The sequence below is a fragment of the Pan paniscus genome, chromosome 21, assembly GCF_029289425.2.
Source record: "Pan paniscus chromosome 21, NHGRI_mPanPan1-v2.0_pri, whole genome shotgun sequence".
Taxonomy (NCBI): domain Eukaryota; kingdom Metazoa; phylum Chordata; class Mammalia; order Primates; family Hominidae; genus Pan; species Pan paniscus.
This window is the reverse complement of record NC_073270.2, coordinates 62,090,651-62,151,598: the sequence shown is the minus strand read 5'-3', so window position 1 is coordinate 62,151,598 and position 60,948 is coordinate 62,090,651. Positions and strand designations below refer to the sequence as shown.

The window sequence follows — 60,948 nt, the reverse complement described above, 5'->3', positions numbered from 1 at the left end:
ACACCTGAGAGCAATAGCAGGCTGACCTAATTTAATTAGATCGGATATATTTTCAATTGTTTCTCATGAAATCATAATCTTACCAGAAATACAGTTATTAAAGACAAGTATTGCAGATATTGAAGGATAATGTAGGGAGTATGTTGAAAGATACTGTTCCTATAAACTGTCAGGAAAAACTGGCCATTAATTTTACAGAAGTGAAAAATATGTAACAATAAAGTTGCAGAGCTGAGCTTTATTATCAGAATAACATCATTTCAGGATAGAATTGAGGGATTCTCGAAAATGCTTTTGATAATGGCATAAAACTCTGGAGTCTCAGAGCTGCATGCCTACTTATCTGTTCAAATATACCTGGAAAGGAAATACACAGAGGGTTCAGCAGAATAAGCAAGAAAGTTGACAAAAGAACCAAATGAAAATTCCTCATGTCAAAAGCACTTTAATGCCCTATCCTCCTTCAATCAAGAGATCAAAAGAAACGGCAAGTCCTGTACTTACAAAACCGATGAAAATCGCACTGTAATAATCAGTGAATGTAGAACTGCACAGATCTGTGTTTCCAACTTTTTCCACCATGATTGTACATCAAGGTAAAAAAAGATTCTTTTATACAAATCCAAGAAGAATGTGGACAGAGGTGGCAGCAAAACTGTCAAGGATGGTGCACGGACTTACGACTGCAGCTGAGACAGGACGTGGGGGAGGAGGGTAGAGTCTCGAGAAAGAGCCCTACGGAGAAGGTGGCTCAGTCGGTGGTCGATCTCCGGTACCAAAACCGCGCTCTGAAGTCATCGCTGCACGTCATGAAGCCGGGGTTGGTGGGGGAGTGCACTATGCAGCGTACAATATTGTTGTGCCCCAAAGACAGCAGGTTTCTCCGCTCGGCTGTCCTCGAGTCCCAGCAGCAAAGACTGATCGTCCTCTCGTCGGGCAGCAACACATAGTCCTCGGTGTGGTTAAACACAGCCTGTGTCCGGTGCACCTGGCGTCCACTTAAACCCGCGCCTGCCACAGAGACCAAGAGGGATAGCTTTCTAAGTCCACATCTTAGACCCTCAGAACGTTCTAGCATTCAATGTAAAAGCATTTTAAACCTGTTGCAGTGATACACCTTGTACACTTTCAGAAACTCTAAAAAAGTACAAAAAAGAAAATCAAACCAGGCACAGTGGCTCACGTCTGTAATCCCAGTACTTTGGGAGGCTGAGGAAGGAGGGCTGCTTGAGCCCAGGAGTTCAAGACCAGTCTGGGCAACAGGCAACAGAGCAAGAGCAAGACTGCATCAGGAAAAAAAAAAAAGGAGATCACCAGATCACCTGAAGCAATACTGTTACTGTCCTAATGTACTTCGAGGCATAAAAAAACACATTTTAAAAATACATATAAAATTGGTGCCACTATATTTTTCTATTATAGTTTTAACCAACTTTATGTTGAGTACATTTTTCCATGTTTTTTACTAGATGCAAAGTGCCTCATGTTTAGAAGCCCCATTACTTAACAATTCTTTTGTGTGTGATCTTTTTTTTTTTTTTAGACAGAGTCTCACTCTGTCGCCAGGCTGGAGTGCAGTGGCGTGATCTGGCTCACTGCAACCTCTGCCTCCTGGGTTCAAGCGATTCTCCCGCCTCAGCCTCCCAAGTAGCTGGGACTACAGGCGCACGCCACCACACCCAGCCAATTTTTGTATTTTTAGTAGAGACAGGGTTTCACCAGGTTGGCCAGGATGGTCTTTATCTCCTGACCTTGTGATCCACCTGCTTCGGCCTCCCAAAGTGCTGGGATTACAGGTGTGAGCCACCATGCCCCACCTACTTAACAATTCTTTTACTTCCTGACATTTAGTTTATATCAATTATAAGTAATGTTGTAATGAACATCCTTTGTACAGAAAGCTTTATTTCCTTAGGAGTAAATTCCTAGAAACAGAATTACTGAGACAAAGTATATGAATATCTACTTTCCAAAAGGAAGCCTTTTTATGACTATAAATTACACATTTTAATGTTTAAAAGTACCAAATAGAGTATAAAAAGGAAAATAAAAACTGCCTGATAATTGCACCCATCAGAGGTAACAGTCAATACTTTGGTGAATACTCTTTCGAAATATCTAAGTGTTATGTGCTCACTTGTAAATTCTCTCTCTTTTTTTTTTTTGAGATAGAGTCTTACTCTGTTGCCCAGGCTGGAGTGCAATGGTGTGATCTCGGCTCACTGCAACCTCCGCCTCCTGGGTTCAAGAGATTCTCCTGCCTCAGCCTCCTGAGTAGCTGGGATTACAGGCACACGCCACCACACTCAACTAATTTTTTTATTTTTAGTAGAGACGGGGTTTCACCATGTTGGCCAGGCTGGTCTCAAACTCCTGACCACAGATGATCTGCCCACCTTGGCCTCCCAAAGTGCTGGGATTACAGGTGTGGGCCACAGCCCCTGGCTTCATTTGTAACTTCTTTAAGTCAGAGCATTTGTCATATACTATTAATATTCAAGCATATGTAGTGCAGATCTGTAAAGACAGAATACAGCTTAGTGGATAAAAACACAAAGTCTGTGTGGTCAGATGTGGGTTCAACACTAATGTGACCCTGGGCAAATTACTTAACATCCCTCAGCCTTAATTTTCTCATCTGTTCCATGGAGTAGTTACAGAACCTACCCCATAAGGCTGTGAGGATTAAGAATAAGAGAATGCACAGGAGGCTCTGGAGTGCGAGTGCTCAGCCCATGTTAGCACGCATACTTATTTTTAAAGGTGTATGTTGTCCATGGATGCGTAACAGATTTCCTCAGTGCTTCTTATTGGACATCTATGCTGTTTCTAACTTTCAGCCACGCCAAATGATGATGGGACACACATCCTTTTATGGGCATGTGCATGTCTGCCCAATTACCTCTTTAGGTTGAATTTCTAAGAGTAGATATAGTGGGTCAAAAAGCGTGTATTTAACATTTTGATATGACACCAAACTGTGCTGAGATATTTTACCAGCTGACTCTGACCAACAAAATATGATTTCCCCAAATCTCTATCAATAGTAGATAATATAAATCTTTAAGACTCCTGAAATCTGATTAACAAAACCAGGTCCCCATATTCATTTCTTGGGTCTGCAGCAAGGCTGGCCACCTTTTCTTACATTTCCTGACCGTTTTTCTCTTCTGCAGCCCCCTGTCCTTTGGCTCCTTTTTTCTCGAGTTTGGACTCATCTTTTTCTGATTTGAGTTCTCTTTATAGATTAAGGATGTTAACTCAATGTCTAACATCTGTATATATGCTATAACTATTTTCCCCCAGTCCTGTATGTTATTTGTATTGTTTTTAATTTTTTGCATCCCAATTTCTAAAGTTTTGATAGTTTTTCCCTTTTCATCATTTCAAAAACCCTCTGAATTCTAACTAATTATTATTATTATCATTTTTTGAGACAGAGTCTTACTCTGTCGCCCAGGCTGGAGTACAGCAGCGCAATCTCGGCTCACTGCAACCTCCGCCTCCCAAGTTCAAGCTATTCTCCTGCCTCAGCCTCCTGAGTAGCTGGGACTACAGGTGCCGGCCACCAAGCCCAGCTAATTTTTGTATTTTTCGTAGAGACGGGGTTTCACCATATTGGCCAGGCTGGTCTCGAACTCCTGACCTTGTGATCTGCCCACCTCAGCCTCCCAAAGTGCTGGGATTACAGGTGTGAGCCACCGTGCCCGGCCCAAATTCTAATTATTAAAACTGGGAACAGAAATCTTAACATGCTGACATGACAGGGGCTTGACCTGTGAAATGAGAAAAAAGGAAAAGGGGAATCTGTGCATAAATTCAGCATAATTACATTTTTGAAAAACCACACTGCTATTCCCCACTAAAACAAGCCAATCAACCTCATACTATTATAAAACACCCAAAACATTCCTAGAGCAAATATATAAGCTCTTGTCAGTAGGCTGGTGTGTATCTGTCCAGATACAGCACACTCCTTAAAATAGTTATAACTTCTATAGGGGGAGTACTTTCACATTTACCCTGATCACTTTTGTATCTTCTTTTTGCAACAAACACAACTATTATAAAGTAGTTCTTTATAATAAATACTTTTCAGAACAACTTTATACAAGTGTTTCAATGAAGTCACCAAGAATTATGATAAAAATGGCTCTTCCTAAGATTTGCTAGTGGTATCAGAAGCCAGAAAGATGGCTGGGGAAGGGAACTTTGGTTACAATGAGACAAATCTAAGGCAAGTTATGCTGCCCCCTAGTGGGTCAGATGTCACTGACTCTTCAATGCAAACTTAAACACAGTCCAGTCCCTTCCAATACTGTTTTCTTGTGATTTTTTTTGAGTTATGCTCATGCCAATTTTAGTGTATGATACAAACTTATCTCACAATGGAAGAAACAATCAGAAATTTTCTGGAGGTTTTCTACCAAACAACAGTCTTTGCTGCTACAAGGAACAGAAGACAGTGTTTTAACATTCATTATCAAATAACCAGACTTGGGCCCTACGAGTGATAGGATAAATTTAAATAGATTTTATTATAAAAAGACTCCACAGGCACTACTGTTACCAATGAGACCAACATACATAAATGAGAATTCAATGGATGCAGTTTTTTTCTGTCTGCTGAGCCTACTTTATATCTGCATTCAGAATTAATGTGGTTTCCTTTGCGGGCTAGCTCTGCTCTCTTAGGAATGGGATAAGATCTTCCCTCTCAGCCATTCTTTCGTGAATGCATATATTAATAATACTGAGATCTACTATTGGAAACTTTTCTCTGGATTGCTTTCACATTTCTGTGGGAAGAGGGCAGGCCAGTCTACAGATGGATCACCAGGTTCTCAAATGTTACTTGCATGGAATCCAGCCCTAGTCCACAGTGTGAGGTGCTCAGAAGAGCAAAGAAAGCACAGTTCTATTTCCAAGTCGTGTAGCCTTGGCTAAATGACTTAACCTGTAAGTCTTGGTTTCCTCTTATCTAAGAAAGGGTAACATCTGCCTTGCTCAATGCATAGATATTGTATTGCTCTATTGTGAGGTCCTAAAAGAGAGTTCTGGAAAGTGTAAACACTACAGAAATGTTAAGTAACATCAACTTCTCACATACCCGTGTATCTGACCAGTGTTCGTCCTGTTGATATTTCCCAAAGTTTAGCTACAGAGTCTTTTCCACTTGAGAGAATGTATTTAGAATTTTTGGAAAAAATGGCAGAACAAACTTCAGCACCGTCATGTGCTTTCTCAAAAGTCGTGATGCATCGATTTGAAACACCATCCCATAATTTGATGCAGCCATCCTTGCTTCCAGTTACGTACATATTGGCACTAGAATTGTAATTAACGGAACATATAGCATCGGTGTGTTGATCTTGAGGATTGCAAGAGACAAAACATTGAAAGGTGTTGATATCATAAAGGCGAAGAGTAGGATGCTGAGTTCCGACAAGTATAAAGTCTCCAGAAGGATGAAAAGAGATGGAACGTAACATTTCAGCTTCCTGTTGGGACAGAGACATTAACACAAGTGACCAACTGGTGAACAATTAAATCCAGAGGAAATGTGGAAAATATCTGGCTGATGAAAAGAATCTATAAAACAATTATTAGATATTACACAGGTATCATAAGAAAAAAAGTGCTTTCTGGAACATATGAAAGTATTTTTTGAATAGATTTCCAAAACTAAATATTTACTGGTTATATTATTCCAAAAACTACAGAAGTGAGCTTCATTATTTACAAATGAACACCGAGTAAACTAAGGATGGAGTATTATCAGACAATGACACATTCATGCATGGTTAACTGAAGTACAACTTGTACCTAAGAGCTTCTTTAATTTGCTCTAGGGCTGCAAATATTGAGTGAAAAATTAAGTTTATTATTATTTTTTTCAGACAGGGTCTTGCTCTGTCGCCCAGGCTGGAGTGCAGCGGCATGGTCACAGCTCACTGCAGGCTCAACCTCCTGGGCTCAAATGATCATCCTTGCCTCCGCCTCCTGAGTAGCTGGGACTATCGGCGTGTGCCACCATGCCCAGCTGATTAAAAGAATTTTTTGTAGAGATGAGGTCTCACTACATTGCTCAGGCTGACCATAAACTTCTGGGCTCAAGTGATCCTCCTACTTTGGCTTCTCAAAGTGCTGGGATTACAGACATGAGCCACTGCAACCAGCCTAGTTTAATTATCAAACAGACAGAAGCCACAACTAAAACATTAGTATTTCTGCAACGCATATTCAAAATAGGGTACCGAATGTCACCTTGCCAGGAAATACTTAATACTTTCAAATGAAATTTTTTTTTTATTCCTCTAAGTTATATATTAGTGAAGCTGGTCATGTTTTGTTTATAACAGGGATCTACAACCTTTAGAGAGTGATATGGATTCCAAACCCTCCAAAGGGTCAGATTATAAACTCTGACCAGCCAGAGGGAGCAGGTACATGATAGCATGTGATCTATGTGCCAATAAAATCTGATCCATGTGCCATCGGGCATGCATCCTGGTCTGTATGCATCTTACAGGATGATCACCGAGACTACTTTTAAAAAGAGAATAGTTGTATAATAGCTCATTGTATTTAAGAAAAAATATAAAGCTCCTTTCTAAAGATTCCTACCTGAATGTATTTGAAGGCTCTTTTTGCTGATGGTTTGGAATAATCAAATAATTTAAGAGTATAATCCCTTGAACCAGAAGCCAGGATCTGTTCTGTTGGGTGGAAAGCGAGGCACGTGACTTCATCCACATGGTCATAAAGAGTTCGAATCACTGGGTGGTTTTCCATATTTTGTTGTGCGGTCTCATTCATCATGACCTAGACCAACAAGAAGAGACGCTCAAGGCACAGAATGTGTCTGAATCCAAGTGCACAATCCACAACTGTAGCAAACTAAAGCTGGTTTCAACCATACTCTCATTTTTCCAAAAATGAAAAACAGAAGGCAATCAATAAGTATGTGACTGGAATTTTTACCTCTATTGGCATGGCACTTTTGGCCAACATCCTCTCTGTGTCAAGTATCTTTATCGAAGCATCAGCAGACCCAGTAGCTATTAACTGTCCATCTCTACTATAGGTAGCTACACGGCATGGTCCTTTATGTGATGTGACATAGCATGTTTCGTACTCAGAAGCCTCTGGGGACATAGTCTGAACATCTGCATCAAATTCCAGGTCAATCCCTGTGCCAGGGGCAACAGTATCTGAACGACCAATTGCATACTGAACTGCGGTATCATCATTTTCCATTCCTGAAAGAAATCAAAATTAAGGGCGTAACAAAACAAGTGTTTTTTTTAAAAAGGCCAAGATAAAATTCTAGATCCAAACTGGAAAGATGCTCACCAGTGTCAACTTCCTATTTCTTGGAGTCGCGTGACACCTAATACTTTACAAAACTGTGTATTTTGCCCATGCTATTCAAAGTTCACCACGCTGTGAGGCCACATGGGTTGCTGGAAGGTTAGGCTCCAATAGACAAAGTCATTTCCCCAGGTTCTTGCCTCCAGAGTTTACTACTTTATCTATAACTACAGAAACTCAAAAAATAGCAGTTCTGTAGTTAAATTATCCATTTTTTTCCATTCCAAATTTTAATATTTTTAGGGTTGAGATATATTAGCAGCTCTGATGCTCGTTAAGTTAGCTCCACTGTTAACATGAATGCTAGTGAAATGTTTTTGAAATAAAGTTGTTATTTTAAAAAAACTGGTTTATCAAGAATATGCATTTAAAATTTATAAATAACTTGACAAATCAAATAATATGTTGATTAGTAGAGGAAAAATTAACACTATGGATAAACAAGAAAATAAAAATGACCTTGAATTTTACCACCCAGAGATAATAACTGCTAACGTATTGGTATAAATTCTTAGGGATCCTTCCCCATGCACGGCTGTTTTATTTTTCAAAACAGTAATAGAGCAATGCTGTGTAACATGTTGTGACTCACTTGTTCACTTAATCAAGCAGAACAAAAGTGTATCTTGGCTAATAAATATTCATCTATACAATTATGTTATAGTATTCACTTTTATGGATATTTAAAAATTTACAGCTAATTCCATGTTGTTGGCATTGCAGTTTGTCCATTTTATTTCCCCAGGAGAAATGCTCACAATTGGCACTGCCAAGTCAAAGGGTATTAACATGTTTGGTAATTCAATATTTTATTGAGTGCTTTCTATTATTAGCCAGGTAGGCTCCATGCTGAATAATACAAGGTCATGATCCTTACTCAACTTGTAGTCTTTTTTGACAAGGGGGCAGCAGTAGGTGGGAAGTGTGGAGGTAAGGATCCTATGGGAAACAGCCCAAATGATAAAGGAAATTTCAAAACAACCATTATAAAACAAATGGGATCGCTATGGCAGGGTAACTGGGAAAATGCACGAAAGGGTTGGATTATTTTAGGGCTTAAGAGAACTCAGATGACATTTGATGTAAAATCTGAAGGAAGTCAGTAATATGTCTGACAGAGTGTTCCAGATAATGTGTACAAAGACCCTCAGGCCAGAACCAGCTTAAGGTCTTCATAATCTGAACTTTGCTTACCCCTTACTTACTGAGCTACTTCCTGAACTCACACTGAACTACTTACTTACTGAAGTACCCGGCTCATACTAGGTACTGAAACAAAACAAGAATAATCTTGAAAAATTCTGCCATATGAAAACATCTAAAACCTTGCCATGGGACGTATGGATTTGTGTTCACAATCTACCTAGTTTGATGAGATGCAGGAGCTGCTCCGAGGGTGCACACACAGACTGAGGCTTGATTTCATTGATGAGGCCATTGGCGATGCTGATGTAGCCGTCATATAGCAGCTGGCTAATGATCAGCTTGTAGAGCTGCTGGCGGTCCTTCAAGCCCACTTTGGTTCTGTACATCTTGGAGAAAAGGAAGACAGTTTCCCTGCCAGCTGCAAAAATGGAAAATGGACGGTGAAGGGTACAGGCTCTAGTAAATCACAGAAGCAACATAGGACTCTTTGGTCAGACTTAATCTTGCAGGACTCAAATCCCATCTCTACTAGCTGCATTATCTTTGGTCAGTGACCTCATTTCTCTAAGCCTGAGGTTCTTCAGCTGTTAAGTTACTGGAAGTTAAACACAGTGGTGCATATAAAGCCCTGAGCACAGTGCCTGGCATACAGAAATTGTTCAAGTCATGTTAGCCAATGTTTACGGTACAATCTCTCACCAACTTTTCTTCTCCACCAAACTAGCTACCTATGATTTTTGTTCTTTATTGCTATCCCAGAATCTTCCATTTCTTCTGTTAATTAAACATTGACTGGTACCTGCAATATGCAAGACAGCTGCTATTTTGTCAAGACCTAGACTGCTGGTTCCACTAGCTGAGCTGTATGTTTACTAATCTTTTATGTTCATTCTCAAAACCTGTTTTAAGGCAACTGAGCTTGTTACTGTAATTATATAATCTAATTAGACAGTAAATCAAAATATGAAGCAAAAAAAGCAACTGTACTACAAAAACTCAACCGAGTTAAATGCGTTAGAAAGGCTCAAAGGTGAGCTGCCCAATAAAATATTGCCAATCAAGGTCAAAACAATAAAAATGAAAAAAAAAAAAAAACCAGTAAAAATCTGGAAGGATTGTGCATGCACTGACTTACAAGTGTCTAAGTTTTCCTTCAGTCTTAAGAGACAAAAAACTGTAAATGGTTTCTGGCTTATTCAAAAAAGAACTCCAACTGTTGAACATGGTAATTTGCTTACCAAAAATCAATGCCTTTATGTATGTGTATGTTTGGACCAAGATTAAAAGGCTACAGGTGTCTGGGGACAGCAATAAAGAATAAAAGTGACCTCAGAGCCTGATTTCTTTTTTCTTTTTGAGACGGAGTCTCGCTCTGTCACCCAGGCTGGAGGGCAGTGGTGCGATCTCGGCTCACTGCAACCTCCGCCTCCTGGGTTCAAGCTATTCTCCTGTCTCAGCCTCCCGAGTAGCTAAGACTACAGGCGCCCGCCACCACACCAGGCTAATTTTTGTATTTTTAGTAGAGACGGGGTTTCACCATATTGGCCAGGCTGGTCTCGAAACTCCTGACCTTAGGTGATCTGCCTGCCTCCGCCTCCCAAAGTGCTGGGATTACGGGCGCGAGCCACTGCGCCTGGCCCAGAGCCTGATTTCTTACACACTGTATGACACTGATGGTGTTAATAATAACCAATAACATTAAGCACTTCCTGCATGCCAGATACCGTCATGCTAAGGACTTTGTAAGCATCAGTTCACTGAATAAAATCATTCAATGTATTCAAGTATATGAAGTAGTACATGAACATAGTAGGTCTATGCTTGAGTAGAAAATCCTGGGACAGAAATAAAGATGATGAAATGGGTTCAAGGAGGTCAGGACACCTACTCAAGGTAAAAAGTGGCTGAGTTACTTGTCCAAGGTTAAAGCACACCAGAATTGCCAACTCCAGATCCCTGAGCTTAACCACTGAAGGAGTTCAGGAAATGCCAGCCCAAAACGAGATGCTTTGGCGGGCTGATTACCTTGAACTGTGGGCACCTGGAGAACAGCAGGCGGGAAGAGGCTTTCCCTGTGCTTTCCTTACCTGCCTAAAGTCTGACCCTCCAAAAATACAATTGTCACGAATCCTTATAAACCAGGGAAGATTAACTCGGATCACATGAGAGATTAGAGGCTGACACCACCCAGAAGATCACCTATTCTGTCTGCATAACAAACTTGATTCACCATACATTTCCTCCGTTCACCGTCCCATAACTTGTGTTAGAGCTGCTCCCCGCCCCCCGCCCCCAATCCTCTATTCATTCCTTTCAGTAGCTCAGGATGCCATGTAGGCTTTAATCATCTGACTTCAACTTCTTAGTCTCGTATTTTGTGGGACTCCTGTGACGTAATTAAATATCGTTTTTCTCCCATGGACAATGTTCAGTTACCCGAAAAAAATGGGAGATTCTTAAGTACCAATAAAGAATGAAAATCACAAGTGGGTAGTCTGGCAAAGAAAAGTTGATGAGAGATTCTACTGCTAATGTTGGGTTAATATGACTCGAATAATTTCCGTATGCCAGCTCAATGCTTTACATGCACATCCTGTTTACCCTGCAGTAATCTGTTAATTCGTCTTATGTGAATTTAACTCTTAGTCCTAATAAGGTACCTGGAAGGATGGAGGGAAGCCATTTTTGGCTCCCCTACACCACTGTTCTATCCGGTCTCTTCACTTCTGCTGAGCACATCCCGGGTGTACATACACACACACACACACACACACACACATGTGTGTATATATATGTGTATGTGTGTGTGTGTGTATGTCTGTGTGTATATATATATATATATATATATATATATATATATATATATATATATATTTTAAGTGGCCCAGCCCTAACTTCTCAACTCCCACAGAACGTTCACTCGCCAGGTAAACAGAAGCCTAATTATCCCCAATTTGCAGGTGAGCACACGAGGACAAGAACCCGATCCAGGACCGGATACATCGCAGTTGGAAAGGCTAGAACACAGACGCCCCCTCACTATATGCGCCGCGACCATCTGGATGCAGAGGCGAACTAAGGACTGGGTGGGAATGGAAGCGAGGCCCTTCGAGAAGAGGAGGGGGTGCAGGCCAAGCCGGGCAACTTAGGAAACACAAAGTAGAGGCGCATGCCACCTTGCTAACTCTCGACTTTTCCAGTCTCGCCCCAGTCGTTTCTGTGGTTTTCTCTAAACGCCCCAGCCGACCGCACCAGCTACTCTCCCCGTGCCCCAGTACCAGCTGGTCCGGTTCTCTCGGTATCCCGCTCTCTCCTGGAAAAATGGAGGCGCGAATCCTGCCCAATCTACCGCTCCGAGCGCACGTTCACTGCGCACGCTGAAAGGGCGCCAAGCCGACCGCTGCGCTATCGATCGGTCCCACGCTCTCTTGCTTTTCTCGCCATCTTACTTACTGGCACGTTCAAAGGTTAGTTCACCTCCTCGGACTTTATCTCCAATGCGTCAAGCTTGACGTCAAGGGGCTGTTGCCTCACCGATAAATGGCCGACCGCGGAGAGCCCCCTGGGGCTGGGACTGCCACGGGTCTGGCTGGCCGTTGGCTCCACCACTTCCGGGGTCTTAGGGAGCAAGTGCGCCTGCGCGCGATGTGCGCCCTTAAACGCGACTCAAGGCGACGGGTTTGTTGTCAACCAATCACAAGGCAGCCTCGCTCGAGCGCAGGCCAATCGGCTTTCTGGCTAGAGGGTTTAACTCCTATTTAAAAAGAAGAACCTTTGAATTCTAACGGCTGAGCTCTTGGAAGACTTGGGTCCTTGGGTCGCAGGTGGGAGCCGACGGGTGGGTAGACCGTGGGGGATATCTCAGTGGCGGACGAGGGCGGCGGGGACAAGGGGCGGCTGGTCGGAGTGGCGGAGCGTTAAGTCTCCTGTCGGTTCCTCCGTCCATGAGTGTCCTTGGCGCTGCCTTGTGCCCGCCCAGCGCCTTTGCATCCGCTCCTGGGCACCGAGGCGCCCTGTAGGATACTGCTTGTTACTTATTACAGCTAGAGGTACAAGGGGTTTGTTGAGTGGTGTTGACACGCGCGGGAGGGGTGGGTGGGCCTCAGATTGGATTTTGTCCTCCGAGATCACCTGGGTAAGAAAAGCACAGAAGGTCTCTGCTGTGTTGGAGTTCACGTTCTAGTGGGTGGGGAGACAAGACGGTAAGCGTACGGAGAACTTGCAGCTGGAGTGGGTGTTACAGAGGAAAAGCAGGAGTGCGGTTTAACGGGGGCCGCTTTAGATAGAATAGCCTAAGAAGGCCCTTGTCCTGGCTGGATGAGTGGGTGAACTGATGAATGAGAACCTCCTTGCAGAGGCCTTCCCGGTCCGTACTTCTCAGACCGTAGACCTTGGAGCAGTGGTATCGGGATAACTTGGAGTGCTTGTTAAACATATAGCTCCACCGAGAGCCCGGTAAATCAGAATCTCTGAGGGGTAGGACCCAGGTGTCTAGTTATTAACAAACTCTCCAGATGATTCTTAGGTTTCATTGAGAACTAGGGATGCAGACCGGTGCATACAAATCGTCTGGGGACGTTAAAATGTAGAATCTGTTTTCTTAGACCTGGGGTTAGGCCTCAGAGTCTCCATTTCTAAGAACCATCCGGCTGAGGTAGACGTAGCCACTGTCCTCAACTCTCGTAATGTCTCTTCCTCTTACTTAACCTTCCTTGTCCCTTGAATTAAACGTTTTTCAGCAACCTACTCAGTTCGTCCTTCCCTTCATCTCTGCAGACATGCACAGGTCTGAGGGAGGAAGGAATAAACCGTATAAATCTCCTGCGCTATTAGCCTAACAGCTTTTCTATTCAAAATAGTAGGATTTCTGGTTTGAACTGAATGGATCCTGTGAAAGTCATCTGGTTCTTCAATCTGGTTGCAGATTAGAGTCACCTGAAGGGCAGTCTCCTTGGCGTTGTCTCCAGAATTCTGGATTAGAATCTTATTCCATTCTGCTTGTTATTCAATTTCCCTAGAAAGAAAGGTAGAATAAATTGGAGCAAATGCCTGTAGCTTCTGTCAGAAGAATGTTGAATAAATGTTGTTAGGCCTATGTGATCTCATTAGACTGCTACTTGGAATTGTAAGGGAAGTAAAGCATTAGAGCATGTGTGAAATTAAATATTTGATTAACACAAGTGTGCATTTCCTTGTTGTTGTTTATAAACTTTTACTTACCCACTGTTTTTCATAAGGGCTCCCGCCTGTAGTCTGGGCCTGGCTTCATCATGGAATTATTTGCTTAATTGTAAAATGGTAATCTTAATTTTTTTTTTGAGACAGGGTCTCACTCCGTTGCCCAGGCTGGAGTGCGGGGATATTTGATAAGAAACTTCAGTGAAGGCCGGGCGCGGTGGCTCATGCCTGTAATCCCAGCATTTTGGGAGGCCGAGGCGGGTGGATCACCTGAGGTCGGGAGTTCCAGACCAGCCCTACCAACATAGAGAAACCCTGTCTCTACTAAAAATACAAAATTAGCTGGGCGTGGTGGTGCATGTCTGTAATCCCAGCTACTCTGGAGGCTGACGCAGGAGAATTGCTTGAACCCAGGAGGTGGAGGTTGCGGGTGAGCCGAGATTGCGCCATTGCACTCCAGCCTGGGCAACAAGAGCAAACTCTGTCTCAAAAAAAAAAAAAAAAAAAAGAAACCTCAGTGAAATGAAAGACTGAACTACACACCTGGGGGAAAAGCCTAATAAAGGGAGCAAGAAGTGCAAATGCTTATGGCAGGGGACTTATTTGCAGAAAGAAAGGAGCCTTGTGTGCCTGGTACACAGTCGACAAGAAGAGGAGATGAAGTCAGAGAGGCAGTTAGGGTCCATGTTCTGTGAGACTTCAGTAGGCCTGTCTATGCAGGTTAGGAGTTTGCATTGTTTTGATTGAGTTGGGAGCCATGGGGGTCTTCTGAACTGAGGACCAACACATCTGATTTGTTAATGAGATTGCCGGCCTCAGTGTTAAGAATGGACCATGACAGGGCAAGGGTGGAAGTGGGGAGGCCATTGGGAGGCTGTTGGAAAAAACTCAAGGGAGAGAGAATAATGGTTTGACCAGGTGGTAGTAGTAGAGGTGGTGAGCAGTGATCTTGAAGGCAGAGCCTACAGAATATGCTGGTGGATTAAATGAAGGGTTTGCGAGAGAGAACCTCGTAAAGGGTTATTATGCCAAGGCTTTTGGCCTGAGCAACTGACAGGATGGATTTGCCATCCACTGAGATGAGGATGTCTAGAGACTAGATTTGGGGAGGTGAGAGTGGGGAGAGATGAGGACTTCTGTTTGGGACATGTTAGAATGGAGATGCCGCTCAGATAATCAGGTGCAGATGTTGCATAGAAAGTAGAAAATGTAGATCAAGAGTTCAGGGGAGAGGTCTGGGCTGAAGAATGAATATTTGGGAGTCCTCAGCCTGTAGATGGTACTGAAAGCAAAGAGACTGGATGTACTCGGCTAGGGAGTAATTGGAGATGGAGAAGTCATTCTAGGCCTGAGCTCAGGGCACACCCATGAACAGGGAGGTGAGAAGTGGAGAAGGGAAGAGGTTCAGTTTTGGATATGTTAGGATTGAGGTGCCTGGCAGACATTTCTGGGAGATCCTGGGCAAATCCTTGGATATCCAAGTCTGATAGTCCAAGGAGAGACTAGGGCAGAAGATGCACTTTGAGTGGTCCTCATGAAGGCATTTAGAGCTGAGGCACTGGGTGGTATGGATCCCTGGTGAAGGTGTAGATGGAGAAGTGGAGGGTCCAGGAACTCGTTCTTGAGTCACCCCAGACCCTTGATCTGGCAAAAATGAGACTGACCCAGCAAGGAGGGAAAGACAGGACGACTAGGTGGTAGATAAACCTGGAAGTGAAGTGAAGAAAAAAGTGTAAGATGTGATCAACCTTGTCAGATTCTGCTGAGGATGCAAGTACGGGGAAGGTGGAATTGACCCTTGGGTCTGGCAGCAGTAGGTGTCAGCCATGAGCCTGACAATGTGGTGGAGACAAAAAAGCCAGGTGGGGATGGGCTCGGGGAGGGGAGAGGAGCAGTGGAGGTGGCAAGTGTGGACGGTTCTTCTGGAGCTTTGCTGTTGGAGAGGAGGGGGTCATTGTTAGCAACGATAATAGAATAAAGAGGATTTTTATTTTATTTTATTTTATTGTTTTGAGACGAAGTCTCGCTCTTGTCCCATAGGCTGGAGTGCAATGGTGTGATCTCAGCTCACTGCAACCTCTGCTTCCTGGGTTTAAGTGATTCTCCTGCCTCAGCCTCCCGAGTAGCTGGGATTACAGGTGCCTGCCGCCACGCTCAGCTAAGTTTTGTATTTTTAGTAGAGACGGGGTTTCACCATGTTGGCCAGGCTGGTCTCGAACTCTTGACCTCAGGTGATCCGCCCGCCTCGGCCTCCCAAAATGCTGGGATTACAGGTGTAAGCCACCATGCCCGGCCTAAAGAGGACTTTTTTAAGGTAGCAGCTATGCCAGTAGGCTGCACAGGGATGGAGGTGATCCATTAGAGGAGAGATGATGGAGCAGCAAGACCATCAGGAGTGAAGACTCCGTGACGGAGGACGGGACGCAGTGCCCAAGGGGAGGTTGGCCTTGCAGGGAAAGCACATGCCTGTCCCTCCCTCATTAGCTTCATTTGGACAAAACATGTAAAATCCTGTGTGTTGTGGAGGCCTTTTGATCAGGGAACTGTAACACTGCCTATCAAGCAACAGCACTTTAAGCAGGTGGCTTTGTTCAAATTAAAGGTTCTTCTTTTTCTTTTCAGGCATCATGGACCGATCTAAAGAAAACTGCATTTCAGGGCCTGTTAAGGTAAATTGAATAATCTGTAATCTCATTCACATTTATAAACCCACATGGAGGTTGGTCTTGTCGGGAATTCTTTCCACCTTTACTTTGGATTTAAATTTAGATCCCTTACTGCGATCCTGGATATGAATTAGTCACTTTTCTCGTGTTCAGTAACATTTTGCTGATTCTTAGAGTAGCTTTTTTGTTCTGCTTTGTCTTACAATTGGCTGCTTAAGTTTCTATATCCCTCCACTGTATGCAGGATAATAGTAATAATGCATCTGGTAGGAGTTCACAACTTTTAAAATTGGCCATAAATATAAAATAATTAGAAAAAGGCTACCTTGAATTACTGTATTTGATTCTAAGTTCCTATGATAGCGGCCATTTAAAAAATTGCTCTACATTTAAAATGTTTCTTTTTATTTGTCTTTGTCTGAATGCCTGCTGTGTTGTGGACAGTGTGCTAATTTCAGGAGTAACTGACTTTGTATTTGGAAGTCTTAACACCCTCTCTTTGTAGAGCACTCGTACCATTGAGCTGGGGATGGACTTTGAGGCTTTCATTTCTAGCACTTGTCCCTCACTTACAATGAGCTGTTGAAGCTGAAGGAAATCTCATCCCTCCTACCCCTTTTAGTTTGATTAGCTGAGGGTGTTAGAGTTAACTATTTAAGCTTGTAATACAATACTTACAGGCGTATAAATAATACATTTCAAGGCTGGGCGCGGTGGCTCACGCCTGTAATCCCAGCACTTTGGGAGACCAAGGAGAGTGGATCACAAGGTCAGGAGTTCAAGACCGGCCTGGCCAAGATGGTGAAACCCTGTTTCTACTAAAAATACCAAAAATTGGCCAGGCATGGTGGCAGGCGCCTGTCGTCCCAGCTGCTTGGGAGGCTGAGGCAGAGAATTGCTTGAACCTGGGAGGCAGAGGTTGCAGTGAGCCGAGATCACGCCACTGCACTCCAGTCTGGGTGACAGAGCGAGACTCCATCTCAAAAATAATAATAATAATACATTTTAGTAGTAACTTTGTGAAGTACCTACATTTGTTTCCTCTTTGTCAGTTTTTTGCTCAAGTCCATTTTGTCAATACTTGGAAAATGAAACATTGGTTGATCAAAAGTACAGTAATAAGCTTATTGTGGAAAATCTTGGATATATGAAAACTTAGACTCTTCTAAAACTTCATGAAGATAATACCACTGTTGAATGTTTTGACAGATTTTTTTTTTTTTGGTCTTTTTCTTAAACGTATATTATCAAAGAAATTTCAGTGGAACTGAGATTTTGGCATGAAGTTTTTGTATCATAGCTTTTTGCCAAATAGCAATGTAGTGTCTATTTCCAAATTATTGAGAAATTTTAGAAAGTGTCTCCTTCTTAATGGATATTTGTTAATAAAGCATGATTTTTAGGGGTGAGGAATTGGAGGGGGTAGAAGGTATCATTCAGGTATTCTTAGCCACATACTAACTATCCTCTGGAGGTACTGATGAAAATACCTTTTCCCCTTCCATCTCTTATCAGTGACATTCATTATTTTGCTATGCTAGAGAACAAACTTAGTGAAATTCTCAATATATTCATCTTTTGCGTTCATGAATACCAGAAAGTTTATTTTCTCTTCCATTCTAGGCTACAGCTCCAGTTGGAGGTCCAAAACGTGTTCTCGTGACTCAGCAATTTCCTTGTCAGAATCCATTACCTGTAAATAGTGGCCAGGCTCAGCGGGTCCTGTGTCCTTCAAATTCTTCCCAGCGCGTTCCTTTGCAAGCACAAAAGCTTGTCTCCAGTCACAAGCCGGTTCAGAATCAGAAGCAGAAGCAATTGCAGGCAACCAGTGTACCTCATCCTGTCTCCAGGCCACTGAATAACACCCAAAAGAGCAAGCAGCCCCTGCCGTCGGCACCTGGTAAACTAGCTTTTGAGACTCATTGGATAGTCCTTCTTTGTCGTCGTTGCTAAAAAAGCCAGTGTATATACTTGCACTTATTGTTTGGAGCCTTAGCTTTTATATCTGTTGAGGATGGGGAGAAAATATGGTGTCTGGGTTGAAGTAACAGTGTCTGCCCATGGGCCAGACCTATGCTAAAAATACAGACCTGATTCTCACCCTCTTGGAAGAGTTGGGCACCCAGGGAGGACACAGCACAAATTGGTGTCCTTTTGATTGCTTGTTACTGAATCTGGATGTAGGGTGCTTGCAGTAAGTGACTTGAGGGACTGAGATCTAAAGTGTGGGGGAAATCCAGAGAAGTGGGTGAACTGAGGCAGGCTGCGGTGAGGTCACCATGGGCATTGCTGGCCATGTTAAGGAATGGGGCCTCATCTCTAGGGCATTTGGAAGCTACTGAAGCTTTTTTGAACTCAGAAGGGAACTCTGCCTTTTAGAAAGTTTACTGTGGAAGGCCAGGCGCAGTGGCTCACGCCTGTAATCCCAGCGCTTTGGGAGACCGAGGCAGGTGGATCACCTGAGGTCAGGAGTTGGAGACCAGTCTGACCAACATGGAGAAACCCTGTCTCTACTAAAAATACAAAATTAGCCAGGCGTGGTGGTGCACGCCTGTAATCCCAGCTACTCAGGAGGCTAAGGCGGGAGAATGGCTTGAACCCAGGAGGTGGAGGTTGTGGTGAGCCGAGATCGTGCCATTGCATTCTAGCCTGGGCAACAAGAGCAAAACTCTATCTCAAAAAAAAAAATATATATATATATACTGTGGAAGTACTGAATAAATTGGAGTAGAACGCTGGATTTAGGAGTACCAGACAGGAAGGAGGTTGAGGTCAGAGATGGCAATAACCTGCTCTGTGTGGAGCAGGGTGGATGCAATTATTTACCAACTGTTGAGTGCTCATTCCCTGCAGGCTCTGAGATAAGTGCATGCTTCATCCACGTCATCTCTTTCAATCTTTGTAACCACTTCATGAAGGTAGCCAGTTATTAACTCAGTTTTACAGAGGAGGAAGCTAAGACTCAGAAGCAGTTAACTTATCCAAAGACAAGCCAGGATGGAGAGGTGCACACAAATTTGAGAGCTCATTTACGATGCAGACTCATTAGAACTGGGCAATAAATTGTACCTGAAAGATGAGTAAAGAGGAGTTAGGGATGGTGATTAGATTGATATTAACTGAGTGAGTGTCCTGGCGGTTGAGGGGTGCACGTGTGACAGGGGCACCTGGAGGAAGAGTTTGGACCAGCATCCAGATATCTGAGCAGAGCATCGTGTGCTGTTTGAGTTTGCTATGTTGGAGACAGACCAGTGGAAATGTTTCATATGTCCTTGTGGCTAATGAAGTAGTTACCCCAGTCCTCTGCTGCACAACTGTTCATTGTGCATTTTGCTGAATTGGTGGCTTTTATTTTTATATTTCCCCTTGGCAACTAATATAAATGGAGGGTGGCTGGCTTATGTTTTGCTACATGTTGGTAATAATTCGTATGTAGAGTATGGACTGTTGGCTGGCCCACCTAGTAAGGGGAAAAAGGTGACGAGTTGGCAGCTCGTCATGCATGGGAAGATTGGTACTTCTGCCACAAAAGCTCTTCCTTGGAAACTGAGGCTTCAGAAGAGCCTGCATAGTCTGCCTTTAATTTATCAGAGAAGGGCCTGTCTATATATACGTCTGCTCATCTTTAGAAATTGTATAAAGACTTCACATGATGGAAGTCAGGGTGTAGTAGTCCTTTTTTTCTATAAGGAAAACTTTAAAAAAAAAAAACCAGGTTTATCATTCTTGACATACCATTAATATTTTGGTGACCAATTCTTTGATTCACCTCTATTCACAGCTTAGCTTATCCTATATAGTTATTCTAAAAACAGGTTTTTAACTTATTCCATATAGAAAATAATCCTGAGGAGGAACTGGCATCAAAACAGAAAAATGAAGAATCAAAAAAGTAAGCTTTCTTATTTACGAAGTTCTGTACTGTTCCACTAGAATATATTATTTCGTTGCAAATTTCGTTGCGGGAACTCTTGGGGAAAAAAATGAGGCCTTTATTTGCATTTAGAGGATATAAATGTTTCCAGATTTCCAATCTTAAAAAAATGGAATTTTGTGTAATGAGGTATTTTACTAGGAACTCAAGTGCTTTAAAAAATGGCTTTCAAATTTAGAAAAAGCTTGTATGAATCTGTTATAGAAATGTGTGGAAGTTCCTCTCTGTCCTTAGAAATAACCACTACGTATGGTTTATGTGTCTGTACTTTTTTATTGTACAAAAGTGCAAGTTTTTAAAAAATAGAATGTGTTGCAGACCTATATACTCATATATGACTGAGGGTTTTGACAGTATTATAGTTTTAGTTCTTTATTGTAAAGGTTGGCTGTAATGTCTTCCCCAGGGCTTTTCTAAAAGCCTTCTCTCAGTCTCTGAACTATCTGGACCCTAGAATGTACGGGGAGGAGCGAGGAATGAACCCACAGACTCTTTTGCTTTTAGCGGCCTAACAGAGGCTAAGAGTCTAAATCCACTGGTTCTCATGCCCCAGCTAGCCTGTGGGCTCCATCCCGCTTCCATTAGTAACAGTGGCTCTGTCTCCACCACCAGAGTGGTTCTCCACCCAGAGAGAATTAGCACCTCTGGGACTGGAGGGAGCGGCTGGGGTTAGTTTGAAACATGCCCCCAGATGGTCTGGAAGCATTCCTCCCTCTTTGATAGTGGTTATTGCCTTGGTTCTTGCTGAGGATGCATATTGAGTGAAGTTGGAATACGAAATTATTTGTAGAATGTGTCTGCTACTCATTGAAAATTTGTTAGAAAAGCTTTGTTTTCTTCACATTCTAAAATGTTCAAATTCCTTCCTAGGAGGCAGTGGGCTTTGGAAGACTTTGAAATTGGTCGCCCTCTGGGTAAAGGAAAGTTTGGTAATGTTTATTTGGCAAGAGAAAAGCAAAGCAAGTTTATTCTGGCTCTGAAAGTGTTATTTAAAGCTCAGCTGGAGAAAGCCGGAGTGGAGCATCAGCTCAGAAGAGAAGTAGAAATACAGTCCCACCTTAGGTGAGTTTTCAGGTTCATGTTCAAAAGAATGTTCACCGATGCTGCACCCCTCCCCCTCCTGTAATGTCAGCCTCCCACTGCCCAGGTCCGTTCACTCCCTCTTATGAGGCACTGCCTTCAAATGCATGGCCCCGTTCCTCACCTCCCCCTCCCCTATGAAAAAGATTAGATAAGCTTCTGTACTGCACTGGGTTATAATCATTCTCCTGTGATTCTCCCATGCTCTGCATGTTAAAATAAAATTGTATTCCTTTTCTTTTTTTTTTTTAAAGTATAAATTTATTTTTTAGAGGGCCTGCTTTTCATAGTACCACAAAAAATGATTAAATTTGTCATCTTTCAAAGAGCACTTAAGTGCTCTGATCCTGGAAAAATCACTTGAGGATTTAATGTTTTGTTAATGGAATAGTTTATATGGGCAAGTCTTTCTGGTGGACAGTGAAGGGGAACGGCACCCCTTACTCTGAGGTATGCAGGAATTGCAAGCAGCTACCTGCAGGTCGACTACGGCTGGTGGGTTTTTGTTTTTCCTTTTTTTCTTTCAGTGTTTTTCAAATTTGATTCAGATGCTAATACTTCAAGTCTGGCCACATCAGACCTGGTGTGTCTCTGCCTGGCAACACCTGGCTGGGGCTGGGAGGGCAGGCATCTCACGTGGGCTGTGCTTCCCATTGCCTGCTTCCCACTGGCCACAGTCTGCACCTGCCCAGTCTGCTCAGCACCCATCTACTGCCATTACTGATCACTGCTTTTATCTGTCACAATGTCTGGGTGTCAAACTACTGTGGCAATGCCATGTCCTTTTTTTTTTTCCTTTTTTTTTTGAGATGGAGTCTCGCTCTGTTGCCCAGGCTGGAGTGCAGTGGCGCAATCTCAGCTCACTGCAACCTCTGCCTCCCAGGTTAAAGCGATTCTCCTGCCTCAGCCTCCTGAGTAGCTAGGATTACAGGCATGCACCAACAAGCCTAGCTAATTTTTGTATTTTTAGTAGAGACGAGGTTTTACCATGTTGGCCAGGCTGGTCTCGAACTCCTGACCTCGCGATCCTCCCGCCTCGGCCTCCCAAAGTGCTGGGATTACAGGCGTGAGCCACTGTGCCCGGCCATGTCCTTTTTTAAATATGTAGATAATTAATATTCAGCTGAATTTTCCTCCTAAGAATAAAGGTGCCTAAAGGAAGGAAATAGTCTTAACTAAACCAGAGGTCCATTAATACTGTGAAGTGCTTTTAAAATGATATGTGGGTATATGTATTTTTCTTGGAGTGGGTTTATAGTTTCAGATTGTAAAGTGGGGTTTGGAGTGTGGTTTCACGTGAAACACCACTGGTTTTACATGAAGAGTTTGTTTGACATTTTGTACATAGTCTTCTGTCAGCTCCAAACCAGGTGTTAGAATGTTTATCCTTTGTTGCAGGCATCCTAATATTCTTAGACTGTATGGTTATTTCCATGATGCTACCAGAGTCTACCTAATTCTGGAATATGCACCACTCGGAACAGTCTATAGAGAACTTCAGAAACTTTCAAAGTTTGATGAGCAGAGAACTGCTACTGTAAGTGTTCATTTATTGTCCAGGCTAATTGTGTTTCCTTTATACCTGTCCTCCATAGCAATGTACCTTTCATCATAGTAGAGTGGGTTTTGTCTTGACGTAAGGATAGCTTAATATCAAATATTTGAAGTGGAAAAATCAAAATAGCTTAGTTGTACCATATGTACAGATAAAGTCTAGAACCAGGTAGAATGTTGTATCTGCTTTTGTGCCTAGTTTGCACAGCTGTTTTCTATGGAAATGTATATAATGTATATAGATAGTCACCCTCATTTTCTTTAATAGATGTTTTATTTTAGAATAATTTTTACTTTTTTTTTTTTTTAAAGGGGCAGGGTCTTGTTATGTTGCCCAGGCTGGACTCAAGTGATTCTCCACCTCAGCCTCCTGAGTAGCTGGGACTACAGGTGCACACCATTGTGCCTGGCTAGGATAGTTTTAGATTTACAGAAATAGTGAAGGCAGTACAGAGAGTTCCCATATACCCCACACTGAATTTCCTACTAATTCTCCTACTAACATCTTGCATTAATATGGCACATTTGTCACATTCAATGAACCAATATTGATATATAACTATTAACTCAAGTCCACATTTTATTCAGATTTTCTTAGTTTTTCTCATGATTAAATTGGGCTTATGGGTTTTTGAGAGGGAGATCAGAGGTAAAGTGCATTCTTATCACATACCAGGGATGTAAACTCTTATGACTTTTAACTGTGGATGTCAGCTTGATCTTCTGACTCAGAGAGTGTTTGTCTGGTTTCTCCACTGTAAAGTTACTATTTTTTCCCCTTTCCGTGCTGTATTTCTTCAAAGGAAGTTACTATGAATAGCCCACACTTAAGGAGTAGAGAGTGGATGGAGTATTGCCATAAATTATCTGGAATTCTGTGCCAGAGATAAGGCTGTTCTCCCTTATTTATTTAATCGTTTATTTATTTAAAGATGTAGACTCCTGGGTATTTATTTTATCCCTTGAGCTATAATCCAATACTTTATTTTGTGGTTCAGATCATTGCAACTTTGGCCACTGGGAACTTTTTTTCTTTCTTTCTTTCTTTTTTTTTTTTTCTTTTTGAGATGGAGTCTCACTCTGTCGCCCAGGCTGGAGTGCAGTGGCGCTCTCTTGGCTCACTGCAACCTCAGCCTCCCAGGTTGAAGCGATTCTTCTGCCTCAGCCTCCCAAGTAGCTGGAAGTACAGGCACCCACCACCACACCTGGCTAATTTTTGTATTTTTAGTAGAAATGGGGGTTTCACCATATTGGCCAGGCTGGTCTTGAACTCCTGACCTTGTGATCCACCCGCCTCAGCCTCCCAAAGTGCTGGGATTACAGGCATGAGCCACCATGCCCGGCCTGCTCTTTTTCTTTTACCAGGTTCCTGGGAAAATCATTGCAGTTTTGTCTTGCGTGTGTGTGGGTTTTTTTTGGTTTATTTTTACACTTCCTTTTTTTTTTTTCTTTTTTTGAGATGGAATCTCACTCTGTCGCCCAGGCTGGAGTGCAGTGGCGCAGTCTTGGCTCACTGCAGCCTTCGCCTCCTGGGTTCAAGCGATTCTCCTGCCTCAGCCTCCTGAGTAGCTAGGATTAACAGGCATGCACCACCGCACCCGGCTCTTTTTTGTATTTTTAGTACAGATGGGGTTTTGCCATGTTGGCCAGGCTGGTCTCTAACCCCTGACCTCAGGTGATCTGCCCGCCTCAGCCTCCCAAAGTGCTAGGATTACAGGTGTGAGCCACCACGCCTGGCCTTGTACTTCCTTACTTTCTGATACAAGATGCTCAGGCCTCATCGTGTATATTTCCTGCTCCAGTCCTAGAATCGAACCACTTCTCCAAGGAGCCCTGGTTCCTTTTCTTGGAGAATGTTATTAGAAACCAAGATCTGGGCACTTGGTGTACTCATTGCTACTATGGTGTCACTACTTTTAGGCTTTCAGCTGACACAGCAAGGGAATATATGTGGATAGTAATCTGTGTATAGATTTATCCATCTATCTCTTCATTAATCATACCATGAATTCATACTGATGTCTTCAACTTGAATCCATTACCACGTTTCATTCTAACTTCCTCCTGTTTACCTGTAAACTCCCACTCCAAAAGTGTGAAACCTGGATTTCACCGCCCACCATCCTTTTACTTATTCAATTCCAATATACGCGTATAATGGTATCGGAATTGTTAACCAGCTGCCCCGTGGGAACCAACTTTATCAATTAGAGTGCTTATGTGCACTTCCTTTGGCCTTTGTCTTATAGATTCCACTCATTTCCAAAGCTGCTTGGATCAACACTTTACCCTCATGCCCTTTAGTAAGGTGGTTTCCTACATTTGTAATGCAATGAGATTTTTTTGTCACAATCTGCATGCCCAGGATGGAATCATTTACATTTTCATATCCTGAGATTGATTTTTGTGTGTTTGCTATAAAGTTCTATGAATTTTGACAAATACATAATGCCATGTATCCACCATTATGATATAGAGAATAGTTTCGCTGCTCTTAAGAAAAAAAAAATCCTGTGTCTCAACTACTCATCCCTTCCAACCCTTCCATCTCTGGCAACCACTGATCTGTTTACTGTCTCTATTGCCTTTTCCAGAATATCATGTAATTGGAATCATAACAGTATGTAGCTTTTTTAGGTGGGCTTCTTCCACTTAGCAATATGCATGGAAGATTCATCTGTATATTTTTGGAGGCATGAGAGCTTGTTCATTTCTTTTTATCACAAAATCATATTCCATTATTTCATTATATGGAAGTACCTCAGTTTATTCATCTACTGAAGGGTATCTTGGCTGCTTCTGGTTTTTGGCAGTTATCATGTTTTGGCTGTCAACATTTGCATGCAGGTTTTTGCGAAACATAAATCTTCAAATTAGTTGGGCACATATCTAGGAGTGCTATTGCCAGCTCACACGGTAAGACTATATTTTGCTTTGTGAGGAACTGTCAGTCTTCCAAAGTGATTTTTACATTCTATTTTACACTGCATTACAAATGTAGGAAATCACCTTACTAAAGGGCATGAGGGTAAAGTGTTGATCCAAGCAGCTTTGGAGATGAGTGGAGTCTATAAGACAAAGGCCAAAGGAAGTGCACATAAGCACTCTAATTGATAAAGTTGGTTCCCGTGGGGCAGCTGGTTAACAATTCTGATACCATTATACAATGGTAATGTGGTATCGGAACCAATGAATTGAGGTCCTCTTGCTTCTCATAGTTGCCAACATTTGATGTCAGTGTTTTGGATTTTTGTTTGTTTGTTTTGAGACAAGGTCTCACTGTCGCCCAGACTGGAGTGCAGTGGCATGATCACCCACCTCAACCTCACTGGCTCAAGCAATCCTCCCATCTCAGCCTCCCAAGTAGCTAGAACTACAGGCATGTGCTCTCGTGCCTGGCTAATTTTTGTATTTTTTTGTAGAGACAAGGTTTTGCCTTGTTGTCCTGGTTGGTTTCGAAATCCGGGTCTCAAGTAATTCATGCCTACCAAAATATTGGGATTACAGGAGTGAGCCACTATACCTGGCCTCTTGTTTTGCATTTTAGTCATTCTAATCAGCATGTGGTGGTATCTCATTGTTTTGATTTATAGTTTCCTAATGACATTTGATGTTGAATGTCTCTTTTTTTTTTTTTTTTTTTTTGAGACGGAGTCTCGCTCTGTCACCAGGCTAGAGTGTAGTGGTGCGATTTTGGCTCACTGCAACTTCCGCCTCTTGGGTTCAAGCGATTCTCCTGCCTCAGACTCCTGAGTAGCTGGGACTACAGGCACGTGCCACCATGCGCAGCTAATTTTTGTACTTTTAGTAGAGATGGGGTTTCACCATGTTGGCCAGGATGGTCTCGATCTCTTGACCTTGTGATCCACCTGCCTTGGCCTCCCAAAGGGTGGGATTGTAGGCGTGAGCCACTGCGCCCGGCCTTGAACATCTTTTTATGTGTTTATTTGCCATCTGTGTATCGTCTTTGAGGCACCTGTTGAAATCTTTTGCTCATTTTTTTTTGAGTTTTGAGTTTTAAGAGTTCTTTGTATATTTTGGATGCAGGTCATCTGTCACACATGTTTTGCAAATATTTTCTCCCAATCCGTGCCTTGTATTTTTGTTCTCTTATCTGTGTCTTTCACAAGGCTGTTTTTATTTTATTTATTTTTTTGAGAAAGGGTTTCACTCTGTCACCCAGGCTGGGGTGCAGTGGTGCAATCTCTGCTCACTGCAGCCTCTGCCTGTTGAGCTCAAGTGATCCTCCTGAGTAGGTGAGACTACAGGCGGGTAGCACCACGCCCAGCTAATTTTTGTATTTTTTGTATAGACACGGTCACATCATGTTGCCCAGGTTGTTTTTTTTTGAGACATTCTTGCTCTGTCACCCAGGCTGGAGGGCAGTGACGTGATCTTGGTTCTCAGCTCACTGCAACTTCTACCTCCTGTGTTCAAGCAGTTCTCCTGCCTCAGCCTCCTGAGTAGCTGGGATTACAGGCGTGAGCCACCACACCCAGCTAATTTTTGTATTTTTAGTAGAGACAGGGTTTCATCATGTTGGCCAGTCTGGTCTCGAACTCCTGACCTCAGGTGATTTGCCCACCTCGGCCTCCCAGAGTGTTGGGATTGCAGGCGTAGCCACTGTACCCGGCCTCCCAGGCTGTATTTTTAATAAAAGTCCAAATGTGTCCGTTTTTTCTTTCATGATTGTGCTTTTTTGCTTCTCCTTTTTTTATGTGATTAAAATTACTTGTTTTAAGAGTCTTAGTTTGGGCCATTTCTTATTGGATTGGCAGCTTGATAAAGCATGTTGAATGGTGGTTACTTTGATTTTTTTCTGTTTCTTGGTGGAGATCTCCGGGTAGTGTGGACATTAGTTTTCTTTTTGGCATTGATGTAAATGGCATTTAAATTCATGTAATTTTACTTTCAGTATCTGATGAAATCATGCTACTATGGACAAATGGCCCTTTGGTCTTGTCTCTGCAACAATGACATGCTGTTTTAAACTTAAAGACTTAATCTTAAATGTTTGTGCTTCTCCTAAGTAGAAATAGATCTCTAATTTGCTTTTTTAAATATTAGCTAAACAAATCAGCTTCTTATTTAATTGGCAATCAATATTTCTTTGAGTTCATCTTTTGGGCCAACTTTCTCTTACAGATCAATAAGTAAATCTATGCTCATTAATGGTAGTGACTCTACCTCAGGTACTCACATTTTACCCTTGGTTTTTTTCCTGGTAATCTTGCTTATGGTGGGTTGTAGTTTGTTGTTTCGGGTCAGTTAATCTTTTTCTTCAGTTTCTGATATTGATATCCTACTTTAAAAGATTCACCTTATACCAACACTACAAAATTACACATTATACTACTTCTCTGTTTTCTCTCCTTACACCCAAGGCTTCAATCTAGATGGAGTTTTGGTGTAAGCAGATAGCTGTTTGAAAGAAAATGAAAGATCACTTCTGTCTAGATTCCTTAACAGTTAGAATGAATACACATGTACCTGTTTTCCTTTTCAGATGAATTCAAATAAAACTAATTGTAGTGACATGTCAGTGACCTATCCATATCTGCAGTCTAACAACATGTGAGGTGTGGAGGAAGTGGCAGTGCCAGAGGGCTATCATGAAACTAACAGCTTCTTGTCTGGAAGTGATTTGAGGAGTGAAATCCATGGCCCTCTCAAACTTTCATGTGTACAATTAAAGCATCAGCAACTCAAAGTTGGTAGTCAGAAGAGCAGCTTTCTTTGTATTTGCCTTCAGTTTATCGTGGTCTGAATTTTGATCTCTGGTTTTGGGCTGAAAGAATGAAAAGTGTTTATTCTGACAGTGACATTTGGTTTTTACTCATCTGTTTAGTAAACCTTTTTGATGTAAAATAATGTTCAATCCTGTCTAGAAATTGCTGTAGAAAGCAAACTCTTCTCAAACTTTAGGCAGAGCTAAATATATTTTTTCAATATTCAAACAGTTATCTGTATGTTAAAATAAATTCTGGGCCAGGCATGGTAGCTCACGCTTGTAATCTCAGCACTTGGAGAGGCCAAGGTGGGAGGATCACTTGAGGTCAGGAATTAGCGACCAGCGTAGGCAACATGGGGAGACTGTCTCTACAAAAAAAAAAAAAAAAAAAAAAAGAAAGATTAAAAATTAGCTGGGCATGGTGGCACACGCCTGTAGTCCCAGCTACTCGGCAGGAGGCTGAGGTGGGAGGATTGCTTACGGCCAGGAGTTCAAGGCTGCAGTGAGGTATGATCATGCCATAGCAATCCAGGCTGGGTGACAGAGTGAGACCCTGTCTCTTAAATATAAATAAGTAAATACATACATACTGGACTTGTTTGCTAAATCTTAGCGATAGGGACTGTAAAACTTTTCTTTTTTCTTGCTTTTTTTTGAGACGGAATTTTACTCTTGTTGCCTAGGCTGGAGTGCAATGGCATGATCTCGGCTCACTGCAACCTCTACCTCCTGGGTTCAACTAATTCTCCTGCCTCAGCCTCCTGAGTAGCTGCGATTATAGGCATGCACCACTACACTTGGCTAATTTTTGTATTTTTAGTAAAGACAGGGTTTCACCATGTTGGTCAGGCCGGTCTCATACTCCTGACTTCAGGTGATCCACCTGTCTTGGCCTCCCAAAGTGCTGGGATTACAGGCATGAACCACTGCACCTGGCCAGGAAAACTTTTCTTACAAGATGGTAATTCGGTCGGGTGCAGTGGCTCATGTCTGTAATCCTAGCACATTGTGAGGCTGAGATGGGAGGATCACTTGAGGCCAGGAGTTTGAGACCAGCCTGGTCAACATAGCGAGACCCCCATCTCTATTAAAAAAGAAAAAAAGATAGTAACTTAAGGAAATAAAATTAACAAAAGGACTGATTTCTTATGTACTTCTATGCTGACTTAGTGTAACCCAAAATTTAGCATGCTGTTTAATATGTCAGTGCAACTGCTTTTTAGTTTGTTTATTGTTCAGGATAATTTTTTCTCCTGATATTCTTGAAGTAAATTTTTAGCTTTAAACAAATTCTTCTGTCATAGAATAGCCTTGGTTTTAAAAAAGGGAATTGACTATACTTGAAAAGTTCATTTTTTTTTTTTCTAAAAAAGAAGAAGGCAGTATTTACACATCTGAATCCTTAATTTGTACCAGTTCTTCAGCACTGTCTTACTTCCTGGCTGCGGGGCCATTTGTTGCCGTATGGTGTTGTAACTTTAGGTTGGTGCAAAAGTAACTGTGTTTTGCATTGACATGGCACCAGCCTAAGAGCTAGCTCTAACTAGCTGAATGTCTTTTCTGACTTTCAACATCACACCAGCTGTATTAGCAAAGATGACTAAGCATTGGGTAATTTCACTTCATGCTAACCACTATAAATTGGTTCAGTTGATTTTGTGTGTGTGTGTGTGTGTGTGTGTGTAGACTCCTATATAATTTCTACAATCCTTGCTTTAAAACCTGCAAAATGTATTTTTTGTTTTGTCTTTTCCTTTTTGAGACAGGGTCTCCCTCTGTCACCCAGGCTGAAGTGTGATCATGGCTCACTGCAGCTTTGACCTCCTGGTCTCAAGCGATCCTCCTGCCTCAGCCTCCCAAGTAGCTGGGACTACAGGCATGCACCATCACGCTCAGCTAATTTTTAAATTTTTGTAGAGATGGAGTCTTGCTATGTTTCCCAGGCTGGTCTTGAACCCCTGGGCTCAAGTGATCCTCCCACCTCAGTCCCCCAAAGTGCTGGGATTATAGGTGTGAGCCACTGTGCCTGGCCAAAACCTGCAAACCATGTTAAATCTATGTTGTGTTCCTTTCGGAAGAGATGTCTGATATTAACTTGTGTTATATAAAATCTAAAACATAGGCTTTCAATATTGTTTTAACAGTATATAACAGAATTGGCAAATGCCCTGTCTTACTGTCATTCGAAGAGAGTTATTCATAGAGACATTAAGCCAGAGAACTTACTTCTTGGATCAGCTGGAGAGCTTAAAATTGCAGATTTTGGGTGGTCAGTACATGCTCCATCTTCCAGGTATGTAACTCTAGAGGTGGAAGTTGTTTGGTTTACCAAAGCCCTGGGAGCTAACCATGAGCTAAATGTAAAATATTTCAGTGTAGATTTTGTGCTGTAAGAGGGGTAGGTGGCTAACCCAGAAGTACTTTGGAGTAATCTAGGCTTAATAATAAACTAGGGTTTGCAAGAAAATGTTATTCTGTGGTGATTTGGGGCTATTAGCAGTGTTCTAGGCCTAGGGTTGAAGATGCTTAATGTCTTTAGAGGCTAATGAAGGGATGAATGAGTCAACAGATAGGACACGTACATGACAGAGGTAAAGTGCCCACATGTTGAGTGGGAGGAACTCTTCACCTCTGCCGCTTCCTGGATGAGGAGATGGGGAGATGGTTCAGAGGACAGCACTGACAAAGATCTAGAGCTCAGAGTGCAGGCCATATCAGGGAACTTGAAACACTAAATTAGTTTGGTGGTGCTTTGAGGGCAGTGGTGAGAGATTCTCTTCAGTCTGCCTCTGTCAATACTAGGGATAGTCCTTTCTTGTCCCCTCTCACAGCTGAAGCAGAGATGTCAATCTCAAAACAATTCAAATCTTAGCTTTCCAAGTGAACTACAATATCTTTACTGTTTTAAATTTGAGTTTAAATAAGCTTTGAAACTTCACATGAAGTAGGGAATTTTAAAACATATATCTACCGATGAAGGTTTGTCAACTTTGGAGGAGGACTCAAATTATAGCCAAATGACTTAAAAATCAAGCTAGTTAAAAAAAAAAGTATAGCCTAAAATAGATTATGAGGGAGAAAACCTTTGCTTTTGTTACAGAGCACTTCTAATTGTTCCAGCAATTCACCGAATCTGCTATTGCAGTCTTTTTTTTTTTTTTTTTAAACTGGTCGTCATTAGTGGGAGCTGTTATCCGGTGAGACAAACCAGAATAAAGACTTATAGGCTTCATGGAATCGCAGAGTTAAACTGTATCTTAACCGGTTGAATTGTGATAGAAAAGATGGCTTCTTGCTTTTTGAAAAGATTACTTACATAACCGATAGTCACTTCACTCCAAATCCCAGATGTTAATCATCATCATTTCCTGGTTATTGCCTCAGTTTGAGAACCCCCGATTCAGTCCGTCGGTGCTGATGGAGGGGTTAGATGACCAGAGTGGTAGCTTCTTAATCCTACGTCACAACTGAGTGGTGAGTGACTGTTTGTGTGCTCAGTGGGTGCCAGGCCTGGCTGAACACAGCACCCGGGCTGTGACCACGTAAGCCTCCATGGTGAAGAGCAGCTGATAACAAAGCAACACGAACCCACACAGACTGTTCTGGCTTGGTGTCTGCTGTCCCCAGCTTTTTTCCAACCTTCGATACAAAAACCTAAACCGATAAAAATGCGGAATTGGTAGTTGATGGCATACCTGTCTGTCCAGTGCCTACGTTCAGAAGTTTTTCCCGTTTAGTCAGAAGGGCTGCATCTGCTTTTTTAGTGAACACTTGAAAATACGTTGCAAACATCATGATGCTTCAACCTTAAGCACTATAATAGAATGCATTTCCTAAATAAGGATATTCTCCTATATAACTAGAACCATGATCACTCCTAAGAAAATTAACAGCATTGTCAGTATCTAATATTTAGTCCACGTTCAAATTTCTCCTATTGTCCATGACATCTTATAGCTGGTTTGTAAAATCAGAACTCAACCAAAGCCCATGCTTTGTATTGGACTGTCTCTGTGGTTGGATTGTCTCTGTGGTTGGACTGTCTCTGGTTGGACTGTCTCTGTGGTTGGACTGTCTCTGTGGTTGGACTGTCTCTGTGGTTGGACTGTCTCTGTGGTTGGATTGTCTCTGTGGTCTAAAGCCAGACCAGTCTCCCACTTTAAAGAGGACTTTTTTGATGGTGTTGCCACTTAACTTGGACCTTTATTCCCCGTATTTGCTGAAAACTGGAATGTAGGTCTCAGGGCCTAAAGAGATTCAGGTTAAAAAAAATTTTTTTTTTTTTTTTTAAACAGAGTCTCGCTCTGTCACCCAGGCTGGAGTGCAGTGGTGCGATCTTGGCTCACTACAAGCTCTGCCTCCCGGGTTCACGCCATTCTCCTGCCTCAGCCTCCTGAGTAGCTGGGACTACAGGCACACGCCACCACACCCGGCTAATTTTTTGTATTTTTAGTAGATACGGGGTTTCACCATGTTAGCCAGGATGGTCTCGATCTCCTGACCTCGTGATCCGCCTGCCTCGGCCTCCCAAAGTGCTGGCATTACAGGCATGAGCCACTGCGCCCAGCCAGGTTAAATATTTTTTGCAAGAGTACTTCATAGGCCACCCTCAAAATTTCAGCATCACTCGTACCAAGTATCTATCACAAGGCAGCATATATCTACATCTCCACCCCAGTGCTGTTACAATGGGACAGTTTCTAGTGTATTGTCATTGCGACCAGGCTTTTAAGATTCCTAGCATATCTGTAATATCCACATGCAGATGTAGAATCCAAATCGTATTTACAGAGAACTTTGCATGGCAGCTTTTATATGGTAGTGATACATTCAATTTCTTACATTCTAGATCATTCAGGGAAGTTCTGGAGTTGGACAGATTTGGGGTTAAGCCTGATGGCTAGCTGTGTGACCTTACACACCTCGCTTCATCTGTTTCCTATGGGAATTTATAATAGTAGCTACTTCCTAGGGCACAGGATCTGGCCCAGGGGAAGACCTCAGTGTTAGTGGACTCTTTAATGATTGTTAGCAGCGTTGTGATCATAAAATGAGAAGCACATCAACCTGAGCCTCCCTCCGTTTTCAGGAGGACCACTCTCTGTGGCACCCTGGACTACCTGCCCCCCGAAATGATTGAAGGTCGGATGCATGATGAGAAGGTGGATCTCTGGAGCCTTGGAGTTCTTTGCTATGAATTTTTAGTTGGGAAGCCTCCTTTTGAGGCAAACACATACCAAGAGACCTACAAAAGAATATCACGGGTAAGACACAACTGAAAAGGACCCAGCACATCTGCTGGAATTCTTTCCTTATCAGCCTGAACTGCAGGCCAAGATCCGAACATCTATACTATTTGATCTCTCTAACCTGTGTTTTGTGATATTTTATCATTTGTTGTACTCCAGGTTGAATTCACATTCCCTGACTTTGTAACAGAGGGAGCCAGGGACCTCATTTCAAGACTGTTGAAGCATAATCCCAGCCAGAGGCCAATGCTCAGAGAAGTACTTGAACACCCCTGGATCACAGCAAATTCATCAAAACCATCAAATTGCCAAAACAAAGAATCAGCTAGCAAACAGTCTTAGGAATCGTGCAGGGGGAGAAATCCTTGAGCCAGGGCTGCCATATAACCTGTCAGGAACATGCTACTGAAGTTTATTTTACCATTGACTGCTGCCCTCAACCTAGAACGCTACACAAGAAATATTTGTTTTACTCAGCAGGTGTGCCTTAACCTCCCTATTAAGAAAGCTCCACATCAATAAACATGACACTCTGAAGTGAAAGTAGCCACGAGAATTGTGCTGCTTATACCGGTTCATCATCTGGAGGCAAGGTTCGACTGCAGCCGCCCCGTCAGCCTGTGCCAGGCATGGTGTCTTCACAGGAGGCAAATCCAGAGCCTGGCTGTGGGGAAAGTGACCACTCTGCCCTGACCCCGATCAGTTAAGGAGCTGTGCAATAACCTTCCTAGTACCTGAGTGAGTGTGTAACTTATTGGGTTGGCCAAGCCTGGTAAAGCTGTTGGAATGAGTATGTGATTCTTTTTAAGTATGAAAATAAAGATATATGTACAGACTTGTATTTTTTCTCTGGTGGCATTCCCTTAGGAATGCTGTGTGTCTGTCCGGCACCCCGGTAGGCCTGATTGGGTTTCTAGTCCTCCTTAACCACTTATCTCCCATATGAGAGTGTGTAAAATAGCAACATGTGCTCTACCTCCATTTAGGGATTTGCTTGGGATACAGAAGAGGCCATGTGTCTCAGAGCTGTTAAGGGCTTATTTTTTTAAAACATTGGAGTCATAGCATGTGTGTAAACTTTAAATATGCAAATAAATAAGTATCTATGTCTGTGTGGAGTGCTGTGTAATTCTTTCCACCATCTGTTCATTGTTGGCCTGGAAATGAGCAGGGGCTGAGAGGAGCAGGTCTCGCCCTCATCTAGTCCTACCTCTTCTGGTCTCTCCTGTTGGGTGTACTCCTAATACTTCATTATATATAGTGTTTATATATTTGTCATATCTTTGTCATCTGTCCATCGACTAAAGATACGGTGAAAGTAACCGTGATGAAGGAAAAGTAGAAGTGTTGAACTTAGAGCTAGTAGAGAAATCTGCTTGCATGGCCAATGCTCAGTGCAAGAAACTGGACAGCAGGTATGTCAGGATATGTCATAACAAAGTGGCCAATATAGAGAAACTTAAAAACATGACTCAGTAAAACTGCAGTTGCCAGCCCCCTTGGGACAAAGGAGCTTCTGGTTCTCATAGTCTTGAGCTGAACTGACTTTGACTTTCCCAAATAGTTCATGTGCCACCCTCCCAAGCTACAGTTATTATCACGTGACTGACTTTCCCAGTGACACCAGTGAGACTTGGGACGTTTCCCCAGACAATCCCACACAAGCAAAGAAAAAGCTCATTGTAGTAGCACATTAATACACTGGTCACAGTGCCACTTCATCATCAGCAACAACCATGGCTTACCAGAAGGAATATAAAAAAGTTCATAAACTATAAAGATGTTTCACAGAATTTAAGCTGCTCACTTTGTCAGATAAATTAGAGAAACAATGGCTTTCATTTTTTAAATAGATCAGTTTTATTCTGCTAGTTCCATAAAAACAATGTAAACACAGGCGTTCTGTACATCTTGCTGGTGAATTCACATAATGCTTAGTTCCCTGATCCTTTGACCTCCTTGTCTTCTCCGGTTATTTTCTGTTTGGACCCCTGGCCACAGGAGTGGAGTGGGGTTGGGGCTTAGGAGAGAGCAATGTGGCTTTTTGGTATGATTTGTTTTATTGCTTGCCCTCTCAGCACACTCCTGTTACTCCTAACAAAGTTTGAGATTTAAGCCCTTAAACCTGTAGGTTTCACCATCAGTTTTTCTTTTTTTTTTGCATAGGCATTACTAGGGACATAAATGGGAGACTGGCATAGAAAGTGGTGAGGAGCCGAAGCCAAGGAATTTCTTTAAACACAAGATGAAAATACTCTGTTCTGTCCAAAGCATCACCTAATGGTGTGAGGCATCTCACTTAGCTGTGGAGAAGTCCTTGGAATTAGATCTCAGAAAGACAGCTTTAAGACAGTAAAACCTTTTGGCAATGGGCTAATTGCCTTAAGAGTTCTACTTGAAAGACCTTGCAGGTGGAGAAATTGTCCTACAAAGATTCTTGGATATGTTAGTGGAGATAACTGACATGGGTAGCTGTGGGCCAACCAGGAACTGTCAACAACCCGATCTCTGCAAAACCAGGATGGCCAGTTAATAGTTTCTTCAGTTCTCTGATGGTCACAAATGTAATTTTATTTTATTTAGCCTTGTGGAGGTTCTGCAACAAATGTAATTTTAAAGGAATTGGGAGCCAGAAAGATAAATGCAATTCCTTCAACTACGTGATAGGGCAGACTGGTGAATCTGGGTTCCCAGAGTGTGGAGCAAGTGCCCTGCATCAGAGAATGGCCCAGGGGGAACGTGCATGATGCCGAACCCCGCAGGACAGAATTACTTCAGTCGCCTGCTCCTGACTACCATAAGGACGAAGCCTCAGTGTCTCAGTTTCTTTTGGAGACAGTGTCTCCCTCTGTTGCCCAGGCTGGAGTGCAGTGGTGTGATCTTGGCTCACTGCAACCTCCACCTCCTGGGTTCAAGCAATGCTGCCTCAGCCTCCCCAGTAGCTGGGACTACAGGCGTGTGCCACCACACCCGGCTAATTTTTGTATTTGTAGTAGAGACGGGGTTTCATCATGTTGGCCAGGCTGGTCTCGAACTCCTGGCCTCAAGTGACACGCCTGCCTCAACCTCCCAAAGTGCTGGGATTACAGGCGTGAGCCACCGCACCTGGCCTCTATGCTTGAATTTCTACTCTTAGCTAATCTCTCTAACACACATGCCCTTCATTGGGTAAAGCTGGCTCAGCAGACTAATTACAGCTGTCATGTAATACAAGCCTCTCCCTGGCTTGTATTATCTCATGGATGCCTTCTATTTGTGACAAGTGCTATGAATATTCCTTTTTAAGAAGTGATACAAAATCTTTTTTTTTCTTGAACAGGATTTTTAACTCAATGAGACAGTGTAAACATCATGACAATTCTGGAATGTCTGAAGTTTGAGATAGAAGATTGTCTAAGAAAAGCTAAGATTGTCTTAGCTGTTTGTGGTATCCGAATTCCTCTGGAACATGGGCATCAGGAACCAAGCGATGCCACTGCTACTGGGCAGGGTTTTTATATTTTACCTAAACAGAGACAAATGACGCTGACCTACCTTAATGAAATTTCAGAAAAACCATCTGGAATCAGCCCCATCATGTCCAGATTGGAAGGTATTTGGGGATCAATGAAACATACCAGAAATACTTTTCTTCCCCCAAACCAAATGTAATGAATGTCAAAAGTATTGATGCTAATTTAGATTGTGATTACATATTAAGTTTTGCTTCATTAATTGTAGCACTGGCAGCTGTTTTTTGAACGCTGCATATTAAACTGTAGGCAGCTGACAACAAATATCAGCGGAAGGGGATATTTAAAAGCCAGTTAAATTAATCATTGCTTTTTAGGAAACTGAGCCAAGATTAACCCCCTGGAGCTTTTACCGACAGACCCTCGCCAAAATCTCCCACAAGGAACATTTGTAGGCTATTTTGTTTTGAGATGTTAACCCGTCTCCGATGCCTTGCTGACATTTTAGATTATATATACAAGCCCTATAATGAATAGCATTCACAAAATTTATGAGGCAAAAAATTAAAATTGTTCAAAAGCCTGATTTTTGCTGGCAAAGTTTATCCATGAGAACATAGCAATTAGCCCCCTACCTCTCCAAAAGAAACCCTACAACCCTAAAACCCTAAAACCAATCCAAATTGTGTAATTTAGAAGAAATCGGTTTTCAGTGTGTACGACTGAAGAGTTCATTAAGGTTTTGCAGCTGGAGGTTTAAAAAATCCCACTTTTCGAAAATATCTGACAATCAAGGGCACAGAGACTAGCGTAATGCTGATTCTCACTGGCGCAAACAGCTTGTGGATTGCATAGGCCACCACGAAGGTACTTGTGCCTGCTGCCATTTTTGACTGTACCAGGGACTCTTTAAATCCGAGTTTCAGCAGGATTGCAGACATGTCCACACCACTAGGGGGGAAGAAGCAAAGAAAACAATTATTACAGCAAGGGATTAAACGAAGAAATTGATTTGGCTATAAGATTTACAGTATTTTAAAAAATGTAATGAAGTAGCTGAATGAATAAAAGTCTTAGTGGCCAGGTGCAGTGGCTCACGCCTGTAATCCTAGCACTTTGGGAGGCCGAGGTGGGAGGATTGCTTGAGCTCAGGAGTTCAAGACCAGCCTGGGCAGCATAGCAACACTCTTGTCTCAACACAACAAAAAAACATACAATTGGCCTGACGCGGGGGCTCACACCTGTAATCTCAGCACTTTGGGAGGCCGAGGGGGCGGATCACTAGGTCAAGAGATTGAGACCATCCTGACCAACAGGGTGAAACCCTGGCTCTACTAAAAAGACAAAAATTAGCCAGGCTTGGTGGCATGCGACTGTAGTCCCAGTTACTCGGGAGGCTGAGGCAGGAGAACCACTTGAACCCGGGAGGCAGAGCTTGCAGTGAGCCGAGATCACGCCACTGCACTCCAGTCTGGCAACAGAGCGAGAGTCCGTCCCCCAAAACAAACAAACAAAAAAATCAGCTGGGTGCAGTGGTGCATGCCTGTAGTGTCAGCTACTTGGGAGGCTGAGGTGGGAGGATCACTTGAGCCCAGGGAGGTCGAGACTGCAGTGAGCTGTGATCGTGCCACTGCACTCCAGCCTGGGCAGCAGAGTGAGACCCTGTCTTAAAAAAAAAGTCTTAGCAAACACGTTCTTATTCACATAGAATCTTACATGACAGTAAAAAACAAATATTAATTACTGTCAAAAATCTTACCTTGACACAACCATGTAAAATATGCCCAAGGAGATTAATGAGATTCCAATGTGCAATGACACGCCAACAGTGCCATACTCTTGAAAAATCTTTTTCAGTTGCTGTGACTTGCTTTGCTTTTTCTCCTCTGTGCAGCTGACGCTGCTGCCTGTTGTCCCCGTGGCCTGGCTGGGGTCCTGTGTATGCATCAGAGAAGAGGAGGTGCTTTAGGGCAGGCACGGGCAGTCATTACCGGCTTTTACACACGCATGCAATGTTATACTCTTTCCTGCTGGATGAGAGATCAGTTACCCCTTTCCTTTTTCTTTTGAGACAGAGTCTCACTCTGTCGTCCAGGCTGGAGTGCAGTGGCATGATTGTGGCTCATTGCAACCTCTGCCTCCCTGGTTCAAAGGATTCTTTTGCCTCAGCCTCCCAAGTAGCTGGGATTACAGGTGTGTGCCACCACACCCAGCTCATTTTTTGTATTTTTAGTAGAGATGGGGTTTCACTGTGTTAGCCAGGTTGGTCTTGATCTCCTGACCTGGTGATCCACCCGCCTTGGCCTCCCAAAGTGCTAGGATAGCAGGCGTGGATCAGTTACCCCTTTCTTACTCAGTGAGCCGAGTTCGAGCCAACTTAGTCACTAAGTGCAATGCAAGCCTGGAACTAGGTGTGGCCGGCAGAATGATGGCTCCCAAGATGTCCCAATCCCAGGATCTGTGAATATGTCACCTTACATGGCAGAAGAACTTTGCAGATGTGATTAAGGGTCTTGAGATAGGGAGATGATCCCGGATTACCTGGGCTACATTATTACCAACGTCATCACAAGGGTCCTTATAAGTGAAGAGAGGGAGGCAGGAAACTCAGTGTCGGGGAGGGGGTTGTGAGGACAGAAGCAGAGTGAGAGGGCTGAAGATGCGGTGCTACTGGCTTATGGAGGCAAGGGCCGTGAGCCAAGGAATGCAAGCGGCTTTAAGCTGGAAAAGGCAGGACATGGATTCGAGCCTCTAGAAGGACCCATCTCTGCTGAGACCTTGACTTTAGTGCATTAAGACCCATTTTGGACTTCTGACCTCTAGAAGTGTAAGATAATAAATGTGGATTGTTTTAAACCACCAGGTATGTGCTCATCTGTTACAGCAGCAATAGTAACTAAAACACCAGGGCTCACAAGCTTGGGGACAATGATCCTCTATCAAGCATTTTCTCTGAGCCAGGTGGTCCTCCAACCCTTTCTCCTTCCATCCTCGTGCCAACCTTCAGAGGTAGATACTACTGCTTTTCCCACTTTGCAAAGGAGCAACACAGGCTTGGTGAGGTGAGGTCATTGGCCTGACGTCACCAAGATTAGAACCCAGGCCCTCCAAGGCCACGGCCTGAGCACGTGACAACCATGTTATATGCCATCAAAAAAGGACGGTGCGCACAAAATTAATGCAGCAAAAGCGATGGCAGATTTACTCCTAGAATCAAGATTTACACCTGACATCTGAAACACACAAAGTGGGGGCGATTTTGGCACAGTGCCCTACCAGGACTTGTACAGAAATCATGGATTGCATGGGACATCTGCTAACAGTTACTGAGCACCTACCAAGCCTGGAATGTGTGGGAGAAACAAAAATACCAACCTCACCCACATTAGGGGAGGGAAAAAAACCACTCCTCAATAACAGAGCACTTTAATCAAAAGACTTCTCTAAGGACAGTCCTGGGGCTTGTCCCGGCAGGTGATGCGCACCTGGCTGGAGGTCAGCTCTTGTTATGGGCTCTGCAGCTGGCCCACTTTTACCCTGTTATTTTTAGAGGCATAAGATTTTTTAGAACATTTGAGGAAAACCCTCAGTGTCCCGATGACAGGTCCCTTCTGCTGAGCCAGGAGTTGAGCTTCCACTTCAAAGGCGTCATTTCATAAATCCCTCACTGCCTCATGACCCAGGAACCTTTGTCGCTCCTGTTTTGACAGATGGATGACTGAGGCTCAGGAGGGAGGGACGGCTAACTGGCAGCATGGACTGGTGACTGGGCTGGTGACCACCAGGCCTCAGCCTCTGTGGTACTCAGCAGGCTCCCCTTTCCTGTCCTGCCAGAATGACCATTCTTAAAGGAAGACACTTTTCCAGAACGTCCAGGCTCTGGAGGGGAGGAGGGAAGATGTCATCAGCCCCCCTTTCTTTGGCCAGCACATGTGACCTCCCGTTTCCTTGAAGCCTTCTGACTGGTCCTGCCAGCCCCGGCCAGGATGGCTGTGGAGGGCATCGGTTCTCCCTGATAAACAAGCCCCACCCACCTCCAGCTGCTGAGGGAGGCTGCAGAGGGGACAGCAGCCAGGTGGTGGGGACTGATAGGAGGCCACCTACAGCCCCTCGCAGGGCCAAACACCCATGCCCTTGACACCTGGCCCCATTCTGTCCAATCACTGGACTGAGTGCAGCTGTCTCTGCGAGGGCCCTCTTCTTTATAGTCTTTATTTTGGCAAAAGGACTTTTGGCCAAAAAATAAAAATAAAAAGGCAGCCAGGATTCCAGCTATAGAACTGAGCAGAATCTACTGCAAGACTGTGGTAAGGCCAAGACATTCAGACACAGGGACAATCTCGGGTTAGCTGGCACCACGGTTGGCTTCTGACATTCTAGAGAACACCCAGTTACTGGACAATTTTATTCCTTTTGTTTTGATAAAAACACCCATCTATAAGCACTGTGAGCCATGCATTTTTCTTCCTAACCTTTGGGGAGACTAAAGAAGCTGAAATAAAAGAATTTACGAGGGCGTGACTTGCAGGCAATGGAAAATTTTTAGATATTCATTTCTTCGTGAAACATTGCCGTAAGTACCCGGGATGTGTTGGGCACTGTCCTGAATGCACAGGACGGCGTGACACATCTTCTGTCTGTACTCAGCATGCATGCACATGTGTGTGAGTGTGTGTGTGTGAGACAGTGTGTGTGTGAGACAGTGTGTGTGTGAGATGCCCCTTCTGCCTCTCCCCAGCATTTTTTAAAGTACAAAAACCTGTAATAGAGAAGGGGTAGGAAGGTTTAAAGAATGAGCCAAGGACCTTGCCAAGCCGATCACAGTGTTTGGAGTGACACCTGTTTTCTTCCACTTGATAAATCATATTAATAATAAACACTATATTGTGTATATTTTGTACTAGGCACTGTTCTGAGTACTTTGAAAATATTGGCTGGGCACGGTGACTCATGCTTGTAATCCTAACACTTTGGGAAGCTGAGGTGTAGGAGGATTGCCTGAGGCCAGAAGTTCAAGACCAAGCTGGCCAACATATCTTTTATTTTATTATTTTATATTTTTGAGACAGATTCGTGCTCTGTCGCCCAGGCTGGAGTGGAGTGATACGACCTTGGCTCACTGCAGCCTCCGCCTCCCGGGTTCAAGCGATTCTCCTGCCTCAGCCTCCCGAGAAGCTGGGACTACAGGCACGTGCCACCATGCCCGGCTAATATTTGTATTTTTAGTAGAGACGGGGCTTCATTATGTTAGCCAGGCTGGTCTTGAGCTCCTGACGTCAGGTGATCCACCCACCTTGGCCTCCCAAAGTGCTGGGATTACAGGCGTGAGCCACCGCGCCCGGCCTCGTCTCTAATTTTAAAAAAAGGAAATATTAATGCATATAATCCTCACAACCACCTTGACTACTGTCAACCCCACTTAACAGAAGAGGATCTGAGAAGCCCAGAGAGGTTGAGTAACTTACCGAGGATCACACAGGGATTACTGTCAGAGCTGGGATCCAAACTCGCTGAGTCTGGGTCCAGGGCCTTTGCTCTGAACAACCATGCTATGTTACTCCTCGTGTATTCATGAGTGTCTCCTCTGTGCCAGGCACTGTTCTCAGTGTAGGGGACAGAGCAATGGAAAAAACTGACAAAACCCCACCCTCGATGAGCTTATGGTCTTATGGGAAGGCAGGGACAATAAACAGAAGAGTAAAATACCAGGGCTGCTACCTGTGACAAGTGCCATAGAGAAACACCAATGGGGCGGGAGACAGGGAGTAGGAGGAATGTTAAATAAGGCCATCAGGGAAGGTCTCCCTGAAAAGGTGCCACTGGAACCAGAACTGACGGAGACAAAAGGACACTGGGGCTCTGGGGGAGCAAGTCATCTGCCTGAGCTCCCCCTATGTCCCTGGAAGGAATTAAGTGGCACAGGCAGGCGGGGCTGCTAGGCGGTTTACAGGACATGAAATCATGTTAAGACAAAAAGGCAGGTCTCTTCTGTGGCTTTCCCTACCCCTCTTACAGTGACCCCCTGCCAAGGCAGCGTGGGTGGGCCTCTTTGGCTCTTAATTAAACACCTGGCAAATTTGGAGATCCCAGCTGGGCAGCACACTCCTACCTCCCCGACGAGGGCGGGCGGCCAGAACAGACAGGGGAGGTTCTGGGCTCTGGCCAAGCCCAGACCCTCCCTGCACTGCTCCCAGGCCCTGCTGGGGAAGCGTTTTCTCAGGCAGATGAGTTATCTTTTGTCCTAATCTCCTTTGAGGTTCTGATCCCACTTGGGATTCTGCCGATTTTACCACGGTGCAGAAGAAACAAGGACAGCTCACGGGGCCCTGGGGCCTTGTGACTGTATATATTTACTGCAATTATAGCCATTTCTAACCTTAATTTAGGACACACCAGATGCCAGGTATGAACATATCTCATTTTACATTCATATTCTATGAAGTCTGAATTATTAACGTCCCATTTTACAGATGAGGGGCCTGAGATAGAGAGAAGGGAATTTGATCAAAGTCAACAACAAGTGAGTAGAGAGAGGAATCCAGGGAGTCTGAGGCCAACTCTTTGCCACTGTATACACACACACCACTCCAGTGCCAGGGCCTGAGCTGGGGACAAGGTCAATGTGGCTGACAGACAGGCAGGACAAGAGGCCATTCCAGAGGAGTGCAGAGAAGACCCACAGCCATGGGGTGGAAGCAGGCCCAGTGGAGGCATCCGAGACCTCACAGGTCATTAGAGAGGGCTTCCTGGAGGAAGCTGGGCTGGGCCCTGAAGAATCATCAGGAGGCGGCACGGTGTGTGCAGAAGGTGCCACTCTGGAGAGGATCCCCAAGACCTGTGTGCCACCTGTCGGACTGGAGAAGGCAAGGAAGGAAGTTGATCTGGGCAGGAGGCATGGTGAAAGCTTGGGTCCAATCCCCATCTGCTCCTTACTGAAAAGCTAGGGAACGGTCAGGAGATGCTCGCTGGGCCGGCGGCACTGCGCTGAGGCCTGCACCAGCTCATGGAGTTGTCTCCCAAACTCTTGCTGGGAAGGTGCTATTTTTGGCCCTCTAAAAGGTCAGAAAACAAGCTCAAAAGCCTTCAGGACTCGGTCTGAGGTCACCGGGCGATGAATGGAGGGGCCGTGTCTGCACCCAGGCAAACAAAGAGGCTCCAGACTGGGAGGCCGGATGCGCTCCGGGCTGGACGCCCGGCTCCGCGTGTCTGGGCTTGCCATTCCTGGACCGCCAGACTTCATCATTTACTACTATTTTTATTTAAAAAGACTCACTTGGAAGAAAGTGATAGATTTCTTGAAAGGAAAGCTGGTATGACTGCTCTGAAGGAAAACCAGTTTTCACTTAGCACCAATGGAAAGTGACGGAAATGAAACATAACAAACAGCACTGTGGGTTTCTTGCCCGCGGCTTCCCTGAGGACGCCTGCTCTTCCACTTAGAAGAAAAGGGAGGAGCAGCGAGCGTCGGGAGGTGTTCAAAACACAGCGAGACCCGGCCAGAAGGCCTGGACAACAACTCCGCAGGCAACGTGTGGAAGTTCAGACCAAGTCAGTCGGCTGCGCCCCAGCCTGGCTGAGGCTCTGCAGACCCGGGGCTCGGCCGAAGACTGCGCGACCTTGGGCAGAGCGCCACACCTTCCCGAGCCTCAGTTTCTCTGGCTGTCAACTAGGAGGATCGTTTCCTTGGCTTGCAGGGATTTGGGGTTTCGGGGACCCTGGAAGAGCTCGGTCCCGGGCAGCTACAAGTGCAAAGGCGTCCTTGGCGGAGGCGGCCGGACCCCGGCGCGGCCCTGCGGACGTCTGGGGACCTGGACACCGCCCAGGATCAGGGTCGGGGTGGGGTGCTTACCTGGTGGCCGCGGCAGTCCCCGCGCGCCGTGCGGAGCAGCCGGGCGTCTGGCCTGGGCGGGAGCAGGGCCAGGGCCAGGGGCGGCGGGGCGCAGGGGGCGGTGGCGCCCAGGAGCCAGGTGGCGCGAGGCCGGACCCGGGCGCCCACCCTGCCTGCCGGGCCCAGCAACGCCAGCAACCCGGCCATGGTGCGCAGCTAGGCGCAGCACCCGCGCCGCTGACCCGGGAGGCGGGCGGAGGCCGGGGAGAGTGGGCGGAGCTGACCCGGCGAGGGCCCTCCCCGGCCCCGCCCGCCAGGGGCGCCGCCGCGCGCGCGCTGGGCGGGGCTGAGGAGGCGTGTGCACATCCCCTTGGCTCACCCACTAGCTCCGCTCCTCGGGAGCCGGAGTCCAGGGCTGGTGGGCGGGGCTGAAGGAGCGCGCCCCGCCTCCTCTCCGCTCACCAGCCCCGCCCCTTTGGGGGTGGGTGCAGGTCTTTGCAGGGTCTTGGGCTTTCTAACTGCGGTGTGTAGTTGGCGGGTTTCCTTATTCTGCGGGCACAAAGGTGGGCGTAGGGCCGTGGCTTATGAGCTTTTCTCCCTGCAGAAATGGGTGAAACCTGAAAAAAAATTATAGATATCTTTACGTGTTAGCTCCAAAGAAGAAAATAAATATGAGAATTGACATTAGTACGTGTTTAATAAAAAGTCCTCTAAATGACCCTCATAGATTGTTGGCGTGAATGTAAAGCGAAAGACGGTGTGGCAGTTTCTTGAAAAGTTAAACATACGCTAACCATATAACCCAGCAGCTCCACTCCTCGGTAGCTTCTCAAGAGAAACAAAGCCTCGACACTCAAAGACTGAAATGTGAAGACACCAATGTTTGTAGAGATCTTATAAATATTAGTCAACAATTAGGAATGTCCATAAACTGGGACGTACTGTGGCACAAGTCTTCAATGGAACGCTATGCAACAATTAAAGGGAACAGACTACTGATACATGCACAACATAAATGAATCTCAAAGCTCTTATGCCAATTGAAAAAATCTAGGCACAAAAGTCACACACTGGAGGATTCCAGGTACATGAAGTGCCCAGAATAGGCAAAATCATAGAGACCTAAAACAGATCCGTGGTGGCCTAGGGCTGGGAGTGGGAAATGAGATTGACTGCCAAGGAGTGGGAGGAACGTCTTGGGGTGAGGGAAGGATCCTAAACCCAGGTTGTAGGGATGGTGACAGCTGTGTAACTAAAACTCGTGGGACTGTACACTTAACATGGATGAATTTTATGCTATGTAAATTATACTTCAATAAAGATGTTCTGGCTGGGTGGAATGGCTCATGCGTATAATCCAAGCACGTTGGGAGGCTGAGGTGGGAGGATTACTTGAGCTCAGGAGTTCAAGACCAGCCTGAGCAACATAGCGAAACCCTGTCACTACAAAAATAAAAATAAATTAGCCTGGTGTGGTGGCATGCACCTGTAGTCCCAACTACTCGGGAGGCTGACGCAGAATTGCTTGAGCCTAGGAGGTCCAGGTTTCAGGGAGCCACAATGGTGCTACTGCACTCCAGCCTGGGTGACAGAGCGAGACCCTGTCTCTCTAGAAAAAGAAAAAGAAATATATTTTACAAAAGATGTAATATTCTATTAGTCAACTGCAATTCAACTCAACCAAGCTCTTACACAGGCACAGAAATGATATTAAACACATATGCATTAAAAAATGTTTATTACATAAGATGGAGTTATAGCTGTGAAAGTAACAGGGTCTGTTGGAGGGAGGTCCTAAAGTGCCCCTGGATGGGAATCCTTCCATTTAAGTGTCTGCAAGAAGCTGGGGAAGAGTGCCTAAGGGTGCAGATTGTCTGTCAGGTTGGCCCTAGAAGTCCAGCTGTGTGATTTGGAAGTAGTGACTCAACTTCTGTGAGCCTTGGTCTTTTCATGTGTAAAGTGAAGATAATAATAGTTTCCCCCATGAGATTGTTGAGATAATTCTTTGACACAGTTCTTGGAAAGGGCTTCGCTCAGTGACTGGTGCACAGAGAGGGCACACACGTTAGCTGGGATGTTGTAGAGATGCCTTGCCTGAAGCCCCTCTGTCACCCGGTGACAGTGCCACCTCCAGATGGCATCTGATCTCAACTTCCTCGCGGTTCCCATGATTTTCTTTCTTTTTTTTTTTTCTTGAGACGGAGTCTCGCTTTGTCGCCCAGGCTGGAGTGCAGTGGCGCGGTCTCGGCTCACTGCAACCTCCGCCTCCCAGGTTCATGCCATTCTCCTGCCTCAGCCTCCCAAGTAGCTGGGACTACAGGCGCCCGCCACCACGCCTGGCTAATTTTTTGTATTTTTAGTAGAGACGGGGTTTCACCATGTTAGCCAGGATGGTCTCGATCTCCTGACCTCGTGATCCTCCTGCCTCGGCCTCCCAAAGCGCCCGTGATTTTGTCACCAGGCCTTCTTCATTCATTTAAGTTTCCTGCCCAGGCTTCATGGGCAGTTGAGTTTGTGATTCATGCTATATGCTTATTAGAGAAGAGAAAAAGATAATTTTGTTTTTCCCTTTAAATTTGACAGTAAATATAATACTGTAATTATAGACTTTAGGTTCTTTTTTTCTTCTTCTAAAAGTGAAGAAACTTTTGCCTTTAACAAAATGTATTGGAGCTTCTGCCTGCCTGAACTTGTGACAGTTTTGTTTTTTTCTTATTGTGTCAGCTCTCTTTGTCTCTCTAGAGCAGCAGCTCATGCATGAGCTATATTTATTTTAATTTCTTCATTTTCATGAATAGATAATGTGTTCTCACGGTTCAGATTTTTAAAGGTACAAAAAGTCTACACAATGACAAGCTTCCTTCCTATCCCAGTGACCAGTTCTCCTCATTTTTTTCTCCCTAGAGACAAACACTGTTACCCGTTGCTTGTGCATATCCTTCTAGAAAATTTTACATGTGTGCAGGCAAATTCCTATGAATGGTTTTCATCGCTATTTTTACCCAAGTGGGGCATAGTATACACAGTGTTCTTCACCTGGACTTTTTTTGCTTCCAATATATTTTAGAGTTTTCTGAATATGTACACAAAAATCTTCCTTATTCTTAAAAAAATCCGCTTAGCATTCCAGTGTATTCCAGGGTGCTGTAATGCTTTAACCAATCCCTTGTGGGTGGACCATTAGGGTATTTAGGGTATTTTCCAGTCCTTGTGATCATAAACCATGCTGTGATGAACCAGCGGGTATTTCTGTCACTTGCCGTGTTTAAGTATGCCTGTGTAATAAATTCCTCAAAGTGAAATTGCTTAGTGAGAAGATATGTGTATTTGTAAATTTGAATAAATGGCAAAATTTCACTCCATAAAGGTTGCAGAGTACAGCAAATGAGAGTTTTTTGTTTGTTTGTTTGTTTGTTTTGAGATGGAATCTTGCTCTGTCACCCAGGCTGGAGTGCAGTGGTGTGATCTCAGCTCGCTGCAGCCTCTGTCTCCCAAGCTCAAGTGATCCTCCTGCCTCAGCCTACTGAGTAGCTGGGACCTCAGGAGTGCACCACCACGCCTGGCTAATTTTTGTATTTTTAGCAGAGACGGGGTTTCACCATGTTGGCCAGGCTGGTCTCACACTTCTGGCCTCAGGTGATCCGCCCGCCTCGGCCTCCCAAAGTGCTGGACTTACAGGCATGAGCCACTGCGCCCGGCCAAGAGTGTCTATTTACCCTGACTCTAAATGGTGTCTTTAGCAGAGAAATGTAGGACTGACTTTTATGTTCTTAACTTGAGAATCTGAAATTAAAGGCAGCCATATAAGGCCGGGCGCGGTGGCTCACGCCTGTAATCTCAGCACTTTGGAAGGCCGAGGCAGGCCGATCACCTGAGGTCAGAAGTTCGAGGCCTGCCTGGCCAACATGGTGAATCTCAGTCTCTACTAAAAATACAAAAAATTAGCCGGGTGTGGTGGTACATGCCTGTAATCCCAGCTACTCGGGAGGTTGAGGCAGGAGGTTGAGGAGGAGGTTGAGGAGGAGGTTGAGGCCCCTTGAACCCGAGAGGCGGAGGTTGTGGTGAGCTGAGATCGTGCCACTGCACTCCAGCCTGGGCAACAAGAGTGAAACTCCATCTTAAGAAAAAAAAAAAGGTCTTCATCCTTGTCATCTTTGCATTGAGCTGGCTGAGGAGGAAAAGGAAGAGGAAAGGTTGTTCTTGCTGTCTCAGGGGTGACAGCGCCTATAGTGACAGCTACTCCGGAGGCTGAAGTGGAAGGATTGCTTGAGCCCAGGAGGCAGAGATTGCAGTGAACTATGATCACACCCCTGCACTCCAGCCTGGGCGACAGTGAGACCCAGTCTCAAAATAAAATAAAATAGTAAAATAAAAAATAATAATTAAAAAAGCAGGCAAGAAGTGCCTTTCAAGGTATTAAAATATGAAGCTGTTTTCTTCTTTTCGTAATCTCTCTCCCTTGAGTTGTCATGGTGATTTTTACTGCCTATTTAACAGTGTCCTTCTATTTTTTTTTTTTTTTTTTTTTTTTTGAGACAGAGTCTTTCTTTGTTGTCCAGGCTAGAGTGCAGTGGCACGATCATGGCTCACTGCAACCTCAACCACCAAGGCTCAAGCAATCCTCCTGCCTCAGCCTCCTGAATAGCTGGAATTACAGGCGCATGCCACCATATCCTGCTAATTTTTTTAGTTTTTATAGAGATGGGTGCTATGTTGCCCAGGCTGGTCTCGAACTCTTGGCCTCAAGCGATCGTTCTGACTTGACTTCCTAAAGTGTTGGAATTACAGGAGTGAGCCACTGTGCCAGGCCAAAAGGAACTTTTTGAAGGTCACAGGGTTCCATCTGCAACCTTCATTCCTTTGCCTTGTAACATGACACATTCTCAGTTTCTGTGGATTGGGACGTGCACATCTTTTGTTGGGGGAAAGTTATTCTGTCTACCATACTTGATTACTTATGTACTTGAATCTTTTTGTATATTTCTTGGCCATTTGGATTTATTTTTCTGTGAAATTTCTGCTGAAATACTACGTGCATTTGTAAAGTTTTTTTCTTGTCAGTTCTAAGACTTATACTGACACATGCCATGAAAAAGCCTTATTTGTTAGGTAGTCATTTAGTCTCTTGTTTTGAGACAGGGTCTTGTTCTGTCACCCATGCTGGGGTGCAGTGGTACAATCTTGGCTCACTGCAACCTCTGCCTCCCAGATTCAAGCGATTCTCATGCCTCAGCCTCCCAAGTAGCTGGAATTACAGGCACGTGCCACCATGTCCAGCTAATTTTTGTATTTTTAGTAGAGACGGGGTTTCACCATGTTGGCCAGGCTGGTCTCAAACTCCTGGCCTCAGGTGATCTTCCCGCCTTAGCCTCCCAAAGTGCTGGGATTACAGGGGTGAGCCACCTTGCCCAGCCTAGTCTTTTATATTGTCTAAGTTTTCGGTTTTGAGCTTCTTTGTGTTCTGGAGCTAAAAGCAGAAGTTGCTAACAGACGGTCCCTCTTGCTATCTTTTGCAGCAGTTTAAGCAAATTGAGGAGAATACTCCAGATGTCTTGGAAGGAGAAAGCCAGAGAGGGCAGTGCCTTTGGGGAATGAGAAGCAGGAGCAGCAGGAGGGGGCGGGTTCCTCCAGTTTAAGGCAGGGACAGTGGTGGGAAGTGGCTTATTCACTTCTTAGAGCTGAATCTCCGGGGGTGTGCAGGGGCACGTGTGTGTGTGTGGGTGTGTGCATGCATGTGTGCGGGCACCTGCTGAGGGGCACAGTGGTGAGACTCTGAGGACCTAGATGGGATAATAGGTTTTGAAATAGTAACTGATCTTAAAATTTTAACATTTTATGATGCAGTTTTTAAAAAACAAATAATGTATAGCATATGTGTATACTTAAGATATACGTAATAACAAAATAGACACCTATTAGCTCCCCCATATCTCAAATCACCCCTTGGTGCCACCATTACTGGTGTAGAGTCCAGACAGAATCATTCTAGAATCTTCTGTCCAGCATGAAACCCCAACATCTTTGCTTGACCCATGGAGGGTGGTGCATGGTACAGGGATGGAATTTTTGGCCATTACAGATTAGATGACTGTGATTTAATTTAGTTTCAAAAAAAAAATCCTGACTGCTCATATACCACGAAGCTGGTCAATTAGACTTCATGCCCATAACACCCACATGTGCCATTTCATCTCTCTGCACCCTGTAGTGGGCATCTGTAATTGATCTGTAATTGATGTGTGATCAATGCCTGTGGTGGTTAAGAACTATTGCTATGGTGGTTAAGAACTATATCCCGTAATTTTGTGTGTGTCTTATTTTGACTGTATCTGGAAGTGTGTTATCCACGTGGCTCTTGGGCTTTTATGTGTCATCCTGGAAAAAATGTAGGAAAATACTGTGAGATTTCTGCAGCTGCCCAGCATCTGGTCCAACATAGACTCAGAGAGGAAGGTGAAGTAAGGAGGAAATAAAGAACTACTGACCCAAACTGAGGTGTAGGCAGTACATGTAGCTCGCTTGGGAAGACTTTTAGAGGTGAAAGGCAAAAGAAGCATATGAAAATAGCATCACTAAAGTCTCATGCTTAAGCTCGTTTTTACTTGAAATGGAAACTGAAATATAATTTCTAGAAAGTCACTTTTAAAACCCTCTAATGGCCAAGTAATGAGGTGACAGCATTTTACAAATGAGAAGCACACTTGCGTGGCAGTGAGAGAATAATGTGTCATCAAAGAAAATTAGCTCCATGTCACAAATGCAATTAAGCAAAGGCTGAGAGTGGTAATCAACTTTCTTTCTTACAGAAGCAACATGAAAACTTCATTAGAGAAAATCATTTTCCCAAGTCAGACAATCAGCACCAGGAAGTCAGGGAGTCTGGCTTGGCTTGAACTCTCAGATGGACTCTCAGTGGTATTCAAAGGGGGACCATTGACTCTCACCCACTCAAGGCTAATGCCAAATCCAGGGCCCAGCAGAGCTCTCTGGCAGGCAACCTAAAGTTGGTGACTCTCAGCTCCTGGTGTTCATGTACCTGTGTAATCTCCTTCTCTTGGGTCAAGGTTGGGCCTAGATCTTTGCATCTGATAAATAAAATACAGAAAAGTGATGGAATGCCACTACTGTGATGAGGTTACAAAAGACTGTGGCTCCTCCAGTCTTGGGCACCCCCTTTGGCTCTCTTGTCCATGATCTGCCCCATGGAGAGCCCCATGTGGCAAGGAACAGAGAGCAGCTTCCGGGCAATAGCCCACAAGGACCGGAGGCCTGCTAGCCGCTTCAGGTGAGCTGCTAATCAGATTAACCCTCCCCTCAATCATGTGAGCCTTGAGATAACCACAGTCCTAGCCAACACCTTGATTGCAACCCTGTGAGAGACCCTGGGCCACAGGCACCCAGCTAAGCCATGCCTGGATTCCTGACTCCCAGAAGCTGAGATTATAAATGTCATTTCAAGCTGCTAAGTTGGGAGAGAGGACAGAGTCTTGCTCTGTTGCCCAGGCTGGAGTGCAATGGTGCGATCTCGGCTCACTGCAACCTCTGCCTCCCAGGTTCAAGCGATTCTCCTGCCTCAGCCTCCTGAGCGTAGCTGGGACTACAGGCACATGCCACCACGCCTGCCTAATTTTTGTGTTTTTAGCAGAGATGGGGTTTCCCCATGTTGGGCAGGCTGGTCTCCAACTCCTGACCTCAAGTGATCCACCCGCCTGGGCCTCCCAAAGTGCTGGGATTACAGGTGTGAGCCACCGCGTCCGGCCACTGTTTTCATTTTAAAGATCACGAATGTGTTTCCTGTCAAAACCGTAATTGTGGAACATTATTTTAAAATCTGTAGAGCATTTTGTCATATGGATACACCATGATTAATCTAATCTCCTGGAGATGGATATATAGGTGATTTCCTCAGGTTTTTTTTTTTTTTTTTTTTTTGCTACTGTAAGTTGAAATTAACTGTCAAATCTACTAGACTTTGTCCAGTCTCCATTTTTCATGACGTTTTGTAATAACAAATCCTGTTAGTAATCCTCTTCTTGAAATATTCTTGTTCACTCATTTATTCATTCATTCACCACATACTTGCTGTGTGCTGATCATGTGTGTGGTTTGTGTCCATCACACAGTACCTACTCATTCTTCTCCCTCTGTGGTTAACTGGCAGGGTCTTTGGAGGCAAACGGGTCAGAGTTGCCTTCCAGAGGGCATAACTACTGGCTGAGTGGCCAGAGGGAAATGATGTAAACTCCTTGAACCTCAGATTTCTTACTCTGTAATATACAAATAATGACAAGTGCCTCAGTGGCTTCCTGCAAGGATTAAAAGCAACCATATGTGTGCAGGACAGGCAGGATATCAGCACTCACAAGGCTTTCCTCCTTGTCCCACTTCATCCTTCTCCACACAAATGACCTTGTAGGCCACATGGAAAGGAGGAGGGCAGAGGAGGACACCTGGATTCCAGGCCCCTTCAGACCACTTCTCAGTTGGCCACTGTGGAAGCACCAGCTATAGGTCTCTTGTAGAAGGGAACATGTACATTTATTCCTTTGTTCGGCAACTATTTAAAAAATTTTTTTTCACCTCCTTGTGGTCAGTGTGCAATTCAGCAACTATTAATTGAGCATCTGCAAGGCGCTAGGCACAAAAGAAGACAGAGCAGAAACACAGGCCAGTGGCCCTTGTCCGCGAGATGGCATACAAAAAGAACCCTTGAGCTTCTCCATTGCCAGGACAGAGGACTCACTCTGCCCCTTAAGCTGGTGTGGAGAACATCACCAGTGATAACTACCACCGCCCACTTCAGGACAACCCCTTTCTCCTTGCAGCCCGCCTTGGGGGAGCTCTGTCCCTGTTTGAACTTGGACCGATTTGGATGGTCATTTGTGTTTTCCTTCATTGCTTTGGGAGAGTTGCGGCTAAGAACATTGGCCGCAGGGACAGACCTGAATTGGATTCTGCCTTAGCCACTAACTCACTGTGATGCCCTAGTAGATCCCTTTCCCTTGCTCAGCTTCCTAGCCCCCTCTCTGCAATGACGATGGTTATAGTACACACCTCTCAGTGCTGTTGCATGGCTCGCATTGGGTGACATCTTTAGTGTGTGTAGGCTAATGCTTGGCACTTGGTAGGAACTCAGAAAATGTGACTTAGACAAATTCTGATTCCTCTTGGCCAGGTTCCTGCCTGGTTGAGTTTTTTCTTTTTTGTTTCCTTGCTTTGGGGCTAAGGGCATTTTATGGCTTTGGATTAAGAGCTGAGACTTTGGGGTCAAGGCCATCTAGAGTGTGTCCCCACTTTAGCCTCCAATAACTGTGTGACTAGGCAAGTCACTCTACATCTTGGAGCCTCCGTTTTCTCATCTGTAAACTGGGAATATTAATAGTACCCAACTCATGGGGTGGTTGTGAGAATTAAGCGAGTTAATGCACCTAAGGTGCTTGGTACAGGGCCTGGTGTGCACACTGCCTTCTGGAAACTAACCATAGAATGTGCTATGACCATTTTTGGTTTTCTTCATCCACTCATTCTGAGAAGAGTGTGGAAGGCTTTGGGGTGGGTGCAGGGGTGCAGTGCACAGGACCTGAGCTGTCCAATCTGATGAGACAACTCAGGGAGAGATGCTACTTATAAAAACACCACTGTGGCCCAGGTGCAGTGGCTCATGCCTGTTATCCCAGCACTTTGGGAGACTGAGGTGGGCAGATCGCTTGGGCTCAGGAGTTTGAAACCAGCCTGGACAGCATGACGGGACCCCGTCTCTACCAAATATACAAAAAATTAGTCTGGCGTGGTGGCGGGCACCTATAATCCCCAGCTATTCACTACTTGGGAGGCTGAGATGGGAGCATCACTGAAGCCTGAGAGGCAGAGGCTTCAGTGAGCCGGGGCAGCGCTACTGGCCACTTCGCTCCACTTTGCTCCAGCCCTGGGGTGACAGAGCGAGGATCCATCTCAAAAACAAAACAAAACAAAACAAAAAACAAAAAAAACACAAAGAATCCCAAAAACAAAAACAAAACAAAACAAACAAACAAACAAAAACAAAAAAACAACCCATCACTGTGAAAATTGAAAATTGGTAGCTTATTGGAGGATTGAGGTGCTGATACTGAACATTCCGAGAATCTTCTCTGCAGTGCTTTTCAGATAGAAAGGGATCAATTCTCAGTACTTAGAAAGGACCTAGGTAACTGGGAGTGTGAGTTCTGAAGGTATTCTTTATTTTGCATGATGTCTGCAGAGGCTGCTAATGACAATGTCTGAAGTAGTTACTAATAACGATCTGAAGCATACTGACTCATGTCTGAGAAGCATGGGGATTAACAGGAAATGAAATCCTGATCTGTAAAGCAAACCAGTTCCTGTTCTATTAGCAATTGTAGAGTTTTTAAAAGCTCAATTTTTTTTATTATAATAAGTGAGACTTGCTCATTTTTGAAGAAAAAATTCAAACGACATTGGGAGTCGGTTTATTTATTTATTCCATAAACATGTTTTGAACGCCTACTCAATGCCAGGCACGATGCTGGGGACGGCTGTGAACAAGAAGGACAAAAAGCCTATGGATCTTATGCTGTACTAAAGGAAGAGATGTTGAGGAAATATAATGAAAGACAAAATCCCCTGCCAAGCCAGGAAGCCATTCCACAAAAGTAGAAAAGAAAGAACACAGTGTTATCAGTGAGTAAATATTAAGCCAGAATGCAATGCACGTCACTGGCAATCTGCTCAAAAGCTGCAGACAGCAAGAAATCTCACCCTTTCATGTAGCCAAGCAGATACGACCCATTACATCCGTGTTCCCGAGATCAACAATATGCAACCCTCAAGCAAGGGGATTTGACAGCACATTTGTCACGCATAGTTTATCTTACATTCACTTGGTAATTGGGGTGGCTGATTTGTGCTTCTTAATTGTCGTTATTCAAAGGAATAACAAACTTCTTATATCTCTGTGACAAGGACACAGTTATAACTTGCAGCTAGTCACCTAAATTTAATTCTCATCTAGACTGGAAGATAGGAGGACGACCTTCCTTGATGTTTACATTTCAAAGTGAAGCCTCTTAGACCCGTAAGAAAAACATTCCTGGGTTGTAAAACCTGCAAGAGGCTTATCTAGCCTTTAAAGAGATTTACATCTCAAAAGGCCAGAGGAAGAATGGATAATTACATGTTTTCTCAAGGAAATGCTCTAACAGAAAGAGGGGGTCTTTTTCTCTTTTTACATCAGAGAAAAATTTTTTTTTTCTTTCACAATTTGTATTCATCCTTACAGAGACAGGAATTAAACAAATAAATATGTGCTATAATGAGGAAGCTGAGCAAAGGCCCGGAGCGTGACAGGAGATGTTCTGAAGGGCAGTCGGGGGTCTCACTGAAGAGCGAGCACCACTTGCCCAGAGCCTGGAGGGAGGGTCCAGGCGAGGCCGCAGCAGTGGCCAGTCAGCCGCTTGCGGTGTGTGTTTCCAGCCATGTTGCTACGTATGAACAATCATACCTGGTTGTTGCTTTGTTTGATTTTTCCCCCAAATGGGATTAAAACATGTTGATCTCTATTCGCTTATTCACTCACTGTCCTATCGGGATATCTGTCCATGCTGGTAAAGGCAGAGGGGCTTAATCTTTCTTTCTTTCTTTTGTTTTTTTTTTTTGTTTTTTTTGAGATGGAGCCTTGCTCTGTCGCCCAGGCTGGAGTGCAGGGGCGCGATCTTGGCTCACTGCAACCTCCACCTCCTGGGTTTAAGAGATTCTGCTGCCTCAGCCTCCCGAGTAGCTGGGGTTACAGGCGCGCACCACCATGGCTGGCTATATATATATATATACACACACACACGTATATATATATACACGTATATATACGTGTATATATATACACACACACACATATATATACACACACGTATATATATACACACATATACGTATATATATACATATATACATATATACATATATACATATATACGTGTGTGTGTGTGTGTGTGTGTGTATATATATATATGTAGTATTTTCAGTAGAAATGGGGTTTCACCATGTTGGCCAGGCTGGTCTCGAACTCCTGACCTCAAGTGGTCCACCCGCCTCGGCCTCCCAAAATGCTGGGATTACAGGCATAAGCCACTGTGCCCGGCAGCTTAATCTTTCTTTACATGGCTGCACTGCATTGTGCTAGAGTTGGTTCACCCCTTTCGTTAGTGGATGAACGTTTAGGCACTGTTGCCTAGAGGCTGAGGGCATGAACACTGGAGTGAAGCTCGGGCTGAAACTCAAGTTGCACCACCTGCTTGCTGTGTGACACTGGGCCTGTTACTTAACCTGAGCCTCAATTTCCTTACATGTGTGAATGCCTTTAATCCCCCCAATAACCCCATCATGTACCCAGCACCCCATATCCAAGGTGGGTATAGTAATACTGGGTACATGATGGGGTTATTGGGAGGGTTAAATGCATTTACACATGTAAAGTGCTTAGGGTAGTGCCTGGCTCAGAGCGGGCCTACATTGGTGTTGGCTATTATTATTATAAAATATATTAAGAATTATTGATTGTCAGCACGTATGATTCTCCTATAAGGGCTTGTAGCTGTTGTATCATTAATTCGCTCCTCAAGTATTTATAGAGTCTGTAATTTGCCCAGCGCTATGCCAGGCGCTGGGTGATGGGGTGGACAGCTTGGCCCTTGCTCTTATGGAGCTTAGAGTTGGGTGTGGGTGATGCACGACAAACTAACAGCCAAGTGAGGAAAGCATCATGAATTGTGGTGGCATTGGGTGATCAGAAAGGCCTCATGCAGAAGGATGCACTTGCTGTGTGGAGCGGGAGAAGGAGCGCACGGGGGTTGCAGTGGGAAGAGGCTGCCAAGAATGGGGATGGCATGGCGCATTTCCAAAGGAAGAAGAGAACTTGGCGTGTTGGGAGGTGGGGGCAGCACTCTGGGAAGACCAGCGTGGCAATGATGCAGGAAGCATGAGACAGCTTGGAAAAACTGCCAGAAGCCTGATCTGCAGGGCCTCATGGCCATGTGGATTTCAGCCTAGCTGCAGGGGGTAACTGTTGAGGGGTTTTAATCAGGGGAATGACACAATCCAATGACGCTTGCTGGGTAGAGAATGAGTTGGAGGAGGCAACACAGGAAATGGGAGACCCATTGAGAGGGTTGTGCAGAATTCTGGGTGAGAGAGGATGTGACTTGGGCTCTAGTGGTGACAATGTTGATGGCCTGGAGGTGGGACGAGGAAAGGAGGACCCACGGAGGCCCTAGAGACTTCACGTCCGAGCACTCAGCTGGATGGTCAGGCATTTATGGGAATTGCTGCCATGTGGAAGTAAATCAAGATTGTCCCTTTGGACAAGTTGTATTCCAGGGTTGGTGTGAGACATCAGCGGACGTGTCAGGAGGCAGCTAACTGGTGAGAACCCAGGGCTCCAATCTTCTCTAAAATCACATCCTAGTCAGCTCCTCAACACTGTGGGCCAATGCTCAGACACAGGGACATTGTAAGGTGATGTTGATTCTCAGATGACCAGGGAGTGGGGTATATCTGTGTGTGTGTGCATGTGTGTGTGTGTGTATGCCCTGTCTCCCATTTATCCTTCAGCAATTTGGAAGCATTGCTCAGCAACCTCCCTCAGTCAGCCTCACAAGGTTGCAAAGGGCAATACCTTGGAAAGCATCAGGTTTGATCACAAGGGTTGTGACCCAGGTCTATGTTGGGGAGAGAGATGGCTTGGAGCTCTGGATTCCAGCTGGACCCCCACCACTCCCCAACAACTTACTGGTTTCTGGGTGTGGCAAGTGAGTGATCTGAACTCCTTAGCCCCACTCAGCTTCTCCATGTTCTCTCTATAAGATGGGGACAAATACCCAGGGCCACCCTGCCAGCATGGCAATGAGGAATGTCATGGAAGGGTGTTGGCGGGAGTGGTGGGACAGGTGGAGAAGAAACAAAGCCACTTGATTAGTTTAGTTTCTCCTTTTTAATAGATAACCAAGAAAAATGGCAGGAAGTGGGGAGAGATTTGGTCTACCAATATGTATCCAAGAAGAAAACCTGGCATTTGAGTTCTGGTCCTCCTGCTTGCTTGCTAGTTGACCTTGGATGAATTACTTAATATCTCTGAGTTAATTTTCTTATCAGTGAAATGGAGGTAACACTGTTCTTGAATTTATGGGAATGCTTGACATTTAAAAACGTTCCAGCCAGGCACGGTGCTCACGCCTGTAATCCTAGCACTTTCGGAGGCAGGCGGATCACTTGAGGTCAGGAGTTTGAGACCAGCCTGGCTAACATGGTGAAACTCCGTCTCTATTACAAATACAAAAATTAGCCAGGAGTGGTGGCGCATGCCTGTAATCCCACCTATTGGGGAGGCTGAGGCAGGAGGACTGCTTGAACCTGTAAGCCAGAAGTTGCAGTGAGCTGAGATTGTGCCACTGCACTCCAGCCTGGGTGACAGGGCAAGACTCGGTCTCAAAAAAACAAAACAAACGAAAAACATTCCATACACGGAAGAGTCTTAGTGCTTGGGAGATAATAAGTGCATAGCCCATGTACCTGCTACCATTTACTATGATGACAGTGAAGACTACTATTTGTTATTATTGTTATTACATTACTATTATTACATTACTATTATGCAGAGGAGTTTCAGGCCTAATTAATAAGAAGAGCTGCACTTTCTATGCCAGGCTCTGAGTGCTTGGTGCAGGTGGTCACACCCCTATTGGTGTTGGAATTATCACCATTTCGATTTTGCAGATGAAGGAACTGAGGCTTGGGGAAGTTAAGGGAGGATGGGGGCAAGGGTGGATTCCTGGGATTCTACCCGACGTGGGAGGCTTCCTGAGCCACGGCTGGCCTGGGAGCTGAGTTTCTTGCAGACCCATGCCCAGTCATTCAAACGGTTCCCATCAGCATTTCCAGCACGCTCCGAGGCTGAGAGTTGCGCGCTCGTGCAGGAAGGCAATCTGGATCTGATGGTTGCAGGGGGCTGCAGAGCTTGGCCTCGGAAGCGGGCGTTAGGGGATCAGGGCTCCGCGGGCGTCCAGCTTGGAGGTGAGCGCGGGTCCTGGCGGGGCGAGGAGCGGGTCCCGGCACCGGATGACCTTGCACCAGGCGGCCTCGCCCACGAGGTGGCGCCGCAGGCTCTGCCAAGGCTCCGACCGCGCAAGGGGAGGCGCAGCCCAAGACTTCGAGGTTTCGCGGAGTCCCAAAGGCAGCTCCTCAAGACAGCCTCGGGCAACTGAGCCTCTAGACCCTCCGCAAGCCACAGTTGCCTTTTTTGGAAGCTTGTTATAAATTCATCAGGCTTGGGCGCTGCAGAGCTAAACAGGCAACTGACATTAACTACTCTTCTATTTTCTTTTTTTCTTAATTTTTTCCATTACATCAAAATGAGTCCCCATTTATGCACTACGTACGACTTGACACAATATCTTCAAAGAGGAATATGGCAACATAGCAGGTAGTTTTACAGATGGGGAAACTGAGAGATTATGAGTGGAGTGGAACCAACATGGAACCCAAGGCTGTTTGGCTCCCAAACTGCCTTTTTTCTAAATCCTCAGGTTATTGAATAACCTCTCCCTACTCCTCCCGCAGATTCTTCCACCAGCTATTGGCAGGGGAAGGAAATAGGGGAAGTAGAGGGAGAGATTTTCTGAGAAGTGAAAAGTGATTTCTGGGTATGGCACAACAATTGCGTTCATGGCTGGGCATGGCTTTGGGATACATTGAGGAGGGAGGTCATTC

At 44.5% G+C, this 60,948-nt stretch overlaps 3 protein-coding genes across 10 annotated transcripts; 1 reads left to right on the top strand and 2 right to left on the bottom strand.

The window, feature by feature from the left end:
• Positions 1 to 218: 218 nt before the first annotated feature.
• CSTF1 (cleavage stimulation factor subunit 1) lies at positions 219 to 12,160 on the bottom strand. 4 transcript variants are annotated; one of them, XM_003806147.5, is made up of 6 exons: positions 11,974 to 12,160; positions 8,738 to 8,938; positions 6,985 to 7,262; positions 6,628 to 6,825; positions 5,111 to 5,501; positions 219 to 1,011 (listed from the first exon to the last, which is right to left on the bottom strand). In XM_003806147.5, the coding sequence occupies exons 2-6, from the start codon at positions 8,904 to 8,906 to the stop codon at positions 752 to 754; spliced, it is 1,296 nt and encodes a 431-aa protein (XP_003806195.1). In that variant the 5' UTR covers positions 8,907 to 8,938; positions 11,974 to 12,160; the 3' UTR covers positions 219 to 751. The 4 variants fall into 4 exon arrangements, with proteins under 4 accessions (XP_003806195.1, XP_003806194.1, XP_063457159.1 ...); XM_003806146.6 differs by having other exon boundaries at positions 11,799 to 12,133; XM_063601089.1 differs by having other exon boundaries at positions 12,055 to 12,127.
• Positions 12,161 to 12,193: 33 nt separating this feature from the next.
• AURKA (aurora kinase A) lies at positions 12,194 to 35,022 on the top strand. 5 transcript variants are annotated; one of them, XM_055104997.1, is made up of 10 exons: positions 12,239 to 12,344; positions 15,739 to 15,836; positions 16,321 to 16,367; positions 17,988 to 18,264; positions 20,202 to 20,256; positions 21,169 to 21,360; positions 22,777 to 22,915; positions 30,808 to 30,956; positions 33,753 to 33,927; positions 34,072 to 35,022. In XM_055104997.1, exons 3-10 carry the CDS (start codon positions 16,326 to 16,328, stop codon positions 34,252 to 34,254), a joined length of 1,212 nt encoding a protein of 403 aa, XP_054960972.1. In that variant the 5' UTR covers positions 12,239 to 12,344; positions 15,739 to 15,836; positions 16,321 to 16,325; the 3' UTR covers positions 34,255 to 35,022. The 5 variants fall into 5 exon arrangements, with proteins under 5 accessions (XP_003806189.1, XP_008948851.1, XP_054960972.1 ...); XM_055104998.2 differs by having other exon boundaries at positions 12,250 to 12,358; XM_003806141.5 differs by lacking the exon at positions 15,739 to 15,836 and having other exon boundaries at positions 12,194 to 12,344.
• A 726-nt stretch (positions 35,023 to 35,748) lies between these two features.
• FAM210B (family with sequence similarity 210 member B) lies at positions 35,749 to 45,542 on the bottom strand. The gene is made up of 3 exons (XM_034946973.3): positions 45,214 to 45,542; positions 39,124 to 39,299; positions 35,749 to 38,315 (listed from the first exon to the last, which is right to left on the bottom strand). The coding sequence occupies exons 1-3, from the start codon at positions 45,397 to 45,399 to the stop codon at positions 38,099 to 38,101; spliced, it is 579 nt and encodes a 192-aa protein (XP_034802864.1). The 5' UTR covers positions 45,400 to 45,542; the 3' UTR covers positions 35,749 to 38,098.
• Between the last annotated feature and the right edge of the window lie 15,406 nt (positions 45,543 to 60,948).

What these genes read in the sequence shown, in the direction of transcription:
- AURKA (XM_003806141.5), top strand. Translation starts at nt 16,326, where the DNA reads ATGGACCGATCTAAAGAAAACTGCATTTCAGGGCCTGTTAAG. An exon ending in AAAAATGAAGAATCAAAAAA is followed by an intron (nt 20,257 to 21,168) that starts GTAAGCTTTCTT and finishes ATTCCTTCCTAG; the next exon opens with GAGGCAGTGGGCTTTGGAAG. An exon ending in GAAATACAGTCCCACCTTAG is followed by an intron (nt 21,361 to 22,776) that starts GTGAGTTTTCAG and finishes CCTTTGTTGCAG; the next exon opens with GCATCCTAATATTCTTAGAC.
- FAM210B (XM_034946973.3), bottom strand. Translation starts at nt 45,399, where the DNA reads ATGGCCGGGTTGCTGGCGTTGCTGGGCCCGGCAGGCAGGGTGGGCGCC. An exon ending in GGGACTGCCGCGGCCACCAG is followed by an intron (nt 39,300 to 45,213) that starts GTAAGCACCCCA and finishes ATGCATACACAG; the next exon opens with GACCCCAGCCAGGCCACGGG. An exon ending in TTTTACATGGTTGTGTCAAG is followed by an intron (nt 38,316 to 39,123) that starts GTAAGATTTTTG and finishes CTTCCCCCCTAG; the next exon opens with TGGTGTGGACATGTCTGCAA.
- CSTF1 (XM_003806147.5), bottom strand. Translation starts at nt 8,906, where the DNA reads ATGTACAGAACCAAAGTGGGCTTGAAGGACCGCCAGCAGCTCTACAAG. An exon ending in AAAGTGCCATGCCAATAGAG is followed by an intron (nt 6,826 to 6,984) that starts GTAAAAATTCCA and finishes TTGTTGGTCTAG; the next exon opens with GTCATGATGAATGAGACCGC. An exon ending in AACACTGGTCAGATACACGG is followed by an intron (nt 1,012 to 5,110) that starts GTATGTGAGAAG and finishes TCTCTGTGGCAG; the next exon opens with GCGCGGGTTTAAGTGGACGC.